Source organism: Nyctereutes procyonoides, unplaced genomic scaffold (assembly GCF_905146905.1).
Source record: "Nyctereutes procyonoides isolate TBG_1078 unplaced genomic scaffold, NYPRO_anot_genome, whole genome shotgun sequence".
Lineage (NCBI taxonomy): Eukaryota > Metazoa > Chordata > Mammalia > Carnivora > Canidae > Nyctereutes > Nyctereutes procyonoides.
The window spans coordinates 35,643,123-35,715,211 of NW_026575121.1; positions in this window are offsets into that span (position 1 = coordinate 35,643,123).

Sequence of the window (72,089 nt, forward strand, 5' to 3'; positions counted from 1 at the left end):
CTGGATCATTTCCCCCTAAAATAGGTTTATTGATGAGCTTCTCTGACATAGAACTTGTTTAAAATTGTTTTTAATTAGCATTTACCTTTATCACTAGAGTAACCCCGGTAATGACTAGGGTCATTTTGGTGTTCAATTCTATGAAACATGTGGGACTTATCATGGTTTCAATTCCCATTGAACTTACTGTCAAGAGACAGAGTAACTAGACTAGGGCTTTATACTTGATTAGATCTCACTAAATATATAGATGACCTTTAAGAACAATGAGTTTGAACTGTGCAGGTCTACTTATATATGGATTTTTTTTGAAACATTTTATTTACTCATGAGAGACACAGAGAGAGGCAGAGGCAGAGGCAGAGGGAGAAGCAGGCTCCTTTCAAAGAGCCCAGTGTGGGACTTGATCCCAGACCTTGAGATCATGCCCTGAGTCAAAGACAATGCTCAACCACTGAGCCACCCAGAGGTCCCTATATATGGATTTTTTTATACTACAGGGCTGTCAATGTATTTTTTCTTTCTTATAATTTTCTTAATATTTTTCTAATGTTATTGTAAGAATATAGTATATGATACATAATACATACAAAATAGGTGTTAGTTGGATGTTTATGTTACAGCAAGGCTTCTAGTTAACAGTAGACTATTAGTTGTTCAGTTTTGAGAAAGTCAGAAACTATATACAGATTTTCAACTGCATGATAAGTCAACATTCACAACCATAACATTATTCAAGTGTTAACAATGAAAGAAATGAATAGCCATTAAATATTCCAAGACTGAAACATGGACTCATTTATGTAGGAGTCTAGGCTGAACATTTTAGAAGGAAAATCAAAAGACACAATAAATAAAAACCATCAGGTTTTATATCTTGGTTTGAGAAATGGTGGCAAATTGTACTAAAAGTTCCAATAGCCATAATGTGAGGAAGTAAACCAACTGCCATTTGGCAAATGACAGTAAAAGTCAAGTTTTTTGAAAGCACTGCTTATTGTAGAGTAGTATGGAGAAAAAAGTGTTTCTAGAATTAACAGTGGTGACCAAGTAACATATGGAACATATGGAAGAAATAGGAGCAGAAATATCAAGGGAAGAAAATGCTGACATATACATCAACGTTGCTCATGTCAAACCATTACTCAGTTTTATGACAACTAGGAGTGCTTGGCTGCAATGAAGTACTCTGTAAATCGCATTCTTAAATCTATGAATGACCAGTAATAACCAGAATTTACCAGGATGATAATACTGAGAAATTCCTTTAGAAAAAACTAAGGAAAAGTTGAACTTTTATCAAATAGCATGGATGTAGGTGGGGAACAATAGTGGAAGAATGGATTATTCACATCTCAAATGCATTTCTTCAAAGCAATGGTTTTAAGCAGTAAAGGTAAAGTTTTCCTTATGGAGTTAAATTTCACATAAATATACATCTAAATTTCTAAATATACATCTAAACATAACATGCTTTATAACATAATTTCTCCCACCAAAAAAATTCACAGACCCATAAAACATCACACTGCATTTATTTTCCCATTGTCAGTCTTTATTGAAGATCTCTAACTTAAATCTGAGGTCATATTCATTCCCCCAGTGCTAAAAAAGTCAGGAAAATTTAGTTGATTGTTTTGGTTTTTAGTTGATTTCGTTTAGTTCAATTTCATTTTCCATCAACCCTAAGAGGTAATAATAATAATAATCACCAATCCACTGGTGATTGTCTACTAGGCATCTATTTCTGACTCCTCCCCTTTAATAACATAATTCTGGTAGTTTTGGGGAGTTCACCTATAATCATAGGGGAATCTTTTCCTTCACCAAGCTTCAAGGGTAGGGCTGAATAAGTGTGTCTATGGTATAGAAGTTGAAGAAAAAATGTCTGATTTTTGACTATACATTTTGAAGGGAAGTAGAATATGATATTTGTCTAGAGAAATCCAGCATATAAGAAAAAAAATTGGCCACTTGACTGAGGAAGGTAGCAGAGTGAATGCAGGAGAGAAAATGTAGGCATTATTTAAAAAGGCAAACTTAGCAGAAGATAGCTAATAATTTGAGAGAGGCCAAGGGGAATGTCTCGGATTTTTCCCATATGACAAGAGAATAAGATCCAATTAAATAACATCAAAAAGATTACCAAAGGAGATTTAAGAATACATAACTAGAATTTAGGAGATATTCTAAGGATAATCAATCATATTAGGAAGTGAGATTTGCTGAGGTGAAAATCAACAAAGCAGGAATGTGGGATATTGACCTAAGATGTAGTAATTGTCATGGGACACAACGAGACACAGAACTCAAATAATTAGTTTGGAAGAAGAAATCAGGTAAGGAGAGTCTGAGAGATTTCTTAGCTAAAGTACAGAGAGTCAAGGAAAGGGAAAAAGAGAAGAGGAGAGCAGAAAATTTATAGCTAGAAGTGGAAATGATTACCTAGAAATAATAGAATACAGAGTTCAAAAGGTTAAAGCTGAAGAAAGCTCACTGGATTTCTTAATTAGAAAATAGGAAGCAAATTTCTGCTATGCATTTAAATAAGTAGAAGCTTTCTGAAGACCATTTTATTTTCCAACTCACAAAAATTATTCTTATGTAAATATGTTAGACATTTAGAGATAACATTAAGGAATATGGGTGTGGGAAATAAACACAAGGTCAGTGGCCTATTCTTTGTGTATGTATCAGGCTGGCCTTTGATGGCTTTTGGTTTTATAGTCTCAGCACAGAAATATGGCAGCCACGGAAGGATTATCCAGCCAGTTTCCACAGGCCTATGATATAAACAAATCTGGAATTGCACTGATAGAAACATATTTTGAATGCTCTACTGAACTAGCAATAGCTGTCTTGAAGTAATGGCCTAAGGAGTTATAGGCCTCAGTTGTCAACATTTATAGTATTCTTCCCAGAAGCAATAACATTTTCAAGCATTATATTGGCAGTGACACCCATACAATTTAAAAAGAAAAAACTCACTGGATTCAAAACACACAGATTGAATGATAATTTCATCCTGTATAGCTCAACTTTCTGAATTTCTAATATAAACTGCTTTAAAAGAAAATTGGTTCGTTTTGGACATATGTTCGCATGTTACTTTAACGGAGTAAAGTGTCTTCGATACATATTAAATGCAACTGAGGACTGTGAGAAAAATGTGTGAGGAGTTTATGCTGAGACTCATCAGCTTTCTCTTTAATCCAGAAAACTAGATAAGAGTTGTTCATTTACTAATTGAAGAGGATTATAAATTTGTTACCAGGGGAATACTCGGAATGAAGAGGGGAAAGACAAAAGGCAAAGGTTTGAACAGATGTGAAGACGTTGGAAGTTCAGTCCTATATCGTGCAAAGTAATAAAAATATTGAAAGTGGACAGAAAAAATAGGTGAGTGTTAATGTTCTTGGAAAATAATGGTATAATGCTTCATGTTCTCTAAGGACCTAATTATGAGCTATTCTGAAAAGTGCACCTCAAGTATTGACAGTCTGTTTATATTGGTTCCTAATTAAAGACTCTCCCCTCACACCCCGAAAAAGGTTTTGCAGAGATATCCTTCAACACTAACAAGCATACTGTGAAGCCACATGTTGGGAGGCAAAAATAAATGAATTAAGAAAATAGAGTTTAAATATCTTCATAGACAGGAAGAGAGAAACTTCTCTATGACTTTCAAAGAAAACAATCTTTTTATTTATCTGTCCAGGTTTCCAGTCATATTTGTTTATATTTCCCATATTGCACATAAAGATCAATCATATATTTTTAAGCTCCCAGAACAGCATCTATGGTGGGAATGTTTTTCAAAAATTATAATCTTGGGATAACCTTAATGAAAACAGTTTTACTCTTCAATTTCTTTGATAAATGCTTTCAATTCAGTTTCTATGTAGAGATTCCTAAATATTTTTATGTCACAAGAAAGTAAATAGGAAATGGGCAAGTTTCTAATTGTATCAGGTTCATTCCAGTAATAAGATCATGTCTTTAGGATGTTTCGTAAAAGAAAGGGAGAATTACTAACAACCTAGGTGGAATATTAATAGTATGATACCTTGATTTCATGAGGGATTTAATGACAAGAAATAGGAATGTCAACAATGGAGATAAATTGCAGAAGTATATTTGAGCCTTAGACAACTTGTTACTTTATGTCAGTAGTTTTGCTGGGCCTTTTAGGCATATCATTTAACTCTAATGCAAGCAACAATGAATTTATTATTATTCTGATTTTATGTAGGCCAGGTTTTGAACAGTCTGTCAGACTGCAAAGCAGCACTCTTAAAATCTTCACTACTATAACATTTAGATTTAATCCTTAATGGAGAAAGCTCTCTCACAAAAGAGTGATTCAGCAGAATTGCCATTCCCCTAGGTTTCTTCAAAATGTACTAAGCATCATTTGTTTGGTTTAGAAGAGTTCTGATTGTTTTTATGGCTGCTATTAACTCAACTATATCAACCATTTCAGTCTAATCGGGATTTGGTTTTTAGCAAATTTCTTTTAAAAAGCTTAATGTATCCTTTATATTCTGCTATGTTCTTTTGTATTGCTCTTGTTTTCTGGTGTTTAAGTACTTAATTACTCATAATAATGAGCATCACTCCACCTATTTGACCATATTGTTCATAGGATATATCTTGTTCTTTAAACATTACAAAATATTTTAAACATTATAAAAATATAATTATTTAAAAGCTATAACACATTAATGATTTCCCAGGAGAGAAGCTAAAAAATTGGTAAGGTTATACTATATGTTGGCAAATAGAATTTAAATAAAATATAAAATAAACAGATAAAATATTGGTAAGAATTCCCAATTTATAGATCATTTGGAACTTAACAATAGAATACATTTATTGATTTTGGTTGGATCAGGCAGGAAGGCATATTACAGACATATATTCCCAGTGTCAAAGCCTACATGCAGAGATAGAATAATTTTTCAAATTATGTGTTCTAAAGAAAAGACAAAATCGAGAGCTATCCACCTATTAAATCATTTAAAATAGAGCAAAGCTCTCTGCTCCTCACTGCAAATGTTTTCCAAGGTAGTTTTACTGTGGTGACATTTGGCTGAAATGAGACCATTGGGATCCAAACATACTCCCAAAAGTGAGTAAATTTTTTCCTTTTAAAATGTTAACATGTTTTCTATCCCTTTCTTATCATTTCATACTGAAAATGAAAGCACATTTCTCTGGCAACAGGACCTAATTTTAAGTATTTAATTTTCTGAATGTACATTACTCATCTAATGTGAAGGTAGAATTAGAATCCTAGAAACAAAATGGTTTAAAAGGCCTTTGAGAGTTCACCAAATTTATCTGCCTGCCTCCAATAAATTGACCTCTTCACCAACCCAGTCATATATATATCTACATTCTTTTAAGGGAAACATCTCCAGAGAAGAACATTACATAAGCAAACCAAATCCCTGAAAAACCATCCCTGAGAAATTTCTGTAATTAATCTTTTTAAACTCTTTCCCTCCTTCCCCATCTCCTTTCCTCTCTCTCTCTCTCTCTCTCTCTCTCTCTCTCTCTCTCTTTCCCACAGATGCTAACCTTTTCTAAGATGGATTCTGATATTTTCCCTCCCTTTGTGTTTTTCTTCCTCTTTTCTCTTCTCAAAAGATGTAGTTAACAGTACAGTTTGAAAATTAGCTCTTTAACCTATAGTCATTTGGTAATTTATTCACACACACACACACACACACACACACACACACCTCAAATAATGAAGCTAAAAGCTTTATTCCAATCTCAGTTTTTATGACTAACATGAATAAGACCAATGCAAAATGCTCATCTATAAGAAGCCAGACCTCAAAAAACAAAATGGACTCCTCTCTATTCATTTCTTTTGTACATGTTAGTACCTGACTTTTTTTTGCAGGTTGGTTTTGAAGAGTAGCATCGGACAAAGTTGATCTTGAATATGTCTTTAACCTCAAAAAATATGTATAGTATGTTGTTTTCTCTTTCAATAAATCTGTGTTATTACTCTTGGTTAATTCAGAATCTGTTACTCTAAAATCAAGAAAATAACTGATTAAAAGCTGACATACCCTAAGTTGCATTATTTCTGTGCATTTGTTTCAATTTACTAGTTTTGCTAGATTTGCCAGAGTTAAAAGAGTGATATAAACAAAACAAATGCAAGGGTGTTTTGATTGAACATTTATCATTTGATAGCACAAAATTAAAATAAATTATGCCCTTAAAAGTGTTATGTTCTTTCAGAAGCGATACCAAAGTGGAATGATAATTCAAATATGTGAAGAATATTTATGCACTAGGCAGTAAAGTTATTTATTTTTCATACTTCATTCTTTACCTTGACCTGCGTTTAATATTTAAGAATTAGTTGGGTTTTACCAACATTATAATATTACCTTTCTTCTTTTTGAAGTTAGAGATTAAATTTATCAGTTAGAGATTCCCATCCTGTATTTCCTAGAATGATAACCTTTTTAGAAGAATATATAATGCATTTGAATTGACTTGAATATAATTAAATCTAACTGCAGCCTGCGTTTCCCTTTAAACAAAAGCTTACAAAAGGAAAACTATGTGACGGGAAGACATTTCAGTATGGTTGGTTCTGTACCATATTCTCTGAAATGTGATTTGAAGGTCCAGGGGGCAATTTATACTGTCTAAGCAAAAATTACTACTAATGGCTTAGGGGATGGAATATTTATTTATACCATTGCTCAGAGATTATTTATTTGTTATAAGTTCATCAGAACTCTCTGAAAGTATTCATCTTCCTTTGTATAGATTCATTTCCTAAAATAGTGAGAATGTACAAGGAAAAAAATTTCCAGTTTCTTGTAAAATAAAAATTCATTCACTACTCATAGGGTTATGTTTCAGTTTTATTGTTAAGATGGCTATCTTAATAATAATTTTCTCATGGGCAAAGAAAAATTTTCTCCAAAGAGAACATGACATAATTTGACCACTTAAACATTTTGAAACATATAAACTTTTAATGGTGGGATGCATTTTTCTTTTGATATAATCCACTTTTTATAAAACGTGAAACACAAAGATTATACTCGCCACTTATATGTCTAATAGGTCATCTTTTTCTCAGATTAATGAATTAAAATATATTGAAAAAACAAACTCAAAATGAGATTAAAAAAAAAACCTTTTTTAAAAAGTTGCACAGCACAGATGGCAGAGACAGATCTGCCCCAGCCCCCAGGCAGGTGGAACTAGGAATGACAGTACTTTTTATTTTGCATCACCCTTTCTGGTTTCCCTCACATGCATGTTGATGAGCTGCATGAAGGAAGGCACAAGGAAGACTGAGCAGCCAGTAGTCTGATTCCTCTCACTGAAGACATGTGCCTGCTTGCTTACCACTCTTGTTCTCATTCACTCTGCCCATTTTCCAAGTTCCCATAGTAAGCCAGCTTGACTCTATGCTTGTCAGAGGTAGTAGTTTTACTCAATAGGTCTTTTCCCAGCTTGCTACATGCATGCATTCTTTTCTTTTTTTAAAGATTTTATTTATTTATTCATGAGAGACACAGAGAGAGAAAAAGAGAGAGAGAGAGGCAGAGACACAGGCTCCATGCAGGGAGCCTGATGTGGGACTCGACCCCGGGTCTCTAGGATCAGCCCTGGGCCAAAGGCAGGTGCTAAACCGCTGAGCCACCTAGGAATCCCCCATGCTTTCTGATGTTAAGGTGCCTTGTTGTTCCTAGAGGAAGCCCTCTGGGACGTGCCGCCTAGCTTCCATGTTGATCCAGGATCCTCCAGGACCATGGGTTGGACAAAAGGAGCCCTGACACTGCCTTTTGAGGAGCAAGTTTGGGAAGCGGGGGTTTCTTCCCTCCCACTGTGACCCTCCGCCTGTGGGCCAGCATCCTGTCAGGTTCCTGGGGCCACCTGCCTTATCCTTCTGTACCAGTTAAACTCTAGGGGCTCTATCTGTGGTCATTTTATCTGAATCTCTACCTCACTCTTTTGTTTTACCAGCTGTTTTATATAATGTTGCTCATAGACTATGTGGGGAGAAGAAGTGGAAATAAATGTATATAAAGTAAAATAAACCTTTAATAAAGTATTGCCTTTCTATCTTTACGTGTGTGTGTGAAGAGGAAAACTCTGTTATGAAAAAAAAATAGCACTTTATGTAATTAATTCTTCTAATTGTTACTCAGTTGCTGTTGTTTCCCTCCATTTGCCATGTTTATTCACAAAGGCTTGCTGTATTTTTGCCTTCCTTTAATCTTTTGATGTCTAGTTTAATCCCTACCGTTCCCATGCTGCTTCGGCCTACAGTGATCTCTCATAGCACTTGCTGATTAATTTTGTGTTACCATCTTTCAATATATGTTGTAATTAGCTAAGCTAAGGTAAGGATCATTAGAAAATAAGTCAATCTGAAATATAATGACATTTTGCTTTTCAGTTTTTTTCTTTATTTTGCATAATTTTTCCTCTATTTCTCAGAGTTTCCACTATTATTATTGCTAAATAAATGTCAAGGCTCACGGTCACCAGCCTTTAATTAGGAAACTTCCCCCATAGCTAATATTAGTGAATATTAGGACACATGGAGCTTCTTGAACTTTGGCATCAAAAAAATTAATAATTTGCCATGAATGACATTTCTAGTCATCATTAGGCAGAGAATTTCTAGTTTTATTGCTCTCTGTGTAAATTGTGGCAATGAACTACTAAATCATGGTCACCTCAGGTTATATGTCTTCTTTTTATTTTTTTTTCTTTAGAACAACACATTAAGCAACTCAATTCAAATTATGTGTCATTCTAATTGGAACTGGAAAGCAATTAACTTTCGTGTGGCAAAATGTCAAGTACTTTTTTTTAACTCATCAAAAGGAATTTGTCAAGAGAAGTCTATAGCTTTATATAAATTACAATTGTTGCTATCTCTGTTTCAATTAGCTCGTGAACTACTTTAAGTATAGCTAAGGACAACAATGAGGAAATTGAAGGAGCAACCACTGTGTTTTGCCTCTTGGCATATCACTTCTTAAGAGTGAAATCAGTGCAAGTTCCAATTCAAGTAAATAAGATTTTCTCCCATTTATACAAAAAGAAAACTATAAAACGCCCAAGTTGTATCTTTTTCACTTTAGTCCCAATATCCCTAAACTTATATAAATGAAATCTATTTATGTTTGTAAATCATAAATAACTGTAGTTCATAAACTAACACTGTAAATCTAATACCAATCTGTTATCTAAATAACAGACAAGAAATTGCATAAACACTCTTTATATTATCTTCTTCCACTTTGTAATTGGATATATTCCCTAGCTCCAATGTGAATTAGAATTCAAAGGAATTTTTTAGAAAACTATACAACTTCCTTTTCTTTTCTTCTTTTCTTTTCCTTCCTTTCTCTTCCTCTGTTTGTGCTCCCATCATAGTGCAATGTTAAAAACTTCAGATTTATTGAACTTTAGCGACAAATTGGAGAAATGTGACCCAAAATATATTCCCTAATAGATTCAAATATCTTTAGTTCTTCTGCGAAAGAAAGCGAAAAGTGGATAAACTTGTTTCAATAATTTATGTTTCAGTATTTTATCATTTGGAAATGATGTAGATATTAAATGAATATCCATCATTAAACTTACCTCAGTGTATAAGGATTCAAGTTACCAAAAAGATTTTAGAAACTACCTTTAAATAGATATATTGTAAAGCATAATTATTGTTGAAAAGTTCATTCATAAACTTTTATATATGTTGTGCCCAAGATCGCGAATCAGAGAAACCACCGAGGAGCCGACACCGATGCAAACACAGGAGGGTTGATTTACAAGCTCGAGCTTGGATCCAAGTGTGCCCCACACAGCGGAGCAGGGACTTGGACCCCGAGGTGGGTTTCAGCTTAGTTTAAGGGCTGCTCTAGGGGACCTCCAGAAGGGGTGGAGGAATTTCTCAAGTTCTGTTTACATTCTGATATGGGGCTTTCAAGGGCATTGAGCTCTGTTCTCATTCTAATATGGGGCTTCCTGCCACGGGCTTGGGCTCTGTTCTCATTCCAATAGGGGCTTTCTAGGACGTTAAGCTGTAAACTGTTCTTGTTTTTTTTTTTTTTTTCTTTAACTGAAGTAAGGTAAATTTCAGCTCTTATTCACAGGGGCCTGGGATGGCTGTACTTGTGCTAACGCTGAACTTAACGTGGAATGGCCTTAATTTTCTCGGCCTCCACATTTACTTTTCTCTATTTTACTTACTCGTCCATAGCAATCATGTTTAGATTATTCATGAAAATCTCTTAAGAACTTACATAACTATCATCCTAAATTATCTTTCTTGCTGATAAATTCCATAATAGAAGTAATGTATTTGACTTCTAGTAAACCTAGGTAGAATGAAAGGCATATAGCTGCATTACATTTAGTGATGATAACTCCAGCTAGTTTCCTAGAGAAGCCCAGGGGAATCCCTGGCTGGAGCAGCGGTTTGGCGCCTGCCTTTGGCCCAGGGCGCCATCCTGGAGACCCGGGATCGAATCCCACGTCGGGCTCCCGGGGCATGGAGCCTGCTTCTCCCTCTGCCTGTGTCTCTGCCTCTCTCTCTGTGTGTGTGACTAACATAAATAAATAAAAAGATTAAAAAAAGAAAAAAAAGAGAAGCCCAGGAAGAACATTTACGCCTCAAAAGCACAGATAAACAACGTAAGTTCTTCAGAGAAAGACTCCTTTGCTAAGGCCAGAATTTTTACAGTACCTACAAGCCTTCTGAAATGAATAGGGGAGATTTGAGGACTAGGAAAAAGGATAGGTGTGTTTTGTTTTGTTAATTTCTTAATTCTTTTTTTTTTTTTTCTCCATTCTTGTAAAGTCTCAATTTGTAAAACAAGTTATACAGGTTGTCCTCAATTTGTAGGAATGTTTGTATTTCCTCAAAGAATTGGATTATAACCTGAAGGGTATCAAGGGTCATCAAACAAATATATTATCTTCACTTTGTTTCTTTATGTCAGAAGTTCTTCAACTAAAATAGAAATAAAAAGATTTCCATGTTCTAGGTTTAGAGTTATCTTTCTATGTTTTTCTATCTGAGTACAAAATCTCATTTTAGCTTAGGGGAAAAGGCCTAAAATAAGTTTCTATCAGACTCTGAATATCAGTTTCCAATTTGGCCAGCCTCTGGCCACAAAGTCACTTTAAAAAAAATCCTTTTAAACATCTTGTCAAGTTTTAGCCAAGACAAACAGTAAATATCCCTGGCAATATTGAATGACCACTTGAGGAAGCAAATGATACTACCCTCCTAAGCTCCAGAGCCACTCTCAAAAACAGCGAAAAAGAAAGAAAAGCAGACAATTCCCCTGAGAGTTGTCAACAATAAGTAGGGGCCTAGCCTCAAATGGAGTGCAACCTGAATTTCTGTTGGCCGCGACTAGCTGCAGGTGAAGTTCAACCTACATTTTATGTGGTTATAATGAAGGTTGAGCTCCCTGCATCTACAAGAACTGACAACCCATGTACCCACACAGGCAGAAAGCCAACTCAAGTTCTCAGGACACAAAATAAGACAAACAAGAAGGTGATCACTGCCTCTGGAAGGGAAAGGGTCAGCAACTACTGGGTACCTTAGAAATATACTCAGAAGAGTTGGGATTTGGAAAGAAAAGGACAACATGAAATACTACCTTCCTTTCTCTACCAGACACTATAGAGATCAAAAGAACTGATTTTAGTAAGAATGCCCTCCCTTCACTGGCTTCTGTAGGTTTTCCTATAAACCTATTTGCAGGCTCTGAAGTAAGTGGGGTTTCAAGAAGAGAGTTTAGCTCCAGTATCTACTAGAATTTGGCAAGGTTAATTTTAATTTTAGTTTCCTCTTGAATGTTTAGAGAATAGTATTAACAGTATTAACATTACTCAGGGCCCCTTCAGCCCTGGGAAGGGTCTATAAGGGGGCCTTCTTTGAGAGTCGATATGGGTGCATTCAATTTTATATTGAATGATTCAACAAAATCTTGAAGGACAGCCTTTATTATAGTATTCAGGAAATAACTGCAAATGTGGTTATAAAACATATAAAACATAATCTATGTTTTGATTATGGATCCCTAGGAAGGAGCAACAAGGGAGGCCCACATTTTTTTGGTTTCTGGCCTTGGAGTTGCTGTAGTTATAAGGGCACCTAGTGGACTTTTGTTTATGGCTTTATGTTCTCTTCAGAGTGAAGAGACAATTCAAGATTAGGAGATTGAATACCCAGGCAAATAAGGATAAAGGGGAGTACTAGAAGTCACATCAGTCTTACAGTCTTTTGTTTTAGGTAATTCTTGTGTATTTAATTTTTCATTATTATTATTATTTTGCAATGTATCTTTCAATGAAGCTATTTTAGGATCTTGAAACTTGTTGGAGCCTCTGACATGCCACTAAAATAGACATCCCATTCTGATTGTTTGATTTGGGAACGCTTGCTTTCAAGTGAATTTCTCAAATGAATGGTCTTACCTAATTGGAACATTCACCATGATGGCCATTGTAATTCTAAGTTATTCTAATAAGATTTTGCCATTTTTGTAGATATCTCCGCTTCTTAGGATCACAGTTCTTAGACATAAGATAAGCAGGTGAGCTGGAAGATTGAGCACTCAATTTCTTGAAACTTGAGGATCTCCTTTATTTAGCTAAACCTTTGGGTCTCTTGGAGTCAGAATAATATCTAAGAGTGATGTACCATTGTATTGGGAATATTGTGGTGTTTTACAGTGTATCTCATTGCAGCACAGAAGAAATTTTCTTGAGATTTGTAGGTGACCCAGTGTCAATCTAACTCATTCCATGACCAGTGTATCCTAGCATGGGAATCTTAGAGTTATGTGGAGCGCACTCTCACAGTTTTTAAATGCTCAACCTGTGCCCACCAGTTTTGCAGTTTGGGCTTCAGAGACTCCCATTAGCAATAGATCTAATTTATTCCTTTCACCTGAAGATTTCTTTCCAGTGGCAGATACTGTATTGGCTTTTAGGACTTCTGCCTACTTAGATTTTGATTTTGTTGGTCAAGACAGTCTGAAGTTTTTGTATTAATTTATTTAGCCAGGTCCCCCAGCAGTTTGTGTTATGGACTTACCTTGAGGCTTTATGAGTCTCATAACAACTGCTACTCAATATGGACATTGGAATTCCTTTTTGTTGAGTCCTGCAACACGTGTGGGCTCCCAATGTAACTGCTTTGCAGGTTCTGGAAATTTTAATAAACCCCAGAACCTTCCCAGGAGCCCAGAACATTTCTAGAATTATATATATTATTAATGCATATTATATTTATATGTTTTGTACAATATACTTTATATTTTATAATATAAAATTTTATATAATTTATATAGTTTATATACAATTTATATATTATATAATATTATATGCAATATGTGTCTATAATACAAATATAATTATATTACATTTAGTATTATATTTGTATTATATATACAAAATATATTTGTATTATATGTAAAGTTTGTTTGGATCAGAGTTGCATGAAAGGGAGCAGAGTTTAGATCTGAGAGTGACTTATTCATGTCCTCCATAACAAGAAGAAGATTGAACTCAGGGTGTTGTGTAGGCACCTTGCCTGTGAATCTCCTCCTGCAGGCCATTAGCAGTCAGCTTTGGATAGCATTCCTTATCTCCAAAAGCTGTTAAAAAGAATAAAGGAGAAATTGAGGTGATACAAAGAAACTTTATTTAATACTTTATGATGTTGACAGTGTCCTTTCACAGAACTTCAGAATGGGGCAGAAGGCAGAAAGCTCTTTTATAGGATAAAGAGAAAAGAACAGGAAGAGAAAAATAAGCAAAACAAAAAACCCTATTGTCTTGCGCCAAATAGTTTACTTCATTTGGGATTAGAAGGCCCAGAGTTGGTTTGGCATGTAGAAATTGGCTGATTGGCTGACTGTGTTTCTAGTCAAGTGGAATATTTACAGGGACACAAAGTTTATTTACATGTTTATTTGCTGATATGACACCACAGGCAGGAATGACTCTATCTTGGGCTTAGACAGTTACTTCAACATATTTGAGATCTGAAGAGAAGTTTCAATTTAAAATTGAATAGGTGCATGTGCAAAATAGAATATGTAACTTTGCTATATTGGTATACAAATAGGCATGTTTTTGGATGACTTATTATAGAATAACAGCATATAAGTATTATAGAAAAGCCAAAGTCAGAATATGCTTCAATTCTGTGTTTAAGTTTCTTTCATATTTTTAATAAAGCCATTCACATTCTTATTTTAATGTTATTTTGTTTGGAAAATGTGTTTTTCAGCCATTTGTTGGATTTAATTTATATTTAATTATAATTATACCTGTTTGGATCCAATAAATAGTTAAGCATTTTGAGATATAATTTAATCCACTTAGTTAAAAAATATGGAAGATCTTGTATCATTGATTCAGTGAGCATATATTGATCACCAGTGTGGGCAAATTATTTGGAAGGATTAGCAGTTAACCATAAGTTTAGGCTCTCACCCCTAGCAGTATGCATAGATATTTAACAATAAATTAAACAGTTTGTATATTAACTACAAGTATGATGTGATATTTAATAAATTCAGGTTTATAAAATAGTGCATAATAGGAATCTGAAGTTGTCTCGAAGGTCAGTAAAAAATTTCCTGAAATACAGTTTTAATTGAGAGATTAAAAATGTGTTAAGGGTTAACTTAAAAATGATAGTGATAAATTGGGGCAGGGAAGAGGCTGCCTATAAAATAATCCAGGAAAAAAAATGTGAGGACAAAGTCCCTAGGGGAGAAAAATACTACATTTATTACAGGAATTGAAAAAGAGTCAATATGGTTGCTGAATGTGTCTATAAATTACTGATAGTTTGATACTAGAACAGAAGAGAGACAGAAGCCAAATATTTAGGGAATTAAGCCAGCTTAATAAGTTGTCTCTTTATGTTAAGAACAATGAGCAGAAAACATCTAAAGGTTCAATTTATCAGAATTTTTCTTGATGCTGCTGACTTGTCTATACTTCAAACTAGATTAGACATAAAAGGGAATTTATTGATCTACATTACTGAAAAAATCTATGATTCATATTTGACTGTGAAAGACTGAATACACAATCAGACGATAGACCATATATTAAAAAAAAAAAACAGGGATCCCTGGGTGACGCAGCGGTTTGGCGCCTGCTTTTGGCCCAGGGCGCGATCCTGGAGACCCAGGATCGAATCCCACGTCGGGCTCCCGGTGCATGGGGCCTGCTTCTCCCTCTGCCTGTGTCTCTGCCTCTCTCTCTCTCTCTCTGTGGCTATCATAAATAAATAAAAATTAAAAAAATATTAAAAAAAAACAACAACAAAACTCTGACCCACAACCTGCAGGCGTCTGCTCAGTAAACCAACCCATCATCTGCAGCCCAGGAAGCCAGCCTGCCATAAATCAGACTTGTGGGAGGCCAGATTGCTCTCCTACGGTATTCAACCCAAAATGGATGTGGACTTGATGAATCACTAGAAGCTTCCCTAATTTTTTGTCCCCATTTCCAATTTAGGACCAACCATGGAAAGCCAAATATGCACCCCTGAACATTCTGGCATCTATAGCTTATCCTTTTCAATATCCTCCAATCAGAGCATACCTGAAATCTTCTCTTTCATCCAATATAAAGCTTTCTCATTTCATTGCCTGCCTTTATGTCTCTGCCAAAATTTAAGTCATGATGACTGACTTCCTTGCTATAGCAAGTCTGAGTAAATAGCCCTTACTTGCTCTTACTTGCTGACCTTTGTTTATTTCCACAATTGGATTCAGGGACCATAGCAGCTTTCATTAATCTCCCTTTTGTTCTTTCTCAATTTTTACATCTCTCTGGTCAACTTTCTTCTATTTTATTTTCTTTCACAAGACTAGGATGTCCACAGATAAGCTAATATCAAGGGAGTGATCACAGTCTCATCTTAAGGCACAGGTCCATTCCTGAACCAACAATAGTTTCCAAGCAGGCGATTTGTTACTGAGGTTTGTAGGATCACCTCTGTGTAGGATTACTCTAGGGAAAAAAATGATGTCTAGCTTTATTTTGATTTTAGGTAAACAACAAACACTTTTTTAAGAATGCAAACAGGACTTGTGAAATAATATATGAAAAATAATTTTTGTTTACCTCAAGTTCAGATTTCACTTGGCATCCTATATATGGAATGGTAACCCTACTCACATGGCATGAAAAGCAAAGCTGTCATTAACTCATGTAATAGATTATGAGGTTGTTTAGGGACAAATCCAGAAAGGAAAGATGTTAAGCTGAAAAACATTAATGTCATTAACATTTTTAAATAAGAGAAAGAGATATTCAGATTTGAAATCTGAAAGACTAAGCTTGGTTCTTATGTTCAGAGAAACTAGAGGAAATAAGAGAGGATATAGTATATTAATAAGAGAATGTCACAGCAGATTAGATAATATGTGGAATGATGGCACAGGGATAAAGACAAATATATTAGGCAAGTGGGGGAGTAGAACCAATAGCAGTTTGGGATTGTTATTTATTAATTAAAATGAGTAAATTTGGGCAGCCTGGGTGGCTCAGCAGTTTGACACCTGCCTTCGGCCCGGGACATGATCCTGGAGACCCAGGATCGAGTTCCACGTTGGGCTCCCTGAATGGAGCCTGCTTCTCCCTCTGCCTGTGTCTCTGCCTCTCTCTCTCTCTCTGTGTGTCTCTCATGAATAATTAAATAACATCTTTAAAAAAATTTTTAAATGAGTAAATTTAGTAAGATTATGATTAAACTATTAGAATTTAAGAGAACTTAGCAAGTATACAGGATACAAGGCCATTGTGCAAATTCAGTACTATTTTTTATAAAGCAACCATAAGCAACTCAAAAGTTAAGTTTAAAAATATGACATTTTGAGTCTCATCCTAATTACAACATGACTAAAAATAAATCATATAAAATTTGGGTAAGATTTCTTTACAGTAAGATATAAAGCTTTTGCAAGTAGATAGAAAATACCAAACTGAATGCAAATATACATCCTATTTGTTGATTAGCAGCATTAATATTATAAAGTTGATATCTGCCCTCTCCTGAGATTATGATTCAGTTCCAATCAAAATTTACACAGGTGTTTTGTGAAAATGTACAAGTTGATTCTGAAAAAATATGGAAATACAAGAGCCAAATATAACTAAGGCAATTTTGCAAAAGTACACAGTGGTTGAAGGTACTCTGCAGGATTTTAATATGTATATTAAAGTTAAAGTAGTTCAGAGAATTGGTATTGACACAAGAATAAATAAATAGGTCGATGAAACAGACCTAATAGAGTCCTGCAACAGAGCCAAATGTCGACATTACTTAAAATGAACTGGCTCTGCAGAATAGTTAGGATTATTCTTTTCAATAAAGTGTTCTGGTTCAATAAAAGTTCAATAAAGTTCAATAAAGGATTGACTATCCATATGAAAAACATGAAAAAAATGACATTTGATTCACTACAAAATCAAAAACAGTAAGTTGGTGTGTAGACATATATGTGAAACAAAAAAATAAAATGTGTGGATGAAGACATATAAAATCATATAGTAATTATATTCATGTTAAGAAGTACTTAAATAGGACACAGAAAATACTAAACATGAGACAATTATTTGGCATATTAAAATGAAAAAAAAACACTAAAATCAGGAGATACCATTAGCAGAATGAAAAGATAAGGTATAGAGTGAGAGAAGATATTTGAAGCACGTAACCAACAACACACTTATATTTGATATATTTTTAAAACAATTCCTATAAAAACATTCATATAGAAAAGGCAGAGAACAAGTAGAAAAAAGACACACATGAAGCAAGCACTCTGCAAAAGATAATATCCTAGTGGACAATAAAAATATAAAAAGGTAACCATTCTATTCTCATTTGTTGTCAGTGAAAAACAATTTAGTCACACTGAGATACCCACCAGAATAGATACAGTTTTATAAAGTTAACAATCTTAAATTTTGGCAAGGTTTTGCAGTAACTGGCATTCTCAAACTCAGCTGGTGGGAGTATACATTGGTACAAATGTAATTGGTACAAAAAAAAAAAGAAATGTTTATTGTTGCTTACTAGAATTGCAAATGTAAATTTATTCTGACTCACCAATTTTACTCTTATTTATAACCAACAGAAATCCATGTAAAGTTGCAAAAAAAAGGCATTTGTAACATATTTATGGAAGTGTTATTTATAATAATCCAAAAAGTGAAATAACTAAAATCTTCATCATATGAAAATTGACGTTAAATTTTGTATATTCATTTTATATATATGCATGTATATACATATATATATACACACACATTATATATATAGTACTATGTTTACTATGTTTGTATATTTCATTTTATAGAATGAAAAAGGAGAAAGCACTCCTAAACACATACACAGGTACATTTAGCAAATCAAGTGAAGTAAACCCTACCTATAAACATATTTGCATAATTCAATTACATAAAAATAAAAAAACAGACCAGATTAGACTATGAATGTAGAATTCAGGATAGTGCGAAATAAGGAATATTTCGGTATCTATCATCTTATTCCAGAATCTATTGCTACATGGTAAACATGGGGGCTCCAAGAGGCCTCTTATTTGTCTTGTAATTTTTTGTATCAGTAGCTCAGAAATGACTTGACTAGGTGGTTCAACTCTGATACGCATAGCTTCAGCAAGGTCCTCTAGGGTTGGATGATCTGCTTATAAAATGAATCCTTTATTCAGTTTTCCTTGGGCCCATCCCCACTCCCATTATGTCTCATTCTCCAGGGTTTTATTAGATGGCTTTGACTTATCATAAGATGCTCGTCTCAGAGTAGTTAGACTTTTGACATGGTTGCTGGCTTCCAAAAATAAGTTTTCCAAAAGATTAGAAGTATAAGCTGTAGCTCTCTTATGGCCCTGCTCAGAACCTGGCACCAGCTTTATTTCTGCCATATTATATTGACCAAAGTAATGATTGAGACCTTCCAAACTAAAAGAAAGGAGACATATAATGCAAGAAGAAGGAGAAGTAGTGTATTAAAAGATGTTTTGGGAAAGCAATTAATATTTTATTTCTTTGTTGGAGTAATTGTGCTGTGTGTGTATATACATATATATATGTTGTATTAAGTTTAGGAAGTTTACAGAAAAGATCAGGGCTAGCTGAAGTTATTTTAATGAAAAAATATTGACAGAAAACTTGATCAGGTTAAAATACTAATTATAAAAGTGATGTAATAAGAGAGATTACACTATTCAATGAATATACTTAAACATTTTATTTTATTTTTTATTTTTTTTATACTTAAACATTTTAAAGATATAGGAGAGAGAAAGAGAGAGAGCCATAGAGAGAAAGAGACAAGACAGAGAGAAAGAGATTATAAAAATAATACAAAATCTGGAAAACATGGAATCCAGGATCAAAGAGGAGTTGGGAATTTATCCTGGTTTCAGGTATAGTGGCAAGAAATGAATGCCACTGAATGAATTATATCTATTTCTTCTGTAAATTAGGAAAACGTTTGAGATAATCACTAATCCAAAATCTGGTGCAATATATAATTGTACAGATTTGAGGAGCTCATTGATCCCCAAAAGGGACAAATTCTAAGAATTAAACTTCGGCACATCACAGAAAAACTCTTGAAAAACAATAATAAATAGAAAATCTTGAAATCAGGCAGAAAAAAAAAAACATGACATTATCTCAGAGGAATAATCTTCCAATGACTATCACGAATAATTAAAAACTATGTAGCCGAGAAGACCGTAAAAATGACTTTAGCACTGAATGAAAAGCCGCAACACAAAACCTCATTGCAGAAGTCTTTATCCAGTAAAATACCCTTTAATAATGAAAATGAAATAAATATGTTTTCTGATAAAGTTAACATAAGATTGTTTTTGTCACCATACCCACATTTATGGTGAGGGAAATTTTTTACTATGAGTGGAAATAATACTAAGGTAAACTGAGATTTTTAGAAATGAATAAAGAGCATATCAAAGATCAATTGCCAGGTACATAGAAAAGACTAGGTTTTCTCTACAGTTTTCTTTAAACACTACATAGATACTAAATCAAAAATTAAAACACTATCTTGTTGCATTTATAATATTTTAGATTAATTAATAAGTTAATTTAAAGAGTGTGCAAGGGGGAAGTGGGACAGAGGAAAGGGAAAGAGAGAATCTTAAGCAAGTTTTACACTCAGCAAGGAGCCCAACAAGGGGCTTGTGGGGCTTGATCTCCAGACCCTGAAATCATGACCTGAGTTGAAATCAAGAGTCAGACACTCAATTCACTGAGCTACCAAGGTGCCCCTATAGTACTGTAGATTTAATATATATAATAACATAAAAAAGCCATGAAGGATGGAAATATATCTATATGATTGAAAAGTTTTTTTTTTTAAGATTTTATTAATTTATTCATGAGAGACACACAGAGAGAGAGAGAGAGAGAGAGGCAGAGACATAGGAGAAGCAGGCTCCAGTCAGGGAGCCCGATATGGGACTCAATCCTGGGACTCCAGGATCACGCCCTGGGCCAAAGGCAGGCGCTAAACTGCAGAACCACCCAGGGATCCCCTGAAAAGTTTTTATATTTTGTGTGAAGCAGCACAATGTTACCCCTCAGTAGACTGTAAAATTTAGAGATTCATATCATGTTGTCTAGAGCACTGCAAAAATATGTAAAAATGCATAGCAAAAATCAACTGATATATTAAGATTTAAATCTAAGAAGGGATCCCTGGGCGGCACAGCAGTTTGGCGCCTGCCTTTGGCCCAGGGCGCGATCCTGGAGACCCGGGATCGAATCCCACGCCAGGCTCCCGGTGCATGGAGCCTGCTTCTCCCTCTGCCTATGTCTCTGCCTCTCTCTCTTTCTCTCTCTGTGACTATCATAAATAAATAAATAAATAAATAAATAAATAAATAAATAAATAAAAGAAAAAAAAGATTTAAATCTAAGAAATTCAAAGAATTAAAAAATGGATATATAAGGAGAAATTGAAGAACAAAAGTTAGAGTGGATAAACAGAATATAATACAAAGATAGTCCTATATCTAACTATATCAATAACAGAATTAAATGTTAAGAGACTATATAATCCAATTAGGTTATCATTGAAGTCAGATAGACTCAATGGACTTTATTTTCCCTATAATTTTTTTCTTTCTTTCAATAAATCATAATGTAATCAATATCTGAATTTTATTCAGATGAATGAAAATTTAATACAATAATTTACTTATTCTTATTGCTTTATTTCTTAAACAATTGTTCGTAGAGATTTATGTGGTAGGTACATAAACAAAAGGCAAACAAACAAAACATTATTATTTTTTCCCCAAAAATTATTTAAAACTAATCAGCATTTGTGTCAAATGGCAGCATATATTTCCCCAAATTCAAAGTTGATTGCTGGGTGCTCAGCATTTATGCAAACAGTTTGTGTGACTTACATTTTTGTTAGTCAAAATATAGTAAATAAATAATGCATGTTCTTTACAAAATTCCATGTGGTTGATAACAGAGTTTTGTATAGAATCACAAGAATCTGAAACTAACTTTCATGTAGTTAGCATGAAATAGTTTCAGAGATAAGCCTGTTGCTAGACATACAGCAATTCCATCCAGTCATTTAATTTGGAGAAAACCTCTTATTTGAATTTCTTCTCAAATTTTGTTCTTTTGTGTCGCAATTATGTTTTCTATATTACTAGTGTAAACATTTACTTTAATTTGTACTGATTTTCCTATAATTTGCTCTTTCTCTCTTTGAATGCTTAGTCAACATCATCATTGTTGGAAATAAACTAGCCCTTAGAATTCTTATTCAAACTTTGAATAAATAGTTATCATCTTTATGTAAAATATATGGTCTTTCAGATTCATCTGTTTGATCCTTTTGGAGATCCTTTTTTGTGTAAAATACAAGTATATATAAAAAGTACTTTTAATTTGGTATTTTCAGTGATATCTTCTTAAAATGAAAGAGGAGGAAAACAAATGGAAAACAGTTAACAAGATTTTACTTTTTGCACTAGTTACATGTATTGCATGAATCATTGCCCTAACACCTTGGCATAATGTATAGGAACAAATGATATTTTTATGAGACTTTCTTCATCCTACTTACCAGAAAGTAAGACTTCTTTTACTTTATTGTGAATATAGCCATTTAAAACATCATATTAATGCCATAAGAAATGCTAGACACTACAATGGTATTATCTACCCTCATATTTTTAAATACACCAATAATAAACTATATGGTGACTCCCTCGATTTATACTGCTATTGCTTTGTTATCTAAGTAGAATGGGATCATCAATTATCAAAGTCTTTATTAAAAACCAATATATTCATTTATTTTCGTCTGATAGTATCTGAAATGTGGAGTGCCTGCTGATGGTGTTCCCTAGCAAGTATCAGGTTCTTCAGCTTTAGTTTTCTCCTCTTATCATAAAGTTATCTCTGATCCCTTGTGGGTTCAGATGTTCTCCAAAGATCCTTTCAAGAATGATCTCAATTCATTTCTGTTTCTCCCACTTTGTATACAAAAATCGGCAGACAGACTGTACTTCACTCTGGTCCCCAGCACACTTTTCAACAAAATATCACTGACACTTATGTGTAATAGCAACAAAAAATTATTAAAAGAGATTGTATAGTGAGACAGTGAACTCAAACTGGATTTCACCTAGTTTCTGGCAAGTTTCTGTGTGAACTTTTGTGTCCAGCTAAACTTTTTAAATATGAATTTCCAGGTGTATCCATTTTTACTTTTTCAAACTTCTGCAAGACTCTGTTCGTATTCAACCCCTTGAAAATGGTAGAGTTCATTCCCTCTTATAGTTCATTGTTTTGTTTCATTCTTTAAAATGAAACATCCTAAAACTTTAGGATGTTTGAGAATGAAACCTAATTTTCCTTTCAGTGAAAATCTCTTTCTATATAAGCAAAAGGTATTTTCTGACTCAATAGCATATACAGAAGGAATATAAGGAATACATGTTGAATTCCCCCAAAGTCTATTTAATATACTCTTAAATAACATGCTATGTATAAATTCATCCTTCCAGAACATTTTTGATAAGCAGAGGCTGGAGTACATTTTTTGTAGAATTTTATTTGGTAGAAGGTGAAAATAAAATAGTCCTCACTTGGTATTTTCTTATCCCCAGTAACCAACAAAAAGAGAAGTACTTAAATGGAAATAGTTACATCTTTGGTAATAATAAAAACGTTCAGGCATAGGGGAGTCTAAATATAGTGGATTTTTATATTTTTAATAGATTGGCATTGTGTGAGGAGATCCACTAACATAATTCCCAATGAAACAGGTCAACATTATTTTTAAAAAACAATTTGACAATGTATTTCTATTTATTTGTGTCTGCTTTAATTTCTCTCATCAGTATTTTATAGTTTTCTATATGCAAGTCTTTCATCTTCTTAAGTTTATTCTTAATATGCATATGTCCAAACTCATCAAGATGCATACATTAAATGTGTGCAATTTATGTGTATCAATTATACCTCAATAAAGCAAAAAAAAAATTCAGTCCTCTGAAAATGATACTAAGGGCTTACAGCAAATTAGAAACATTTGTTGAAGAAGATGTACTAGACCATGGTAATAACAGAATTGGCAGCATTTGAACCATGATCCACTCCTTGCCGTCCCACTTCCAGCCCAGTATGATGGAAAATCTATTCTAGACTAGCACAACCAAGATCACAGGGCTTCCTCTTCTACAGTCTTTCCGTTGAAGGATACAGTAGTTGTTTAGGAGATGCAAGGTATCCACATTTCTCATCTTGTCCCTGAGCTACTAGTAGCACAGGCTAATTTCTGAGTGAGTGAAGCCAAGGCATAAGTTGCTCTCTTTTTGTTCATATCCCTCACTTAGGAGATTGAGGCTCAACTTCAGGAATGGCACACAGAGTAATATCAGGATCCCTTATCTCACTAACACTGGCTTATTCATTAAGTAGAGACTCCGTACTAGTAGAGACAATTTTAAGACAGAGAAACTGAAAGAGTCCATAAAGCTATTTTTTCTTCCTTTTCCTGCTTCTATTCTTACTAGGATTTGCACTCCTACCTACTTTACTCATGCCTTGGAAGGCAGACAGCATAAGTCCTCCTTCTGAGGGACAAATGGCTAATGATTTCTCTAAAATAGATAACATCTAAGGAAGACCAGGTGAGAATGACCAAACAATGCATATTCCAGACCACCAGCACTAGACATCAAGTTGCCAAGGCCCCCTAAATTCAAAGAATAACACCTGTCTCTCGTCCTTGTTCTGACTGGTTCCTGGATGCCTGAGGGGACATGTATACCAGACCACCATCCTCAATAAAAAAAACCCAGATACTGAACAAAGATGAGACTCCCTCCTTTGCTTTCTGAGTCTCCCATATATTACATCTGTATCTGCTATCTTTAATAAACTCTCCTTTCATTTGCTGCTGACTCACATTTGATTTCCATCCTTTGCAAAATAACAATTTTAAAAACATGATTATAAAAGTAATAATAAAACATGTTTTGTATATATTTATAAAATTATAATATTCATAATATCACATATTTATTTATAGTAATTTATATTATTTATGTTTATTTTTTATTTTACATTTACAATATATTTATATTTATTTATAATATTTATAATAACAGTAGCCCAGAAAGGAAGAGAGGAGAAATAGAGCCATACAAGAGTCATGTTTCTGAATCTCACTGGAATTAGTCAATATAAACCTGAAATATGTTTTGATAAGTTAATATATACATGCAAATTCTAGAGCTACTAGTAAGGAAGTAGGCAAAATATATATAGCAAATCAGATTTTTTGAAGATTTTTTGAACCCTTCGGGTTCTATTTTATGAAGTACATTGCTGTTATTTTGCTTTTCAAATTACATTTCAAAATAGAGTTTTTATCAAATAATTCATCCTAAAGCACCAAAATTTTCTCATTTCTCCATATTAAGGATTTCTGTAAGAACTGCTTTTAGTTATTAGTAATCCAGTAAATAGCATTTCATAGGGAAAACAAAAATCTGCCTTGAAAACAAATCTCAATTTCCATTCTAGAGTACAAGTACTGCTTGTTTCCCAGATAGCATTTTTTTCAAGCTTCAAAGTTTATTATCATGAAAACCCATTAAAATGGCTAAAATTCAGACAAAACTCTGTTATGTGTTCTAAAATATGTTTAGTAGGTGCATTACTAGTGTAATTGTTCTAAGAAAATAAATTCTTACAAGCATTTTGGAAACCCATTTGGCAATAACTATTAAAGATCAACATATGTGTAACCTATAAGCTAAAAAATTTACTCCCAGATAGATCTCTAAAAGAAATACATAAGTATGTACACCAAAACACATGTACAAGAATGTTCAAAACCATATTCATAAAGCTTCAAAGCAGAAACATTCAAATTCCTATTGTCAAAAAGTTCAAAAATAGCAAAATGAAGATCACTAGATCAATAAAACAGTATTTAGTAAGAGTTTATGTGCATATAAGAGCAGGTTATGAACTTGGATCATTCAAACACCAAACTGATAATGAAACCTTAGGGACATGATGTTACAGAAAGTTTTATAAAGGAGAAATGAAACTGCTTGCTTAACTTTTACAATGGTTATTATGATGAAGTTTCCATATGGCAGAGGTTTGGTTAAAAGTGATGACTTCCTATCATCTTTTAAAGATAACAGTTTAATTTATGCCTGTTAGAGACATTTTCAAGAAATAACCTAAGTTATGCTATATTGATGAAATAAGCTAGAGTTAGTTTTGCTTGGGGAGCTTAAATAGTTTTGTCTGCTCAGGGAATTCTCAGGTCCAATCTACATTTTTTGTTTAATTTTGACACTATGGATGGTAGAATAGATTACAACAATACCTGAGACTTATTTGTATAATTAAATGTGATTCTGAAATATAAAGGAGCATTAATGAATCTCAGTAACATAATATTGCCTGAATAAAGCCAGACAGAGAAGAGAACATATTGAGATTACTATGTTTAGAAAATGTTCAAAATAAGATAGCAGTTAGTACTGCAGGGAGGTAAGGATAGATAAGGGACAAGTCAATATGTATAGGGTGAGTAGAAGTAGGTACACAGGTATTTTAATTTTTGCAAAAATTCTTTGAACTGTGTACTTAATATATGTGTACTTCACAATATTTATGCCATAAACATATATAAATAAACTTTAAATAAATTATATATATATATATATATATATATGTAGTTTAAGAATAAAGTCAGCAGAAAGTGGCCAGTTCAACTGACTTACTGTAATTATGTTGTAATGAGGAAAAATGTGCAAATTAAACACACAGCCAATAAAGAGACCCCATACATAATTTAATAAATTACACATTTAGGGAAGAATAGAGAGAAACATAGGAGGCTTGTTTTCCCTCATTGGTCACTTCAAACACAAACACTCATTAATAGTCTCCTATTTTCTTGCAAATATCCTAGATGCTAGAGATACAATAACTGTTAAAAGTGGCTTTGTTCTATCTCTCAATCTCTGGCTATACCATAGTCATATCTTACAGATAATGCTTCTGCCCTACTTTTTAGTCTTCATCTTCTTGGATATCTTGATGGTTGTATGTTGGGTAAGTAAATATTTTTATAAACATTTCATGTTCATATTTTTGGGTTTCTCCTCTGATTAAAGACTTGGTTTCTCCTCTTATGAAAAATGTTTTCTCCTCCCCTAAATGGCCACTACCTAACAATGTATCTTTGAGGAAAAAAGAAAAATGTCTGCCATTTATAAAACATCCCTCTAATAAGCTGAAGAATACATGGACCTAGATGCAGAATTTCTAATGAAACCACACCCCAGACAAACACACAGAGCTTTGACAGAGTCCATCTATACCCTCCATCAGTGCAGGTTCATTTCCTAGATCCATAGATCCTAGATCACCACCTATTTGTCCAGTATTCCATGCTATTGACTCCCTATGCAGTCCTCCTTTATAAGTAGCCCCAATCTTTCAAAGTAAAGGTAAGAGTAGGGAGGATATTCTGAGTTAAAGTCTACCTAGATTACTCTGAATTCTGAAGACAGTATTGACAGAGGTAATATCAACGTTTTCCCAACTCTAGATTTTTAATATTTGAAGTGTCACTCATGAAGAGTGACACATGAGAAACCTATATGGGAAAATTTGGCCACACAAATGCTTGATGGGTTTACTTACCATTACACCAACTAAAACCTTCCCGCACAGGAGAAGCAAAAGGACGAGGCAGGAAATCTCCTGTAGCCCATGAGTCCTCTCAACACATTTAAGAATATAGGTCACATTCCTCACCTATGGACGGGATATAGGGATAACCACACCAGAACTTTCCTTCATTTCCTTCTCCAAAGATGCAAGTAAGCCGGGCCTATGTAATCACTGCTCAAATAGCGGTTCTCTTCCATTTGCATGAAATTTTTCTCTGCAATTTCATTACCACCCAATGGGGTTTCTGTTACCAAGACACTGTAGAGTGGAATGTAGCAGTCTTGACCCAGTCTCTAATTCTATCAGACAGAAGTAACACGTGATCTTGGTAAACCGCTCTTGTTTCATTAAAATAATCCATACTACCCCACACCCTTGCCTCTTTATTCCTTTCACAGTCTCTCTTTATGTCTGTCTCTCTTTCTGATTTCCACCCTCTGCCTTGTGCCTTTCTGTCTTGTTGGTCTGCAACAATTTCTTCAAAAAATGTTCCTTAAGTCTTTCCACTTCCAGTAAGTAAATGTGATCCCTATCCATCTCCCTGTTGCCTGTATTCCTCACTTACAAATAGTTCTCTTTCAGCAATAGTAATTTTATATCATATTCTACTCCTAAATTATACTTTTTTATATGAAATTTATATCTTAAAATATAGAACATGTAAGAAACAAATGTGTATTTTTAACATGAAATATGTTTTTAAATGAGGAACTAAGTCATTCAGTGGCTTGAGAATATATTCAAATGGAATAAAACAAATTTTAAGTTGAATAAAACAAATTCAGTCAACTAGATACAGTGTTGTGGCTTACACTGGCTTTGGGTTTATGTCTGTCTATAATTGTGATTCATTGTGTGCAATTGGATGTCATCCAGTTTGGGATGCCCAACTGCCTTGGTATTCTCGGGCACTGCTATCCTCTTCCATGAAAGTAATTTTCCATATCCCTACTATAATTAAGCACAAGAATATTTCATGTGAATTTAGAGGAAATTTTCATTTCAGTCTATCTCAGATTGAGTTCGAGGCTACCATTCTAGAAAACACAGGATTACATGGGACTTTCTAACTATTGAAATGGTGAAATAGCCAGTGTTTTTTTCTGGAAAATACTGGCTAAATGTACTGCTGGGACTATTTCACAATAACCAGGAAAGTATGACCATGGCAAAATATTTCAACACATGCTTTATTTAACAAATGGATGAAGATTCAAAAAATATATAAACAATCTACAGTTTTTCTCCTCTGCTTATGAATTCCATAAAAATATTATTAAAATTTTCTAATATAATGGTTTCAAAAAAGAGATTTTAGTAAGTATACCTTATAATCACACCATGAATCTTCATCTAGCCTCTGAACTAGCCAAATAATTCAGACCAGCTTGTTGAAAGACTCCTAAATAATGAAAAACAGTGAAGATATATACCTCATATTAAAAAAAAATGTAACAATTGTATTTTTATCTTAGAGTGAACTTGAGTATTACATTCAGATTAAATGTGAAAGGAAAAACAGAGAATAATGGAATAGTCTAGTTGCCAGTTTTTTTTTCTTATTCTTATTCTTATTATTATTTTTTTTTTTTTTTGTGCTCTGGGTCGTCCTTACAATGTTGCCTAATATTTTCTTTCAAAGAAAGTTGAAATTTATTAACAACCAAATAAATATGTTTGGAAATATTCTTTTTTTTTTATGATAGTCACAGAGAGAGAGAGAGAGAGAGAGAGAGGCAGAGACACAGGCAGAGGGAGAAGCAGGCTCCATGCACCAGGAGCCCGATGTGGTATTCGATCCTGGGTCTCCAGGATCGCGCCCTGGGCCAAAGGCAGGCGCTAAACCTCTGCGCCACCCAGGGATCCCTGGAAATATTATTTCTAATACAGTACCTATATTTTTTCTGTCAGTCAAAATAAAAGATCCAATGGACAGTTTTCTCTGGTTTAATAGGGAATTTTTTTTTTAGCATTCAAATTATTTAGAAATTTCTGTCACTATATGTTTAAGGAATATTAATTAATCCAAACACAGATTTAAAAATTAACTATTATCTCATTATATAAATTCTAAAATTGCTATAGAACTGTTTAGTAATTTGTTTAAGGATGTAGTAGAAAAATAAATTACAGGGGCAAAATTTATATTACAAGAATTACTAATATCAACTTTTACCTTTCTTTCTTGTATTCTATAAAATTTAGGATTACTTTAAAAATGTTTTCAATCTCCATGATTTGGTAACAATATCTTTTAGTTAATGCTGGGTGGTTTTCATTCCTGAATCCTACTCTACCCTTTTCTTCTCCCCAGTTTTCTAGTTTAGAGGTCTGTGTACAGAAAGATTAATCACTAAATGAAAAATGAAACTGTATTCGCTCTTAAGCAAACAGCCGCTCACTCAACAGTGGATAATTTGGTACAGTAGGCCCCTTTACTCATAGTTTGGCTTCCCATGGTTTCAGTTACCCATGTTCAACCATGTCAACCATGGTCAGGAAGCAGATGATCCTCCTTCTGATGAATGGTTAGAAGGTCAATAGCCTGACTCTGTGTCACAATGTCTACATCATTCACCTCACCTCATCTCATCACATGGACAGTTTATCACCTTACATCATCACAAGAAGGGTGGGTATAGTTCATTAAGATATTTTGAGAGAGAGAGACAGCATTCATAACTTTTATCATAGTCCATTATTATAACAGTTCTATTTTATTAGTTACTGTCATTCATCTCATCCTGTGCCTAATTTATACATTAGACTTTATTGTATGTGTGTATGTACAGAAAAAAACATAGCATATATATATAGGGTTTGGTACCTTTTTTTAAAAAGATTTTATTTACTTATTCATGAGAGACAGAGAGAGAGAGAGGCAGAGGGAGAACCAGGCTCCATGCAGGGAGCCTGACATGGGACTTGATCCTGGGTCTCCAGGATCAGGCCCTGGGCTGAAGGTGGGGCTAAACGGCTGAGCCACCCGGGCTGTCTCAGGTTTGGTACCTTCTGTAGTCTCAGCTGCTCACTGGGAGTCTATCCTGAGGAATAAGGGAAGAGTACTATAGTTTGCTTTGAATATGTGTTTCAGAACTGAAAGCAAAAGTAAGAGTACCTATCTCTTTCCAAGGTGTGGCCATATAAAAAGGAATAAAGAGGGTAGAAATACTAACTCAAACCAGCTTCAAACTTACCTATTTTTAGATATCCTCTTTCCTTCTTTCATTCAAGTTTGTGGTGATCAGAGAATAAACGATGTATGATTTCAATACTTTAGAATGTACTGACACTTGTTTTCTGTGCAGTATGTCCTGTATTTTGCTTTTTGTTTAATGTGCCCTTAAAAAGAATAAATATCCTCAAGTATTTTCTCATTTTATTACAAAACATGTATACCACAATTGAAGTTACTGTTTCTTAAGTATCAATTACTGGAGGCCCCGTGGTGGCTCAGTCAAGTATCTGCCTTCAGCTCAGGTCATGATCCCAGTGTACCAGGATAGAGCTCTCTACTAGTAAGGTTCTCTACTCAGCAGGAAGTCTGCTTCTTTCTCTCCCTCTGCCTGCTGGCCATATGTTTATGCAAATGTGCACACACTCTCTCTCTGTCAAAAAATTAAATAAAATATTTTAAAAATTAAGTATCGGTTACTAATTATCATTAAGATATTTGATAATGTTCAAATCTTATATATATATATATATTTTTTGAGAGAGAGAGAGAGAAAGGGTGGATGGGGCAGAAGGAGAGGGAGAGAGAGAATCTTTTTTTTTTTAATTTTTTTATTTATTTATGATAGTCACAGAGAGAGAGAGAGAGAGAGGCAGAGACACAGGCAGAGGGAGAAGCAGGCTCCATGCACCGGGAGCCCGACGTGGGATTCGATCCCGGGTCTCCAGGATCCCGCCCTGGGCCAAAGGCAGGCGCCAAACCGCTGTGCCACCCAGGGATCCCAAGGGAGAGAGAGAATCTTAAGCAGGTTCCACACCCAGAGGGGAGCCTGTCACAGTTCTCAATCTCACAACCCTGAGGTCATGATCTGAGCCAAAATCATGAGTCAGGTGCTTAACCAACTGTGCCACCCAGGCACCTCCATTTCTTAAAATATTTCATTTATTTATTCATGAGAGACAAGAGAGAGAGAGAGAGAGAGAGAGAGAGGGAGAGAAAGAGAGAGGCAGAGACACAGGCAGAGGGAGAAGCAGGCTCCATGCAGGGATCCTGATGTGGAACTCGATCCTGGAACTCCAGGATCATGCCCGGGGCCAAAGGCAGGTGCTAAACAGCACCTCCATTTCTATTATTTTAATTGCTACTTGTTGTCCCAGGGATTACCATGCAAAGTCTTAATTTATTACTGTCTGTCTTAAATAAACATATCTACTTTGAGGGATTAAGTAATCAATCCCAATTATTCTGTGGTTTATATTTTTCCAATATTGATTTCAGAATCCGTGTATAAGTGGTATAAGTGCTAGCCCACATTAGGTGAATGTGTTCAATAACCTAAAACTCAGTTGAAAGGAATCTTTTCTGAAGAAGTTGATTATGCAATTATTATCAGCATCTTCTATGCTCTGGCCAAACCTAAGTGAGGCTATTGACTTTTCCCAAGTCTGTGCCTTCTGCAACACAATGAGAGCAATGATCTATGTCTGTAAAATCTTTATGTAGACAATATTTTCTCAGATTTTAATTTCTTAAACTCTGGTTGTTACTACACTATTCAAGTGGTAGTACATGACTTTGTATTCAATAGCTGGTTTAAGTTTCTAAAATAATCAGAGAAAAAAAACAGATTTTGTTAAATATTGCCCAGTATTAAGAGTTGCTGTTAAATCTTCCTGACTTGTAGGTATACTTCAGAGGAATCTTGTTTTGAGCTAAATCTTCTATGGCTCCAAAAGAAGTCTATTTTCCTTTTAGTCTCCTAGCGAAGGACACCTGTCTTTACTTTCTTCAGTCCATAAGTATCTCCTAAGGAAGAGAAGAATTTTCTATTTATACTCATTTTGTGTTCTCTGTAATATGTACTGTGACATTGAAATGTGATTCTTTGCTTAATACAGAATGCCTTTTGTGTCAGTAAAGCCAACCTAACAACCACTGCTTATGCAAATGTTTTGTAGTCCTTTTGTTCCCAAAAGTAGTTCTTGTTTAGTCACTTGATCTTTAAAGAAACTGCATTATGGTGGGGATTTCTTGGGGTAGGGATATCCCTTTCTAATAGGGATTTTTTTCTTTAAAAAATCAGATTTTTTTAGGCCTACCATTGCATTGAGAATGAATGTTCATCAGACCAACTCACCAGTGCCAGAGAAAAAGGAACTAATCAACTGACAAGAAGGTGCAAATGTGTCCCTGCTACTTACAGTCTCGTAACCTTTACTTAATCATATTGTTTTATGGAAAAATAATAGGAAGTGATGCAGGACCTATGTCTCAAAATCCTCTTTATCTCCAATTGCCAGCAGCATGAAATAGAATGAAAAATGGACTTAGGATACATAGGCTATTCTAATGGATCAGTTTCTGTAGAAGTCTACTTACTACAATTATTGTAGATGTATTCTCTCTCTCCAGTGTATCACTAAATATGGAGCCAAGCTGAGTTAATTGTCAGGTTTCTCTGTATGTTTTTAAATGGGAAAAAGTGATATTGGTGGAAGAAAAGAAAGAGGACAAAAGAAAAGAACATTAAGCCTTTGCAGATTTCCCTGTTTTCTTCCTTTTTCCCAAAAAATATATTAGTTTGAAAATGCTGACAGACCATAAGTTTTACACAAGTGCATTCTTTCTTTTGCAGAATCTCAGCTCTACAAAAATAGCTCAAAGTAGAAATAAAAATCCAATAATACAAAGACTTAAGTATTTGGGAAACACTTAATTTGGACAGTAGCAAGAGTAGGAAGAAAAGAAAAGAAAAAATGGTCAGAGTCTGGGCAAAGCCCTTCACATATTCATGCCATAGCACATATGAACACCTATAATAATGATAGAAATTGTTAATTGAGGGGAAAAAAATCAAGTCAAGTTCTGTATATGAAACCATGGTAGAAGTTGGATAAGAAGGTAGAAAATTTTTTTCAGAGACATATCTATACTTTCAAAGCAATCTCACTCAAACTTTATAATATACTTCAGGCTTTTCTTTATAAAAGCCACTAATTTTTAGAATACATTGTTTTTACTACATTATTAATTCATTTTTATCTTGAAAAATCATGAAAAATTATTGGAAATACAACCAGATATCAAGAATTAGCTGCTATTTATGACAGTAATACTTCTGTGGTAAAAACCCAGATTCCTTTCACTAATAGAACTGCAAAGTAATGTAACCTAATGCCTAATGGAAAGGGAACGTGGTACCCCTTATAACAAATTATTTTACTGTAACACACACACACACACACACACACTCACTCAGGGAAATGTGTAAAACTGTCTTTGAGTTCAAGGTCTAAATGAAGCTTCCGAACATTGCAGGTTCTGCAAAAGAATGAGGTTTAACGAACAGAGTGAGTTATGTCACCCTGTTTATCCTGTTCTGCCAATCACCCCAGCTCCTCATGTGCTATGAGGCTTTTAACTGTCAAAAACTTGCCACCTGCATAGTTTCTGCTTTCCAGTGAGGTCCTCATGAAGGCAAATTTTCTTTCTTGGACTTTTTCATTCCCCCTTTAATACTCCACTTTTCTCTCCTTAGAGCTAATCTCTTCTACATCACTAAATATAGCTTCTCATTCATTTAATTCAATCTTCAAGGCTTTCGATTCTGTTTTTTTTTTGTGGTGCCACAATTGAAGTCCTTAATTTTTACCTACTTCTCAGGCTAAGAGTGCATTAGAGGTTTCCTGTTTTTGCACCATTATGAAACACTTCTCTTCTTTATCCTAGTTTTGATATATTAGACACCAGGAAGTAGAAGAATGAGAAAACCACCATATTCATGTGAGAATCTGTATAGCTATAATCTCTATTTGTGACAAACCTATTGGAAGGGAGTGAATATCAAAATTACCATCAGGCAGTAGGCCCCCTTTGGGACGAGGCAAAAAAAATCATAAAAATGTTTCCACAGAACGGTGCCATCTTACATATTGGTGGGAAACACATAACCAGAGTAGAAATTTGACTCAAAAGCAAGAAAATATCAAGTCTTTTTAGGTAACTAGTTGACTCAACCACATTTCTGTTAAAAAAATAATGCTAGCTTAATAAATATACTATTTGTACCTACTAGGTCACAATCACTCTATAACAAACTGGAGGTATAAAGTTTAAAATACATAATTCCTCTGTTAAAGAAGTGAAGTCTCTGACAGCTATAGTTAAGAAACAATTTAAGTGTGAGAGAGAGAAAGGGGGAGAGAGAGAAAGCTGTGGCCAATTATACTATTCTTACATAACTTTCATTTCATGTTTATTCCATTTAAAAATTTATTGTTTGATTTATCTTTGAGATAGCCAAGAAATTTGAAGGCTTCACTTTTATTGGTTCAGTAAATAAATAATGTCATTTTTTTACCTTATAACCAAATTATAAATTAAACAGACTGACATATCACATGAACCAGAGCATTTAAATTAGAATTATTGGTACATCACAGCTCTGTTGGTACATCTTCATAGGAAATCAAACTGGAGTCAGAAAGATGCTAGTTGACTATAAATTTAAAATGAGACAAGAATTTTATGATTCAAAAGCAGGAGAGATGGTTACAGAGACAATATTCATCATGGTTAAAGATCTTGGACTTGGAGCAGGTTACAGTCAGTTCAAATTTTGTTTCTGACACTCTACCTGTGTCACTTTGAGAAGATCATTTAACTGCTCAGTGATTCATTTTATTTACCTGTACAGTGATGATTATAATAGTACCTTCCTACAAGGTTGTTACAGAGGTTAAAGCTGCTTAGACTAATTCTTCTTTCTTACTAAGTGCCAGGAAGCTAGTGCTATCAAGTCATAATATCCTGACACTCTTTTGTAAAAGAAATGTTGTCACTCCAGAGACCATCATTATTGAGTACATGGGTCAGGAAATTTCTTCCTTAATAGTGTTGGAGACCTAGTGCTGACTCCGGGCTTCAGAGGTTCATTTTACTAGCTTCACTTGCTGCCACCTCATTCACTTCAGTCTTCAGAGAAGCAAAAACACAATAATTAGGTTTTGGTTAAGTAAATTGCCTTCCCATTTCAGTTCTAGTTTTCAGAGATTTTACCCAGGAGACTGTAAGAATGTTTTGGGTATTCTCAACGTTGTCAATTTCAAATTTACATATAACAGTTGCGTTCACTCTCAAAGTATGCAATTAATGCCCATTAAATTTGGATTTAAACCTGAATTGGAAAACCTGACTCTCATTGATTGAAAAGTTGTGAATTATTTTTCTCATTTCCTAGGATGAACTTTATTACCTTAAAAATAATTAAATCCATGAGTGATTTTAATCTTGAAATTTTAATTTTGCTTGCATCACCGATGTTAAAGTATTATATTGATATATTGGAGGGGTTTATAAATTAAGTCCAAGATATATGCACAGGATAGAAATTGGCATGTATTACTCTTTTAATGGCCCAATCAATATAACAAATGCTGTCCATTAATAACTAGATACACCCTGCATTGCACAATTTATGTTGATGGCATCATCATGGCTGTTAATTATCAATGATTTTATTTATTCAAAATATGTCCAGGTAATTATGAGAGAAACTTTATTATTGATTTGAACAATTCAGTCTTTTTCAAGACTGTCAGTATTTTGTATTCAGTTTATAGTTTCTGCAAATGCATTTTCTGCACATAGTTACCATGAATGACTTATTCTCTGGGGCTTACTTAGTAATATTATGTGAACAGTAAAATAAGATGTTGTTCTTGATTTCTTCTTCCCATGATATGGTAAGTACAAAATGAACTAATCTAAGCCTGTGAATAAATTCTCAAAAGATAAATAGAAATGAAATACAATTGACTTTGGAACAATGTGGTTGAAAATTCACATATGGGCAGCCTTGGTGGCTCAGCAGTTTAGCACCGTCTTCAGTTCAGGGCCTGATCCTGGAGACTCAGGATCGAGTCCCACGTTGGGCTCCCTGCATAGAGCCTGCTTCTCCCTCTGCCTGTGTCTCTGCCTTTCTCTCTCTCTCTCTCTGTGTGTGTGTGTGTGTGACTCTCATGAATAAATAAATAAAATCTTTAAAAGAAAAAAAAAACAAGGAAAGAAAATTCACATATAACTTTTGACTCCCCAAAACTTTAACTACTCATTTCCTACTCTTTACCAGAAGCCTTATGATAGCATTAGAGTTAAAACATATTTTGTATATTATGTGTATTACATACTGTATTACCATAAAAGTAAGCCAGAGGGAAAAAAATCTTAAGAAAATTGTAAGGAGGTGAAAACACATTTACAGTATATGCTGTATTGAAAAAAATTCATATGAAGTGGACCCACCAGGTCCAAACAAGTCCTGTTCAAGGGTCAGTTTTACTCCACATTATGATTACATGTCTTCTTGTGCAATGTCTCTTTTAGATCCTGTAAGGCACTGAGTTCCTATCACATTGGGCATGTGCCATTTAATCTAATTCTCATATGACTCTTAGGGACACTGAGACAGGCTATTGATATGATAGAATTGGTACAGCTGTAGACTACTTTTGATTCTTATAATTTATCATTATAAAATAACAGGTTCAAATAAATTTCAGAATCACAACCTCTTAGTTCATTTACTTAAGTTCATTCATCATTCATAAATATCGGTTGCCTTATAAATTTGCCTTTTTGATTGTGTGTATATTACTTTATCAATAAAAAAAAGTCATACCTGCATTCCTGAGAAAAAATTAAACCAGTGTTTTTGTTGGATGGTGATAGTAATATTTCTGTATAAATAATTTTTATTCTCTCTAAATAGAGTTGCAGTAAAAAGCTTTACCATTGGTAATATAAAATTTGTAATTTTAATATAAAATTTACACTTTAGAATTTAGACTATGTGTGAAAAAATAATATGGACAATAGTTAACAAATTACAATAATTTCATTTCTCAGTTTTAGTTACTGTTATCCTTACTTTTTAGAAATAGTTTGGAAATTAAAGAATGTAAGAAAGGAATGGAGTAAATTTTGTTATAGCAGATGAAACGAAAATATATGGTGTAGATACTGAAAATTCCCAGGAGAGCCTCAGAAATAAATTAATAACTGTAATCTCCCAGATGAAAAAGTAATGAGACATCAGAGCAGATTTATCAGCCTCTTCAAAAAGTCACTATGTTTTACTACCATCCTCATCCTGATGCTGTATAAATACCAGATTTTGCCTCTTTTTGTTTTTCCATTCTAGTAATTTCAAGATGTGGGTATTTTAGAATGCCACACATGGAAAGCTTGAAAGTTTCATAAATAAAATATAATTTCTTCTGATGGAATTTTTTTAATTTTATTTTTTAAAGATTTATTTATGTTTTGAGAGAGAGCAGGAGGAGAGGCAGAAGGGCAGAGAGACAGAGGAATAGAATCCCAAACGGATACCCTGCTTAGCGAGGAGCCCAATTCAGGGATTGATCTCACAATCCTGAGATCAGGACCTGAATCAAAATCAAATTGGACATTTAACCAACTGAGCCACCCAGGTCCCCCTGAGAAATTTATTTTAAAAGTAATGTGTGCAAGGGTGCCTGGGTGGTTCAGTCAGTTAAGTGTCTGTCTTTGGCTCAGGTCATGATCCTGGGGCCGGGAATTGAGTCCCAAGGCAGGCTCTCTGCTCAGCGAAGAGTCTACTTCCCCTTTTGCCTTTCCCCCTGCTTGTGCCCTCTCTCTCTCTCTCTCTCTCTCAAATAAAATCTTAAACAACAATAACAACAAATAGTAATGTGTGTACAAGGAGGTTTATTTTTTGGATATTTTACCTATAGTTTCTAAATCATATATTAAAAACAAAATTTCCAGGATGCCTGGGTGGCTCAGCAGTTAAGCGTCTGCCTTCAGCTCAGGGCATGTGATCCTGGGGTCCCGGGATTGAGTCCCACATTGGGCTCCCTGCATGGAGCCTGCTTCTCCTTCTGCCTGTGTCTCTGTCTTTCTCTCCCTGTGTCTCTCATGGATAAATAAATAAAATCTTTAACAAAAACAAAAACAAAAACAATTTCCTGGACAGATATCAAAGAAAGAAAGAAAAATACCATAGAATCTAAAATAGACCTTTAGTAGAAGAAAAAGGAGAGAGAAGATTATAAACTTATATGAAGGCTGAATAATGTTTGGTTGTTTATAATTGAAGTATAATTGACATGCAATATCCTATTAGTTTCAAATGTATATCATAATGATTCAATATTTTATATGTTCTAAAATGATCCCCACGATAAAAACAATTGCCATCTGTCACCATAGAGTTATTATTGACTGCATTCCCTAAGCTGTATATTATACTCTCATGACTAACTTATTTTATAGCTGGAAATTTGTACCTCTTCATATCCTTCACCTATTTTGCCCATCCCCCAATTTATCCTGATTCTGGTAACCAGCAGTTTGTTTCTTGTTCCTATAGGTCTGTTTCTGTTTTGTTTTATTTGTTCATTTGTTTTGTTTTTTTTTAGATTCTACATATATGTGAAATCATTAGGTGTTTATCTTTGTCTTATTTCACTTACATAAAACCCTCTGGTTCTATCCTTGTTATTTCAGATGGCAATATTTCATTCTTTTCTATGGATCTATATGTTATATTATATAACATACAGATAACTTATTTTTATCCATTTTTCTATAGATGGACACTGAAGCTTTCATATCTTGGATATTGTAAAAAAAAAAAAGTCTTTTTTTCCATTGGATATTCTTTCCTGCTTTGTTGAAGATGAGTTGACCATAGAGTTGAAGGACCATTTCTCTTCTGTTCTGTTGATTTATGTGTCTGTTTTTGTGCCAGTACCATACTGTCTTAATGACTACAGCTTTGTAATATAGCTTGAAGTCTGGCATTGTGATGCCACCAGCTTTGGTTTTCTTTTTCAACATTTCTCTGGCTATTTGTTGTCTTTTCTAGTTCCATAAAAATTTATTTTTGTATATAGTATAAGGTAGGATTCAGTTTCATTCTTTTGTACATAACTGTGCAGTTTTCCCAGCACCATTTATTGAACCAATTACTTTTCCCCATTATATATCCTTGCCTTCTTTGGCATAGAGTAACTGACCATATATGTGCAGGACTTTTTCTGGCCTTTCTATTCCATTCTGTTGACCTACGTGTTTGTTTTGTGCCAGTACTATCCTGTTTTGATTGCTATATATTGTAGTCCACTTTGTAATCAAGGAATATGACACCTCCTGCTTTGTTCTTTCTCAAGATTGCTCAGGTTAATTGTGGTCTTTTGTGGTTCTATACAATTTTAGGATTCTTTTTCCTGATGCCATTGGAATTTTCATAGGGATTGTATTGAATCTGTAGATTATTTGGAGAAGTATGGAAATTTTAACAATATTAATTCTTCTACTCCATAAGCAGAAAATGTATTTATCTATCAGTATTTTAGATCAGAATTGAGAAAAAAATACATGGAAGCTTTCATTTAAATAGTAAATTATATTGTTATAGATATATCATAACCATGAGAGTAGTTGCATAATTACAGACTTTTCTGTAAGGTACATAAATGGATGTATGCAAGATTTTCTATTTGGGAAAGTAAGGGGGAAAAAATTGCATTTAAGATTGTCAAGTCTTCTTTCAATGCCTTTTTTATCCTCTTTTAAATTTAGTTTTTGGAGTTTTCTTGACAAAGACAAAAGCTAGAACAATTTTTTGTTGCAGGTAGACAGAAGGATTTCCTGGGTCTAATAAGCTATGTGACATTGGGAAAGTTACCTCAACTCTCTGAACCATGGCTTACTCATCTGTGGAAATGAAAAATAGAGCATAGTAATGTGGGCTAGCTGTGATAAATGGAAACAAAGTCATATACAGCATGATGTCAGTAAGAAGTACTCAGTAGATTTAGGCATATATAAATTCTGAGCAATATGTATTTATGGATTAGCCAAACTTTCATTCTCAGACACTTATAACCCTTCAAAAATGGTTTCAATATACATGATATATAAAAGCATTTTTATTTATGGAAAAAATATACCTGTGTATTGAAAGCTAAATATGCATATAAAATGTAATTATCATCACCAGGAGTCTATTTGACATCTCAATTTAATTTTAATTTAGGGAATTTACCTAGAGATGACTTGAAACATAATGTGTTGATCTGATTAAATTCTGCTTGCATAAGATTAAATTTGACTAGCACTGGCATTAGCTGTTTCTACCTTTCTTTTCACTGTCCCTTTGAAAGAACTGTTTCCAGAGTGACACCAATGTCCTCTATTTTGTTTCTGGTTCAGATAACTGAAAGAAATATTTAACTGGTTTTGCAATATTCTGTTTGTATTTTTTTAAATAAGAGTATTTGCTTTTGTGAAAAAGTAGAATAAAACTTTTATATTATTTTTTGAGTTTCAAGTTTTTTATTTAAATTCTAGTTAGTTAACATACAGTGTAATATCAGGTATAGAATTTAGTGATTCATCATTTATGTACAACATCCAGTGGTCATCACAAATGGCCTCCTTAATACCCATCACTCATTTAGTTCATCCCCCCACCCACCGCCCTTCCACAACCCTCAGTCTGTCCGCTATAGTTAGAGTCTGGTTTATGGTCCCCGTTCTAGATATAATAACTACTGGATAAAACCTAATTATGAAGCAGGTAAAATGTCCATTTTTATTGCTATTAAGTAGTTAGAAGAGTATTGGACACAATATTTGCATTGTACATTCTCTTTGAAAATGAACATACTTGAAACATTATGAAACAGTTATGTTGGGATGCCTGGGTAGCTCAGCAGTTCACAGAGTCTGCCTTCAGCTCAGGGCGTGATCCCAGAATCTGGGATGGAGTCTCACATCGGGCTTCTTAGGAGCCTGCTTCTCCCTCTATGTCTCTGTGTCTCTCATAAATAAATAAATAAAATATTTAAAAAAAAAACAGTTATGTCATTTATTTAAAATTTCCTCAAATAAAGTTTCATTCAAGTTGTTATTTAGGTATCTGAATGCATTTTCATTATTTCAGATTTTCCATAAGAATTGTCTTTATAAGGGATGTCTGGGTGGCTCAGTGGTTGAGTGTCTGCTTTCAGCTCAGGATCTGATCCCAGGGTCCAGAATTGAGTCCCAGATTGGGCTCCTGCTTCTCCCTCTGCCTAAGTCTCTGCTTCTCTCTCTGTGTCTCTCATGAATGAATAAATAAAATCTTTTAAAAATATTATCTTTATAATAAGGAGCCATTAAAATTATCTAATTTTTCTTTATTTACATGAATTAATTTTCATGAGTAATCTGTTAAATAGAAAACTTATACTTTAGTAGAAAAATACCATGTATTCTCTTGTGTCATATATGTTCATGACCAAAAGTAATTTTGGATGATTTTTTGTCTCTTATTAATTATATCACATTAATGAAACTCCATGAATAATTATTATAAATCTGAAAATACTCAGATTTATACTCAAGTTTTACTTTATATCTGAAGCTACTACCTTTAAGCAGTAAATTTAACATATATTATTATAGTATCTAACATACATAAGATTTACTAGATTATATAAGATTATGATATAATTCATATATTTCAAGAATAATAAAATAATTATTAATAACCATATATTAATTTATATATAAATAATATGTTTTATATATGAATTATTATGAATTACATTATAATATATTAACTAATGGATAAAAATTATACATATATAATTTTATAGGTGGTTTAGATAATATATATTAGATGTATACATGTATGTGTGTGTATTTTGTGTATGTCCATTAAGACATTCAACCATTCTTATTTCCTACCCATAATATTGCTTTTATCTGAATATGGCAAATAATATATCATATTTAAATTATTTTCTTTTTTTTAAATTTATTTTCTTTATAGTTTAAGATTCTATATCATTTTCCTGGATTTCAGTATTTCTCAATTTAATGTAAGTAACATGTTTTATAATACAACTCAGTGGGGAACTGTGTCTTACAAAATAAATTTTAATGCACAATTCTCTTAAACATGGCATCCCTCTCATGGTGGGATGTATTGATACATTAAGTATTTTACATTATGTCTGCATTTCCTTATAGGAAATATAACCATGTACTTTTAGGTATATTTGGCCAAATAATAATCTGCAAAGATCTATAAAAACCAACTGTAAAAATTTGAATTTTGTTATGTAAATAAAGAAAATGAATAGCTGAATGTCATTAACATAGGTCTTTCTATAATAAATAATCATCATGTATATTTTAGCATACTTATGTTTGGTAATAAAAATTATTTAAATATACTGTCAAAAATTTTATGTTAATTGATATTCTGTATCATCTTTGAGATCATTCAACTGACCTTTTGAAAATGAAAAAGTAGGTTAGTTGAGGAGCCCAGACCCACCAATATGAGAATCTTCGAGCTATTCTCTAGTTTGAGGATAGAGTAGTATCAGATGGCTAAGACATTATTGTGATTGATGGAAAGAACAGTAATCAGAGACACATTTAATAATTTATTTTTCTTATCTCTGACGTAGAAAATGGCCTAATCTATCTAATGACAAGTTCAATTAGAGTCAACATCTGTTTGACCTTTAGATATATTCCTGGAGTGAACAAACAGTCAGGCTTGCAGGGTACGTGGCTAGGATTATATCTTGGTGAGAAATGACCTTGGAAAAGGACATGCTTTCTCTTATTTTCAAAATACACAGAAAGAGTGGTGGAAAGGATGAAAGAGTCATTATATTGATTAGATAGGATAACTATAAATAAGAGATGCATATAATTTAAAACTCAGTGTATACATTAAAAAGTCCAGAGATAAATATGAAATTTCTGTTGTAAGAGAGATGACAAAGTTTTGACATTTATACTCCACAAAGAACACTTAAATACTGACAAGAAGAAAATAACTAAATCCAATAGAGAATTGGACAAGGAACATGGAGAAGCATTTTACTGTAGAGCAAACACAAATAGCCAACACAAACATGAAATCATAGTCAAATTTGCTGATAATAGGGATAGAAATTAGAGGAGCAATAATATATTATTTAATAGAAGTAACATTATAATATACTTTTGCCTAATACCTATTTTTGACAAGACTGAAAGGAGAAGTGTGCTCTTCTACATTGATGAGTGAATTGTGAAGTTAGTAGCAGTTTTAGAAAGCAATGTGGAAAATATATTACAATTAATAATAAAACAACTCATCATTTTCATTCCAGACAATGTAATGTATTGCAAGTTTTTTTTAAACTAGAATTCAGAGGCATCTGGGTGGTTCAGTGGTTTAAGTGTCTGCCTTTGACTCAGGGCATGATCCCACAGTCTCAGTATCCAGTCTCACATCGGGGTCCCCACAGGGAGCCTGCCTCTCCCTCTGCCTACGTCTCTGCCTCTCTCTCGGTGTCTCTCATGAGAAAATAAATAAAATCTTTTAAAAAAATAAACTGGAATTCATCCATAAGAGAATTTATTGAAACTCTTTTTCATTAAGTCAAAAAATAGAGTCAATATGGGAAAAGTTGATAAAATATGCTACTTATATTCCGTGGACTATTAGAGTCATTAAGTAGGCTGGCTTATTAATAGTCATTATTATTAAAAGGACACTTGAGGGCACCTGGGTTGCTTAGTCAGGTAAGCATCTGACTTTGGCTCCTGATCCCAGAATCCTGGGATGGAGTTCTGCAGAGGGATCCCTGCTTGGTGGGGAATCTGCTCCTCCCTCTCCTTCTACCCCTCTCCCCTGCTTGTGCTCTCTCTCTCTCTCTCCCTCTCACACTCTCTTTCAAATAAATAAATAAAATCTAAAAAAAGAAAAAATAGACCACTTGGGAGTATTTACATAAGGTATTTCTGAGTAAGAAAATCAACCTTTGGAAAAGTGTTTATTACATGCTATTTTTGGAAAACCTAAGGTAATATCTAAGAAATGTGTCTTTATGTTTACCTTTAAACATTAACAAGGTATACGAATATAACAAATTATATCAAGAACATAGCTAAGCTTGCAATATTATTCTACTCTTGATGATATCATGAGATGGGAGACAGAGGAGAAAGTTGATATGGATCTATTCTTTTTTTTTATTTTTTTGGTATGGATCTATTCTAAACTGTATTGTGCTCTCTTTTTTTAAAACTTTATATGAGGGCAGTCCGGGTGGCTCGGCTCAGCAGTTTAGCGCTGCCTTCAGTTCAGGGCCTGATCCTGGAGACCCCGGATCGAGTTCCACGTCAGGCTCCCTGCATGGAACCTGCTTCTCCCTCTGCCTGTGTCTCTGCCTCTCTCTCTCTCTCTCTCTCTCTCTCTCTCTCTGTCTCTCTCTCTCAGGAATAAATAAATAAATAAAATCTTTAAAAAATAATAAAACCTTATATACTGTACAATTTTTTAAAAAAGTTTCTTCCTGTGTGGTATTACTAGTGTTCAGAATAGCATTGACTCCTTTGGAAACTTGATCCTGAATATATTCCTGGATTGGTTAATAGAGGAAACTGTTGTGGTCTCAAACTCTGTTTAACTCAGAACTCTAATGAGAAATGAAATTAACATTGAAGCTTTTTATTTAGATTTTCAGAGAACATATTTAAGTTTTTTAGCTTAGATCAAGTATGTATTCTAGCTTATTCCCTGGAGAAATATTATGTCAATACAAAAACTAATTGTATCATTTTTAACTAAGTGACCAGTGACAAAATAGTTGCTAATTGTTGGATTGAACTGATTAAATTGACTCTATAATTGACATTGACAACTGGTTCTAACGATGGAAATAATATAACTGATTTGGACTGAAAGTATAAGGGGAAAAATATGGCATTAAATGACACCAAAGCTAGAGAGTGGAATTTCTGAAATATAATATTGGAACTCTTTTAGGATAAGATATATTAAAAACAAGCATGGATTCTGAAAAATTAATGGATAAGACGTTATACCAATCTTTCTATAATTAGGCATTCCTAAACAATTAATCACATTTTGTCTCTTAGTTAGCTATGGAAAGGAAATTATAGTTTTGACCTTCATATATATATTTGAAACAATAAATAATTCTGTGATTATAAATTCATAACTCATCTATTTTTATATTAGTATATACTAAAATATAGAATATATTACATAATATAATGTGAGGATTTATTTTTATTTAGAAATTATAGAAAGATAAGAACTATAAACATCTGTGGTAAAGTAGAAAGCTGAATAGATGCCACTACATATGTTATAGAAAGTATATTATTTTTATTTTTATTTTTTTAAGATTTTATTTATTTATTCATGAGAGACACAGAGAGAGGGGGGGTGGATAGAGACATGCAGAGGGAGAAACAGGCTCCATGCAGGGAGCCTGATGTGGGACTCATCCAGGGACTCCAAGATCAAGCCCTGTCCTAAAGGCAGGCGCCAAACTGCTGAGCCACCCAGGGATTCCAAAAGTATATTATTTTATCTGGAGTTGGTATTTATTTTCTCATTTCATGAAATAGTAAGACTACAAAACATCATGAATATGTGATTTCAGAAGAGAAAAATATTCATTTTGTTATTAAAATAATATTTTAAAGTGTTACCATCTAATAAAATGGATTTTCATCTGCACAATATCAGACTGTGAGAAAGAATGGAGTACTTTTTCTTTTGTAATTTATTTTTACCACAGTTTTAAACTGTAAATACAATTCTCAAATCTGCATCAACTATGGTCAGACTTTAATGTAGATTAAACCAATACAAATATGCAGGTAGAGAAGTGAACATGCAAATGACAAGGCTTTAGGCTTTGTATCAATCAAGACTATATGATCTTAAATCACTAAATCCCAATGTGGCAAATGAACACCATTCCTTGAACCATGTAATTCATAACATGAATCATTTAAGTGAATTTTAATTAAATTAAATTTAATTTAATTTAAAATTATTTTACCCAAAATCATAATCATTTCATAATTCATATCAGAAACAACATTTCCAACTGTGCTAGATAATGCAACTTTCCTTTTAAAACTCTTATTTCTTATACAGTATGAAATATTTGGTTATTGTCAATATAAACCTTATTAATCTTTAAACTAATTTGAGTACATGTATCAATTGTACTTGCTGATGAGGTAGCCATAAAAATTTAATAGTAAGATTATAGAATATAAAGAGTTATTAGAACATGACCAGAAATTATGTTCTAGCATATTTGTAGCTTCCCATGGTGCTAGCCACAGTAAGGAAATTCAATGAATATAGATTAGTTATTTGAATAATAGGATATGTTTGAATATGAAAATTGATGTGAGGTAAGATGAGGTCTTAGTTCTCTAGATTTGTTTTTAAAAACTGTGTCATTTTTGAGACTCTCTGTCTTTAATTTCACTTATTTCTTTAAAAAACATCTGATTATCCAAAATAGTGAAAAAGTATTTGGAAAAAGTTACTATAAAAATATATCACTTTAGTATTGCTTTCAGTACATACTGAGTTTCGCTTGCACTTATTATATTTTGTTTTTCTCTCCTGAAGGGTTAAATCAAACAATATTTCCAATTCAGTAGCTCTGTGTAATATTCTTAGAAAGAAAATCAGAAAAAAGAAAATACCTATAGGACAGAAAGAAAAAAGTATCCATTTCATTTTTTTTTACAGATTTTATTTATTTATTCATGAGAGACACAGGGAGAGAGAGAGAGAGAGAGAGAGAGAGAGAGAGAGAGGGAGAGACACAGGCAGAGGGAGAAGCAGGCTTCATGCAGGGAGCCCGACATGGGACTTGATCCCTGGTCTCCAGGATCAGGCCCTGGGCTGAAGGTGGTGCTAAACTGCTGAGCCATCCGGGCTGCCCTCATTTATTTTTTTTTATTTTTTTTTATTGAAGTATCACATTTCATATGACTGGGAAAAGAAAGTAATTACCTTTCGTTATAAAGATGTTGTGTTTAAAATACACTTAAATTTAGAATAATTGAAAATTCTCACTTGAATCTTATCTATTGCTATTGCCCAGACATTTAAATCTTACTCAATCTCTTTCTCTTAATATATTCAAGAGATATTATTGATTCTAGTGTGAAGATCCTTTGCATGAAATAAAAGCTGTATTGTGCACATGTTGTTTCCTGAAACTGACATAGTGTCTATACATAGAAATATACTTATTAGTTTGCTGGGTAGAAATAATTATTGGGGTTAACCTCTTTTATTGGTATATCAGAAAAAAAAGCAGTGAACTGCCAACAGATAAAACAAGATGCATGTCAGAAAATTAGAAAAGCAGCATGTGTGAAAGAGATCATAGCTGCTATAAGAGAAATTGATGTGCTAACTCAGAGAAAAATGACAGGGAAGGGGACACTGGTGTAGAGTACTTGGATTCTCAACACATGCAGGATAACAAAGATACAAAGATATTCTATTAAAATCATAGCTATAATCTTAATAGTTGTTATGAAGAAATTTACATATGCCAATTATAAAAACATGTTTTATTTTACTATATTTTAAAACCATATATTACAAAGCCAGCAATGTAATGTAAGTCATAAGACTTGATTTTAGATATTAATTCTCCATTTGGACCCAAGTCTTGATTTTTCAGTTCCCAGAAAGACACATAATTAAGTTGGTATTTGTCTTGACAAACAAATAACCCAGACGTTCGTTTTCCTCCTAAGAAATATACAATCAGAAAATGTGATATTTGAAATCTAATGTAGGTATACTCTTGCAAATAATACAATGGCAGTTTAATGGGGTAAATAGGACATTATACTGGCAGTCCAGAAACATGTTCTTGTATCAGAATGAATATTAACTATGTGACCTTTTAGAATGTTTGTGATGAAGCACATATTTTCATGGAACAAAATTACAATCATTTATGTTTTGGAATACATATCCATATGAGCTCTCTCCTCTTTCACCAATAGCATTTAATATATTTTTCAAAATATACTGTTTTTAATTAAGACATAAAAGAGTAGGCCAATTTTTTCCTACTATAAAATTACTATTTTAATGATGACTTAGAAACATAAATGCATTCAATGACTTAGAAGCAATTAACCATTCAAAGATTAGTTAGAACAATGTGAAATGATTTTTGACAGCTATTGCTTGAGTTTGATAGATCAGGCAAGAAGAAAAAGTCCTTACAATTTGTTTTACTTTTGTCTCCGTTAAGATCATGCCTTTAGAGTCAACAGGCTTTATAACTGTTACACTTAGTGACAGAAATTTGAAGAAGTCAGGCATGAAGAAAGCAAGAAATTAAGAAAATACTCTTCAATTCTCTATAAATTATCTTGAAACACTGTACCGTGGAGCTATTAAAAGTTTGTGATCTATTTACTTTGTGTGGTTTGAATGTTTAACATTTTAATGTTATCTTCAAAAGAAACCTATATGGTACATAAGATATCACTATTTAACTCTCTGTGGGAAAAAAAAAATCTGTCAAATGCTTCCATACAGGTCACCTATATGACAATATCTCATTTTCCCTCCTTCCTCTCCTTCCCTTCCTTTCTTACTTTCCTTTTTCCCTCCTTCCCTTCCTTCCTATCTTCATCTTCTCTGACAGATAAAGACAAAAAGACAATGACAAAAATGAGGTGGACAAATATTATTATACCTGCTCTTAGCATTTTTATTTAATAATGGTGTGATGGAGATAAGTGGAATATTTCAAGCATCTTTTGAACATTATGAAAAGTAGAATTTAAACAGGTGAATATACAGTCATATAATTTAAACTTTCACACTGTGGAGGCAAAGATTTTTTTAAATTGGCAGATATTTTCTTACTGTTTAAAGAAATGGAAAGCAATATATGAATTCAGATAAAACCCAAAATATGTATATATTGTGAGGAATTTACTACATTTTTCAAAATTTCTGCTACACTATTATATTGCCTAAATACACAAATATACACAGTCATCAACTATAAATTAAAGAGTTACTGTAAGAACCCCACTATTACAATGATTATAAATGTATGCTTTCACACATGCACACACATGTACAAGATACCTACATATATAAATTTAGTTGTCATGTATTTTTGGGCTCCTCTTGGCTGTAACAGGTTTTTAGACTCTCATTTTTAATGACTTTGACAGTTTTGATGAATGTTGTGTAACGTCCATAAATAATGATATTTTTCTCATGATTTTGCTGTGGTTATCTTTTGGCAGTCAGAAAGACTACAGAGAAGTGTCATTCTTATCATAGAATATTAACAGTACATAGTATCAATATTACATAGCTAAATTTTAAACTTGATAACTTGACTGAAATAGTCTTTGTTAGGAATCTCCAATGTAAAGCTACTCTTTCATTCTGCTTTCTGTACTGTAGTCTTTGGAAGTAAGTCATTATGACCACAGTCTATACTTAAGAAAAGGGAGTTATGTTCATTATCCTTGAAAGAGGAGAATCTATAATTTATTTGGAATTCTTCACAGGATATTTGTCTCTTTCATTTATTTACTTATTTGGTTATGTTTTTATATATGTATGGATTTATGGGTATTTTATACTTTGGGTTATAATTCAATGCTAAATTTTTTATTTTCATGCTCAAATTATTCCAGATTCGGACATTGAAGACTTTTTCAGTTGACCTCCCATGTCCTTTTTTTTTTTTTCCCATGTCCTTTTGATATACTCTCAATGTTATGTGTGTAAGTATATGTGTATATGTGTGTTTTGAGAACCTTATTAACCTTTGTTACTATAAGATGCTTCAAGCTCATGAAGTATATTTGTTTCCTTTGTTCAAGATTCAATCATTTCTCCAAAGAGAATGGTATTTAAAACCAAGATCTGGGAGCTACGTTTGCTCATTGCTAATAGTTGTCATAGTTTGTACACCCTTTCAACTAATACAAAGGAAATATATCTGTGTATATTGGCTTGTTTGTGTATACACATCTGTAAATATACCTATATGTGATCTGTATTTACATTAAATTGAACATGATTCACGCTGACGTTTCTAACTCTAATCCATTAACACATGGATCATTTTCCTTCTCTTTGCTGAACTATAACCTCCAACAACAAAAGTGAGAAATTGCCTCTCACCGTCTATAGTCCATTTAGTTAATTTTGTACCATATCATAACTGCTAACCATACCCTGGTGGGAACATTATTAACTAAAATACAATAATTTGTGGACCTTCTTGCCTTTAATCTTGTAGGGTCCACTCATTTTCAAAGTTACTTAGGTCAGTATATGCCCCCCATTCAGTGAGGTTATTTCATTCATTTATAATACAGTTAGATTCTTTTGCTACAGTCTGTATTCTATTCCAGGATGCCCTGGTCTCCTAAAATGAGTTTTTTAATTTGTGTACGAGGTTCACTCTGTGTTATGAAGTCCAATGGGTTTTGACAACTGCATAGTATAACATACCCACCATTATAGTATCACAGGAAATAATTTCACATCATAAAAATCCACTTTTTACCTACTCAACCCCTTTTCCCCCAGCACATATTATCACCTGGACACCAGGAACCAGTTTGCCATATTTATGTTCTTGCCTTTTCCAGAATGTTATATCATTGGAATCATGCAGTATATATCCTTTTCATATAATTACTCTCACCTAGCAACATGTGTGCATTTATACATGTCTTTGCATGGCTTTATAGCTTTCTCCTTTTAATTGCTGAGTAAACTCTGCTCTATAGATGTACTCTGTTTATCCTATTAAAGAACACGTTGGTTGCTTACAGTTTTGATTATGAATAAAGCTGCCATAAATATTAATGTTCAGGGTTTTGTGTAGAAATATGTCTTCCAGTCATTTGGGTAAATATATAGGAGCCTGATTGCTCAACTGTATGGCAAGATTATGCTCTGCTTTGTCAGAAACTGCCATATTGTCTTCCAAAATGGCTGCACCACTTTGCATTCTCACCAGCAATGAATAAATGAGACTTCCTGTTGCTCTACATCCTTAGTAACAAATGGAATTGTCAATATTCATTTTTTAAATTTTAGCCATTCTAACAAATGTGTAGTATCTCATGAAAGGAAATATTCAAAAAGCCAACTCGTATTCATTCCACTTTCTTTTCCCAATACTCAAAGGATAAAGCTCTTAACTGATCATAATTTTCCCCAATTTGTTATATATTTGCTTTATATTGCTTAAATAAAGTTACATCTTCTTTTCCACTTCTATTTTATATATTCTTCTTTTTGATGATGAGACATGACAGTTTTCATAAGTTTTCCCCAAAAAACTATATAGAACTTTATTAGGTTGAATCTTTACAAAATCTACTTAAATTAGAATCAATATTATACTGATCGCTATTTCTTAGTACAAACTTGTGCTTGAAAACTCATTTCTCTGTGGAGGAGTGAATGAATGTTTTCTAATCAGAAAAGAACAGTTATTTAAAGAATCATCAAATGGTCCAGATTTTTCTGAAGAAAATTAACTCAACATTTAATTCAAATCATTTTAGTTATACTAAGGAGTGAGTATATTCTGCTGAACCTTACTACAGTAAATCATATTATCTTGGTGTTTAGTCCACTTACTTCTGTAAGTTTGATATTTGTATTAAATTGCGAAGTACGAGAGTTGTTATGTTTTTATTTTTCTTCATGGAAAGAAGGAGTAAGGTGTTCTCATGCTACAAGTAGAGTATGATAGATATGTAATCTAAAAAACAATAGTATAAAGAAATCTTGGATATAACTTTTTATACTGTTTAAAATTATATCATGGGGTTAAAAAGTACAAAATTTTGTTTGTTGCTAAAAACAAATTCATGAGGTGAAAAGAAGCTATGATTTCAGGTAAAAAGAATCAAAATTAATATTAAATTGTAGTATAAATACCTTAAAATTACAACTTAAAAGCAATATTTTATAATATTTTATAATAAATATAAATAATTTAGTGCAAACTACATCAAAAAGCTTTAAGAAGATTTAAAAAAATTAACCAAGTCACCTAAGTAAACAAAACACTGGGATGGGATGCTCTTTTTTATTTCTTGATCTGGGATGGAAATTTATGGGTGTTTGATTAATAAATATACTTTTTTCCACAAATATGATTTTGTATGTGTTTCGAGTTTTTATTTAAATTTGTTAGTTAACATACAGTGTAACATTGGCATAAATATACTTTTAATCACAATTTATATTTAAAATGCTTCCCTTCTGTAAGAATGAATAAATATGACTTTTCTTACAGTTTGTAAGACAAAGCATATAAAAAAAAGTTATTTCAGACATAATAAAAATATATTTCCTGATACAAAAACTGACACAAAAGACTTTGATATAGAATTCGATGTGGTAGTAGCATGGGGTAAATGAAAGAGAGAATAGTCTGAAGTGCGTTATGACAAGAAACGAATTAGAGCCACAGGTACCTTGTGAAGCCTTTTAAAACAATCGGAGCAATTTAGAGCCACTGGAGGCTTTTAAACTGAATGGAGAGAGACATTCAGATCAAATTTGTGTTTTTATTCACTGTGACTACAAAATAGTCTGAGGAACAAAAGCATTAAGACTGGAAGCAGGAAGACATATTAGGATGCTTTTAAAAACTTCAGTACATGACTAAGATAGTAAGCCAAGAGGGAAGAGGTATTTATAAACATAGCCTAGAGGGAGTAGTAAATACCTGAGTACAGAAAGACAGTGAAGAACTATACTGGCATTAAGATTTCCAAATTGCTTTGCTAGGACTTCAGCACTCTTGTCGATGGCCATGAGAAAGGACCAAAGAGAAGATAAGGTTTCCCCTCCTAGAAAGGAAGTTTTTCCAGTTCATCTGTAGCCATGTGCCCAATCAAAAATTCTAGTATCATTTTAAAAAGGGAGAATGAATATTGTTTTTTTAAAATAAATTAATTTTTATTGGTGTTCAATTTACCAACATACAGAATAACACAGTGCTCATCCCGTCAAGTGTCCCCCTCAGTGCCGGTCACCCATTCACCCCCACCCCCCGCCCTCCTCCCCTTCGACCACCCCTAGTTCGTTTCCCAGAGTTGGGAGTCTTTATGTTCTGTCTCCCTTTCTGATATTTCCCACACATTTCTTCTCCCTTCCCTTATATTCCCTTTCACTATTATTCATATTCCCCAAATGAATGAGAACATACACTGTTTGTCCTTCTCCGATTGACTTACTTCACTCAGCATAATACCCTCCAGTTCCATCCACGTTGAAGCAAATGGTGGGTATTTGTCGTTTCTAATGGCTGAGTAATATTCCATTGTATACATAAACCACATCTTCTTTATCTGAGAATGAATATTGTTAGTGATTAACAGTCTTTTCTACAGATATGCATTTTGGAATAACTTTAGGAGAATATCAAAAGATTAATTGCAGTAGTTAAATGTGGAGAGGGATGAGTTAGAACAGTGTAGATGAGGGTAACAATGGCTGGAAAGTTTTCACAATATATCTTGTTAAACATTTTTATTTGTGACCCATATGTATTATCCATTTACAGATAAAGTTGTTAATTAAAAATCTTTTCACCAAAGACTAATTAATAAATAAAAGAAGAAAGAAATTATGTTCCAGGTAATCTCAACTTTGGCAAAGCCAAGGATGGTCTTGTGTCCATGTTTGGGTCAAAGCATCACCTGAGGAGCCCATGTCATGGAATTCAGTGGGCTAATAGTTCCATCAGTTTCAATGACTTAATGACAAGAAGGTATAACACAGGGTTCTTGTGCAAATTTTAGTTTTTATACTTTTCAACTCCAGAATTTCTATTTGGTTACTTTTTATAATTTGTATCCCTTTAACAGGGTGTTATTTGTTTTCTATTGTTGTATAAAAAATACCGCTGATTTACCAGTTGAAAACAACCCAGATTTATTATTTTACATGTTCCCTGTGTTAGAATTTTGGCATGCTTTATCTGAGTCCTCTGCTCAGGGTCCCATAATGCTGAAAGCAAAATATTGCTGGGCTATGTAATTATCTGCAGACTCTCAATCGGAAAGAACTATTGATAAGCTGGGTGGGTTGTTGGAAGAATTCAATTCCTTGCAGTTGTAGGATTGTAGCACTCATTTTGTTGCTAGCTGTTGGCCAGGAATCACTCTCCGTACCTAGTAGTTCTCAGGTCCTAGTCACATGCCATCTCCATCTCAGAAATGCAAAACATACATTGCATCAAATCTTAGTCATGATTTGAATGTCTCTGAAATGCCTTTTGCAACCACCTGGAGAGAATTCTGTGCTCTTAAGGAGCTCTTATAAATAAGGTAGGTGTACTCTGATAATCTTTCTTTATTAAAGTCAACTGTACACTAAAATGTAACCTAATTAAAGAAGTGATATCATATTCACAAGTTCTACTCATATTCAAAGGGGTGGGGATGATCTCCTTCATAGTTGAGGAATAATTTTGCCAGATAATGAGTTACTGGTTGACAGTTTTCTTTCTGCGCATTGCCTGTCAATTGGCCTACATGGTTTTGATGAGAAGTCAGCTGTCAGTCTTATTTGGGTCCTTTGTGTGTAATGAGTAACTTGTTTCTTGCTGCTTTCCAGATTCTCTCTTATTCGACAATCTGATTATGATATGTCTCTATGCAGATATATGAGCTTTTCCTACTTAGAGTTCTTTCAGCTTCTTGGATGTGAATATTAGTGTTTTTCATCATATTTGAGGAGTATAGCATGCTTGATATGCTTGATAGTAGATACTAAGTGTCTTAGGTTCTGTTCATTTTTCTTAGATTTTTTTTTTTTTCCTTAGACTGGGTAATCCTAATAGACCTATTTTCAAGTTTGAAGGTTCTTCTACCCTAATCTGCTCAATTCTGCTATTGAGCTCCTCCAGCTATTTTATTTTATTTTATTTTATTTTGCAAATTTTAGTTCTTATACTCTTCAACAGAATTTCTATTTGGTTACTTTTTATAATTTTTATCTCTTTATGTTGTCTCTATTTTGTGAGGCATAATTAATTATTCACCATTCATAATAAACTATCAAGACATGCATTCTACTACTCCTTTAGACAAAGTTTTTGTCAGCTATTTGAATATATTTAAAATGGCGGATTTAAAGTATTTGAAAAGTAAATCCAACATCTGTGATTCCTCAGAGACAGGTTAGTTCTGTTTGACTTTTTCTGGTGTTTGGGCCATATTTTCTGATTTCTTTCATGTCCTGTAATTCTTTTGGAAAATGATCATTTTGAAAATTATAATGTGGCAAAATCAGGTTATCGCTCCCCAGTTGTAGTTATTTTATCTGTTTAATGATTTTTCTGAACTAATTTTGTAAAGTCTATGTTCTTTATTGCATGTGGCTAAAGAAATCTTGCTATATTTGCTTCATGGCCTTCTAACGATTAGACAGACAAATGCTTAAATACTTGGAACAAAAGAAATATCTCCAGCCCCTGCAGAGTGGCTCTGTGTGTGTTGAGCGTGGCTTCAACATATGGCCAGGCCATTTGCAACTCTGACTTATCCTTCAATTCCTGCTTTCATATAGCCTCAAGGTCAACTAGAGGTGAGGGGTTGGGGCTTCTTCAAGACTGTTTTGAGTACACACACAATCCTAGACATGTATTTGGCCTTATACATTCCTAGGAATATGTCAGAGTTTTTCAAAGCCCTGTTCCCTGAGACATTTTGTTCTTCAGCCTTCCCCACAAGCTTCTTTTTATTCTGTTGTTAGCTTGAAATTTGACCTATTGCCTCAAATGAAACTCACTAAAGCATCTGCCTGTACATGATTTCTTCAAACATACCCTGAGTAGCAGCTTTAGCACTGGTCTTGTTCAACTTAGTCATGATAAAGGGAATCCTTTCGAGCCAGTCTTCCAGGGGACCCCTGGACAAAACAAATAAATACAGTTCTTTGAAAATGAGATCTGTTATGTTACTTTTACTGGAAATGCAGGCAAAAGTTTCAAGGTCACCACTGAGCTAAAGAGTAGGCAACGGTCTACGGTAAGTTAAAATGCCACAATACTCTTTTTTTTTTTTCCCGCCAAGATGTTTTTTCTTGAATAATTGTTCATATGGTTGCTGTACACTATTGATTAGATTTCAAAGTTCCAAAAGCTTGCTGCCCATAATTTTTCACAGGTTTTTATTTATGTATTTATTTATTTATTTATTTAATTTCTTACCCCCAAATTTTCAATGATGCCTTTTTATTTATTTATTTTTTAATTTTTATTTATTTATGATAGTCACACACACACACACACACACACACACACAGAGAGAGAGAGAGAGGCAGAGACACAGGCAGAGGGAGAAGCAGGCTCCATGCACCAGGAGCCCAACGTGGGATTCGATCCTGGGTCTCCAGGATCGAGCCCTGGGCTAAAGGCAGGCGCTAAACCGCTGCGCCACCCAGGGATCCCAATGATGCCTTTTTAATATAATTATCATCTCACCTTTCTAGATAATAAATCTAGACCAGGTTATATTGATACAAGCTGCCAAATTAAGATAAAAATGGACATCCCTCTCTCTTGTTTGCAACCCACACCCTCATTGAATGGAACTTTGATGTTTGCTTTATTGTGCTTATGTATTTTTCTTTAATTTTAGACTCTATAAATAATAGTCTTTAAATTTTAGAATGAGACAGTTTTCAGTATAAATGTAATTCTTCATTTTTAGTTTTCATATCTATCATTACTGGAAACCTTTGCTGAAATAAATAAGACCATAAGAATAAAAAGTATTTTCTTATAATAATGCACTTGTTTCTTTGAATACTTTTCAAACTCTAGATATAGTGAATGATGATTTTTAAAAATTATCTATCATTTTACAATTGGGTTATATCCTCCTCCAGCATTTTTAAACACAACAAAAAGCTGGAAATCACAGGAAATGGAAATAAATGATGTTTATCCTATCAATTAATACTGTAACTTTTTCAACATGACAGATATTCTTGTTTTGCTGTCCACCAGGTACAATGCACATCAGTGAGATTCAGAGTAGTTGAGACTTTTGTAAAATAGGAGATGCTTATTTGTAGGAGAGGCAAGAAAATATAAAAAAAGAGCCACTATAAAGTCACGAACACTATTCTTACTGTTGTAATGTTGTAGAACATTTATTCTATTGGCACATTAATTTTAAGATATAATATTTAATGTAGAACACTTATTCTATTGGCATATTAATTTTAAGATATAATATTTAATATATACAATATGCAGAAATTGAGGGTTTGGAAATTGATTTACTTTAAATTTTGCTGTCCATGGGTCACTTGGAAAACCTTCATACATACTCACATGAGTGACTGCTGCTTATTTTTTCATCTGGTAACTGCCCTATGACTAGCAAGAAAAAGACTGGATACATTTTGGAAGTAAAGGCAACAGGTTAAGCCTGTTACTTTAGAGAGAGTAAGTAAAAGCTACACACTATAGGAATGGTGTCATAGTGCTAAAGTTTTATTTCCAAATGGGAAAATCTTACCCGGTGAGCAGTTGCCAAGTGGAATCACTTTCAGTGATACTGTTTCTCAACTGTGCAGCCTAACTCTTGGTTGCCATCAGAAATTTTAATAATATATATTTTTTCAAATCCAAAATTTAACTCAAAAGTGTAATGCCAGACTTCAAAATGTAATTTGGTGATATCATTATTTTATCAGTGAAAGAATACTGCTTTATTGATTTCTATTTTAATTTTGAACTTCTGAAAATATTCACATGCTACTGTTAGGGCATTGATGGGAAAGGAAAAGAACTTATCACATTCTCTGTAGTTATCATTTGATTGCAAAATGTTACGATATGATCTTTATAGAAATATAAAATTGGAACTCCAGTATACTGAAGAGAATATTCACAACTGAGAAGATTTTTATTCTAATAGCATCTTTAGTATCTTCTTTTGAATAAAAGAGAGTTTATGATTATTCGTGGGAAAAGATTTCAAGGTGAAAATTACAATTCAGTTTGGCAGAGATTATCATGCTATTGTGGGTTGAATTGTGTCCCCCCAAAAGATATGTTGAATTCCTAAACCCTGGTACCTGTGAATATGAATTTATTTGGAAATAGGGACGTACATGCTAGTGTGAGCCCTAGTTCCAATGGCTAATGCCCTTATAAGGAAAGGGAAATTTGGAGGCAGAGAGATGCATGGACAAGAAGGCCATGTGAGGAGAGAAGCAGAGATGTGATCTATGCTGGCACAAACCAAGGAGTGCCAAGAATTACCAACACCCACCAAAAACTAGAAGAAGCAAAGACAGATTTTCTCTAGAGCTCTGGGATGAGCATAGTCTTACTGATATTTTGATTTCAGACTTCTAGCCTTCAGAACTGTAAAAGAATAATTTCTGTTTTGTAAGTCACCCAGTCTATGGTAATTTTGTGGGCAGATCTAAAAAATTATACATTGACTATTCACTAAATCCATATCCTTTTATTACTGGGCATTCTGTTGAACTAAATTTCCCAGACTGTTTTGGTTTTAGCCACATGACTGAATTACAACCAATGAAATATGACAGAAATAATAAATGTCACTAGCTGATCAAATGAATATTTTTATATAGTCAATTTTCCAAGTTCTCTGCTATTCTAGTTTGATAAGCTTCCAGGAAAATCTTGTAAGACATTTATTGGAGATGAGAGATCCTTTATCAGTTTAGGTCTTTCAGACAATAGTCTCTTGAACTCACTGAGCAAACCAACTACATTCAATTTAGCACCACTTTTGTTATGATACTAAAGAAGCTTTTTTTTTTCTGCTAAAATCACTGGAGATTTGATTACAGTCTGACTGTTTACAGAAAAGGAAGATATTAGTTCAAGATATTTTCACCATTAGATACCATTGAAATCTATCTGTTTTGTAGATTATTCCCTTTCACTGTTGTATAGTATTCCATTTAATACATAAGAAATGACTGTGACCTCTACATCACACTACATGCAAACTATACATAAAACATACCTTAATAAGCAATAGATCCTCAATTTGAAAGGTAAAATAAATATTTCCCTTTTTTTAGTAAATAGAGGCTATTGAAATAAAAATCATTTGAGAGAAAGAAGCAAATATTAAAGTAATAAACAACTACTTTTGGTTAATATGTAGCAGGCAGTTGATAGGATTCCCTGAAGAAAAAAATTAAAGTGAATGTAAGAGATACAAATTATTATAATTCAGTGGGACTTCCTGAAAATTTTGAAAATACTATTGAAGTAGTGCACTATACTCCTGAAAATATTGGTTTATAAAAGCTATTATTTCATTAGTTTAAAGAAAAAACCCTTTGGGAATTTAAAAAGAAGATGCTTATAAAATAAAGAAAATTATATTATTATGTATTCATAGCAACTTTTCATGTTACTATGAGGGTGCAAGGCAAAAACTATATATCCAGCAAAACTTTCAAGTAAAAGAGTACAAACTTCGACTATGAGCTCCTCCTAAGGAATTTACTAGGGAATAAGATTTAAATAACCAAAAGATACTAGAGAGACTTTGACACAGGATCTGTGACCTCTGACTAAATGGTCATTAAAAGAGAGGAAAAAATAGTAATTATGGAATGATCTAATTTTGTCATCCCCTGTATGTTTCATAATCAGCAGTGCTGGTGTGAAAGAGAGACACAGATGTAGGAGGAATGAATTTTAGTAAAACTCATTACAGACTGTTGTCTTTAATTTGAATTGGAATTACCCATATGAACTCATGAGACTTGTTTTGAAAAGGCCTGGAGACAACTAGCCATTCAGTAGCAATGGGCATCTAAACACCCAGATTGTAGTTTTGAAATGCTTTTTCTCACTGAAAAATACCAGAAGTTGTAGAGATAGCTGATTCCAGGTATATTTTCCAGGGAAGCAAATATACAAGATGATGCTAGAAGATGGTGCTAGATCACTTCGCAGGAGGTGTTTCCAGGGACATACTGAAGGGACACAGGAGCCAACAATAAGAGGCTTTCATTAATCTCTTTAGTCATATTATACATAACATTCTGACCTTTTTTTTTTTTTTAATTTTATTTATTTATTTATTTATTATAGTCACAGAGAGAGAGAGGCAGAGGCACAGGAAGAGGGAGAAGCAGGCTCCATGCACCGGGAGCCTGACGTGGGATTCGATCCCGGGTCTCCAGGATCGCGCCCTGGGCCAAAGGCAGGCGCCAAACCGCTGCGCCACCCAGTGACCTTTAATTATGATAATAGTTGCAATAGATTAATGAGAGAATAAATGAGAGGAAAAATCTTTTATAACAAAATATCAATTAGTAAATAAAAAGTAATTATAGAACTAGAATATCAACACAGTAAGTAGATTAAGCAGATACAAACTAAATCTATTAATACAGATATTAAGCATCAATGGCTCTTAAGATCGCTAATTAGAAACAACCTGATATTATTACTTGCATCCTGCCATATGCCACCTGTAGTCAAAGTTTGAGTTTTGCAAAGGAAATAAAACCTAATACTGACCAAGTCTCTGGATTCAGGTGCCAATTTACAGAAAATACAGAGGACAAAGGAGCATGTTGAACTGCATCAATATATGTAATCAGCAAAATCCAGGGTTTGGAAAGCACTGCGGTCCAAATGGACCAAATCATTCAGTGTATTTTTTGTAATAAAAAGAAATCACAAAGCTGAATAAATTATCCATTTGTACCAAGGGTGTTTGTCTTCTGTATAAAACATCTAAAACATGTATTAAATCACTAATACAATTTATCTTTTTAAGGATAGAAGCACAAACAACTGTCATTCTCCAAGAATCATTGAAATACATTTTGTAGTATTCCCTATAAGTTGAAAAGTAAAAGTGCTATTATATATTAACTATATATATATTTATATATATATATATAATACATTAATTAACAATCAACAATAGCTAAACTAGACAAAAACAATAAACCATCTTCCCTCTAAAAGTTCTTAGGGTTGTAGCTAGTTATTGAATCTGTATGCATTTGATCCAAAAAAATGCTTAGAGATTCAAACTGATCAATTAAATTAGTGAAAATCACTTAGTGTTAAAATTCAGTCTGTCAGCATGTGGTAGATCCGCTGAATTAAACCAAATTTTCCACCCAAACAGGTTAATTAGTGCTCATTAGCAAACTCATTCATTTTGCTGTTCTTTGCCAGGCTGTATGACTCTTATGAATATTAGACAGATGTTATCTTCTAGCACTGCTGGAAACTCCCTACTGAAGAGTCTCATCTGATTCCCTTTTCAAAGGCCTTTTGTTCCTAACAAATGTATCTCCTGCCACCTTTGGGATGATTCCCTGGCTACAATTTTTAAACTATTTAAAACAACAAAGATGTGAAAATAATTATAGCAAGTGATTGTAGATTAATTTGCATTTTATAAACCATCATCACCTTTGATATTCTCAAATACCCTTTTAAATTATTTATTGTTATTATTTTATTGTTAAGATTGGGAGGCACTATTATTCATCTAAGGTCATACAATTAGAAGATGATAAGGGCTATAGCTTCATCTCAGGACTTCTGAATGTAACTGTTTATCATTTACACATGCACACACACACACATATACACATTCAAAGCACAGTTTTCTGAATAAAACTGCATTACTTCTGCAAAGCCCCTCAATGTGAGAGAGTCAATTTCAGTATATAGCTGTGATTCAAGTTATCCAGTAATAAGCACCAAGTACTGTTCAAAGTTCTGTAAAAACAGTCAAATTATAACATTTCTATTCTTATGTCATGTAATATCCTACCATGAAAAAGTAAGATTTTACTTATTATTTGCATTGCTAAACATAGATTTTCTTTTGTTTCTTTAGGCCATATTATTAAACATGTACAATGGAATAGAGAGGTGTAAGTATAAGCACTAGAAAAAAAGCCAGGCTTCCACTTTTCTTTAGTGGAAGTATGATTTGGAGTAAGTTACTTAAATTTTTGAGCTTTATTTTCTGTATCACTAAAGTGGATTATTATTTTTTCTTTTTTAATTTTTATTTATTTATGATAGTCACAGAGAGAGAGAGAGAGAGAGAGAGAGAGAGAGAGGCAGAGACATAGGCAGAGGGAGAAGCAGGCTCCATGCACCGGGAGCCCAACATGGGATTCGATCCCGGATCTCCAGGATCGCGCCCTGGGCCAAAGGCAGGCGCCAAACCGCTGCGTCACCCAGGGATCCCTAAAGTGGATTATTTTAACATCAAAACGAATGATGCATAAAAAAATATAAAGCACTTGGTATGGTGCTTCCCATAGGTAAGTGCTCAATAAATGTTTGGTGCTAAGTTATTATTTCAATTGAGAGACCAAATTTAAGTGTTCAGCATTTTCTTGATGTCATTTAAGTATAATATTCTGAGGATAACCCAGTGACCCACAGAAAATTCAATGCTACAACTAGAAGCATCTAGAAAAACAGTAAAAGATCCACAGTAAGAGCATTAATTAAAAGGTAATTTTTCCCATGTGATTTTGAAAGTAAAGGCCAGAGCAGTTTCAATATTGCTGTTTCCATATTCTTTGTTGATATCCTAACATCTATTTGTTATCTCTTGATGTGAATTAGTATACTCAACTGGCTGGTAAAAACTTCTATATACATTTAACACACATTTCTCCCTAGGTGGTTGATTAAGGTCAAATATATCAATGGAATTCACAATGTTAATTGATAAATGGATATTGAATACAAAATAAGGCAATCATCTTACTATGTTATTTAATACAGTTTTTTTTAGGATATTCAGAATAATAGTAGAATCATAAAAAGTATCTTTGAAAAAATCTTAATAGGGTTTTATAAGAAATTACATATAACAAAACTTATAAATGTCTATGAAACATGATAAAAAGTGAACAAATTGAAATAAAAACTTTTCTTGATTAGAAAAAAGTCTTAAGTATAAGACCTATTATTTCCATATTGATAAATATCTCAAAATCCACCATGGTGGTCAGTTTTACAGTATGTAATGTTTATAATGCATTGTCAATTTTAGGAATTCAGCTGAAGGAGCCAATTGAGTCTAGAAGTGAATGTGCATATATGGAGTGTATTAATCAAAACAGTTTATATTAGATAAATATATAAAAATATCAGCTATTGTTATAAGATAAAAATATGCTATTCTGAAGGGTTATATCACATGTCCTACTTTGGAAAAACTAATGTATTTATCTGTTTTGTACATAAGATGATTAGATATCTACCTACTTATACATAGGTATCTACTTATATTTATGTGTAGACATATAAATATATGTCTCTGATATAAAAAAAATATACCAAAATGTCAACTTATTTATGAGTGTGAGTCCATAGGTTATTTTAAAAATATTTTATTGAAATCTTCAAGTCATTTAACATATTATTTCTCTAATTTCTCTGTTCTCTTTGCTTAGAAGCTCAATTATGCCATTGATTCCTCTTTTCCATTATTCACAATACCTATACTCACCTACTTGTTTGCTTACCTTCTTCATGTGAGGTGCCACAACCAACAAAGTGTGTCGATCCATTTTGGTACCAGATGCTCTTGCATTTCAATAGAATAGAGATATACATGAGGGCAGGGATTTTAACTATTTTGTTCACTATTGTATCATTACTGACAAGAAGAGTACCTGACACCATGTAAATATTAAGCAAATGTTTCAACTTAATTAAGCAATTATCAGAATTTACAAATACATGCTTTGTTCTGCCTTAAAAGCAGAACCTTATTTTTAAACTCTAGAAAGAATTAAAAATGAGCTATATTAAATATTTTGAGTGAATAAATATCTATCTGTTTAAGATATAATTAGACTACTAAGCCTAAAGCCTAAATAAAGAGCTACTAAGCCTACTTCGAATAAAAGGCATACAGGATGCCTTCCATTTGCTCTTCTAGATTCATTCTCCACCTTTTCCCTTCTTTGCCTCAGTAGGTGATCTCCATGATTAGTTATATCAATGTGCTCCTGTGCCCTCTGCCTTCCAGTTGGATCCACGTATTTATTTTCTAATTCCCCTTGTGAATTTGACTTGAAAGTGTTGTGTTCCTTGGACAGAAGGTCACTGCTCCTCTCAAGGAAACCTACTCTGTTTTACAGTCTTGTTCTAAATTCTAGTAATTCCACCTTCCCTTTGTTCCTTCAGATTTGCAGGCAGTGATAACCCCAATTATGTTAGCATCAGGTTTGTGCATTAATCCTTGCATTTACCCTCACCCCACCCACACCTTTGCAAATTAAACCTTTGTAATGATTCTTATTTTGTAGTGCTATATTTATCCAATTGTGATTGCATTTGATATAAAATTGATATTACAAATAACCTAGGAAACATGAGTTTGTGTTGGGTTGTTCAAATATTGAAGGCAAACACATATTCAAGCCACATTATTGGAGCAAACAAAATTAATCTGTAGTAGAAGAGGTCTCAGAATTGCTCAAATTATTACCAGTGGTTACTTGGGATGAATTATAGGTAGAAGGCTTAACATTTAGAAAACAAGTCATTGTGGTATTTAGTTGCTATGGCAACTAGAGTGAATATAAAGATAGTAGATTCACCTGATTGCTTTGCACAGCTCTAGGGAGCAAATACAGAGAACAAAAACTTAGGAGTTATCAATATATAATTAATATGCATAGAAACCAGAGATACTTCCAAAATCTTTGAGAGGTGCCTCAGCTCCTGTAAAAATAATGAGTTTCAGGACCCTGAAGTTCCAAATTTTCTTAAATTTCCTTTGCCCCCACTCCTACCCAGGGATCTGATCTCCACATGCCAACATTCTAATGATTATATTCAGGGTATTATCTTTACAAGCTGTGGTCAATTATTCTTAGGTGTACGCACATTACCTTTTATTCCTTTCATTACCTTCAAGTCCCTAATGAAAATCAAACCTAATAAAACCATGCTAAAGAAGTACAAGTCCTGATCCCAGAGAAAATCACCTTGACATTGAAAAAAATGATGAGATTTCTATGATCTGTATTAGCATAAGACTGGGAGCAATTGTGGATGTGATTCTAGTGTAATAGACCAAAGGAAACATAACAAAGACTTGATTTGGTCAAATATATTGAGAAGCATTTAAGCTTTAAAATCTTGATCTGATTAACAGGAAGTAATAGTCTACTAGATGGGCTATTCAAAGGCAGACTCAATGATGACATTAATTAATAACATTGGAAAACATTGTAATTTTCTTGTGATAGTAAGTAAATACAGCCTGAAGAGCTAGGAATATGGGAATGTTGAAGTGGGTCAGTTAAGTGCACATTGCTCAGCTGCTCCTAAGAATACCTTCCAGCACCAAATATTAAGACCAGTATTTTTAAGGAATGACTCTCTAATTTTTGAAAAGCTCTCTATATAGCCGTGTTGACTAAGGGTGATAGACAATACACTAGACACAGGCATCCTGATGTCGTGATAATAATAGGACCTAGGGATGTAGAGGCCAGTTGGCAATAGTAAACCATCAGGGACAGGATGAGTGCAATTACCACAATTAAACTACACTGACATAAAGTTAATTAGGTGTTTTAAGCTCAAGGATTTGTGACAATAGCTAAATGCTCTCAGGGCACCTAGAAATTAAATAGATGTTCAGCTTATAAAAGTACTGTGTGGCATATGTAGCAAGAATAGTTCTAGGTCTGCTGAGGTCTACTGAGCAGGAGACTGACTTGTCCAGAGTAATGGTTATTCTAATAACCTTTTAGGAGTTGTTAGACATAGACTCTGAATTGTGAGCTGATCTTTGGTCACTTAAGAAGCTACTATAGTTTTTCATTCAGTGTAAAGATTTGTGGCAGTCATCTGGTAAATGGATTGTTGGTCTGAATCCAAGTAGTTTCAGTGGGACTATGGCTTCCTCTTCAAATTATACCTCAATTCTGAAATGAATAGTTGAAACTTCTATGTTTGCTACATTGCAGAATTTTCATTTTGGTTTCTTAAATCATGGAGTGAAAGACATTATGGTAAAAACACTCAAATTGAAGGCACCATATTTGAGTGTCTCTTTATTTTAGCCAGATAGTAACCCAAAAACAATCCTGTATTTGTAAGGAGAATTGCAGAGGTCAGCAAGCCAACTGAAGTCTTTTGAGATGCATGGTTACTGATTTCTGCATTTGCTTTTAACTTACCTGTTTGGCTGATGCAAACTCCACTGGTTGAAGTAAATGTCAGTCAATTATCACTGATAATATTCAGTAATAATATTCATAGGTGTGGTACCAGATACTTAATGTTCCATCATAGTTGTCTTAGAACACTACTTATGAAAGCTCAAGGGCTTACCAAATTGATGGAGTTTAGAAGGTTCCAGCGCTATGAGGTATCTTTTCTAAGATTAGAGTCAAGCTGCTCTAACTCTGTGTAATCCCCTCCTGGAGAAAGAGGAACACTATTTGGATTTGAGAGGAAACATTTACTGCATTTAAGATGCTTCTTGTACTCTACTCGTTTATTGAAAAATCTGTAAGGCTGCCAGATGCAATTGATCATGAATCAAATAATGCCTTTTCAGCAGTTACCTATAAACTTCCCTGCCATTTGTAGACCCAGCTAATTATAAGCATTGGGAAAACAAAAATGTATAGAATCTTTAGCAAACTTGTAAGCGAAATACATAATAGTATCGTAGAGTTTTGGAGTAAGGTCACACTTTTTTTTTACCAACAGATTCTATGACTTGCTAATTGACTAGTAGAGCCTATAAGCCAGATTAGCATGTATACCAAGTGAATATGAAATCATCATCCATAATAAGTTTAAAGTAGTTCATCTTTTGAACTACACAATTTGATAGGTACATAAATATCCCATTATAAAATACAAATAGTGTACAAAAGAATAGGCCTGACAAATTCTGGAAGACATGATTAAACTTTTTTAGCAGTGATCTAGTTGACCAGAATTCCATGGTATTTGATGCTACAACTTGATTACTTTTCCATTAGCCTATACTTAGGGCTACACATGATCTCAAAAACATGAGCTTCCCTCTCCAGAGATTATCTAGTTGCTGAAATGCCTTGTTGCTCAACCTGCATTGACCATCATTTTGCTTGATATGGCACTATCTTAGTGGGATTCCTGCTAACTACCAGGTGGCAAATCAACTATATTTGACTCCAAACATCATACAAATGGATGGTTTCTCTTTTCACATGTATTCAACTACATTCTGAGTATTTGCCTTTGCAAATAGGATTTGCCTTTATTGCCTCCAGAGGTCCTTCTAACACCAGTGCACAAGAAACTTTACCATTTGTTATCCAGCAACATATTCCACACGCAATTATGTCTGACCTTTCAAAGAAGTGTAGCAATGGGCTCATGGCATGAGGTTCATTGGTCTTATTTTGTGTTCCTTCACCATAAAGAGCTGGCTTAATAGAACGACTGGTATGTTGAAGAACTAGTTATGGTGCTAACTGGAGGCATGTGGTTAAGAAAATTGGAGTGTGGTATTACAATATTGAGCATATGCCTTAAATCAATAGTCAATTTACATCATGCTGCTTTCCTTATAGCAAGGATGCACAGATTGGGATCCACCAATTATTACACTAAATGACTCAAAGAAGAAACAGGTTTCTTTTCTTCATGACCTTTGGATTTTAAAGAGCAAGTCTAAAATGCTTCTAAGGGATTCAGTGATATTTGTCACCATTTTGGGCTACTTACAGTAAAGGACCTAAAGACAGAGATTAAGATCACACTCTTCAATATCATGACAGATTTTTCCTATCTGGGAAGATTTGGGTCTATGCTATAAAATAAGAAAAAATGAAATAATGTTATAGAGATATTAACTCACAAGCTTAAAAATCTAATTTTAAACTCATGGTTCAGATGATCAGCAGTTTGATCTCAACTGGGTAATTCTGATCTCAACTGAGCTCATTCATGCATCTTTAGAAATTAACTCTGATGACTTTGCAGCAAGTAAGCTTTGCTTCTGTAGGGTTTACTGGCTTTTAGCCAAATATCGTGTTCTCCACATAGTCTCTCATCCTCTAATAGGTTAGTGGAGGCTTGTTCAAATGACAACTCAACAAAATTCCCAGAACAAGGAGAGAAATATACAAGATATTTTGAGACCTGGATTCAAACCTCACATAATATTAATTCCCATGTATTTATTGCCAAAACAAATCCAAAGGCTAGTCCATATTAAAAGGATAAAGAAAAGATTAATTTTATTGATGGAATGAGCTGCAACATTACAATGCAAAGATGTGTGCATATGGGGGTAAGTAGAGGATTGTGAACATTTTTGCACTTTAATGTGGAACAAAATGTTTGTAACCAAATGAGATTAATTGGGGTGTCTCTAATTTTTCTTTTACATATAGATATTAGTCAAAGAAAAACTAAAAATCTAATAAAGAACGCATCTATCCATAAGGAATTGGATAAATGTAAATTTGATGTTACGAAGTGTTAGAAGATACTAAGGGGACATTTGAATGTGTAGTGGAAAAGGCAGACATGATTAGCTATTAGGTCAGCATCAGAGGTAGGAACATTATGGGATCTGTATTCCATATTACTTACTTATTATCATCATCGCTGTTTTAGTCCATATCTTATGTAAAACCATTGTGTGTGACTAATATTTAATTTTCAGATAGGTATTTGGCTGAGCTTACATCAGCACTTAATATAGCTGCTTTTGGAACTTGGTGCTTTCTTGAGTTAGGGATAAGACTTTCATTATAGAAAAAATCTAAGAGTAGATCCTGAAAATTTGCATAGTAGACTATACTGGATGTCTTCCTATTGTCCTATAGATCCAATCCTGACATTTTACATAGTAGATTATACTGAATATCTCCCTATTCTCTTGTAGATCTATCCTGCCTGCTTTTTGTTTTATTTTTTTATTTATTTTTTTATTTATTTTATTTTATTTTATTTTTTATTTTTTTTGCTTTTTGTTTTAGTGTTCTAAGAAGAATAGACTAAGACAATGGATATTCAGTGCTTTCTGGTTTCTCAACTATTTTGGCTACAAGGAGCCCTGGCAGTAGATCAGAGGATGGAGAAGAATGAACCCATTTTTTAAGGCATCCCTCTATACAAATCTCTGGTAAGCCCATGCTGTCATTAAATGTCCACCACTCTTTAGCACTGTGTATGATATACAAGTTCTATTGGCTTTAAGCATTACAAACAAACTAGAGATGATATATTTACACATGAGCAGTTTAGAGAATTTTCACACAAGATAATAATGATGTTTTCAATAAGTACTTTGGTATAATTTCCAAAATACCTGTATTATTATAGATATTTCATTTAACATTGGAATACATATTTTTAATATAAATAAAATCAAATATTTGAAGAAAAAAGAGAGAGCACACACAATGTCACTCTGATCATGTCTGCTGCCATGTCTGCTATTCCCTTAGATTTCATTGGTATACTGCACAGATTTTTTTTTTTATGTAGGAAATTGGTAGAGCTATAACTTTCTCCCTCCCAACTTTATATTTTTTGAGAGGTGGTTTCAGGACCACCATCTCTCTTAGCTCTGGCCATGAGCTCTGAGTTGCTTCAATTTTAAATCTTTTTCCTGTCGACCCAGAAGAGAAGCAATTTTCCCAGTCTTATTCCACCTCCACAAACAGAAGCGTTCTACACACTTTGCAGAAGGCTCCTCCTGAGAGTCTCATAGCACCCAGTGGAAGGTGTGATGGGTAGCAAAGAGATATGTATTAGTGGGTATGTTTTCAGGAGGCAAATGATAAGGAGATCCTAGAGGGCTTGTGAGCAGTTAGAGCTTTAGAAGTTTGGTAAGGGGAAGCAAAAGTATATTTTTTTCCTTTCTATTGCTTCCTTATAATTTTATTTACTCATATTATTCTACTTTTTAAAGGTAAAGTTTAATTATATATTAAATATATGATATGTTAAATATGTAACTATATATAATAAGTAATAATAAAGGTGAAGTTTAAATAACTGATTTTAAACTGCTTTCCCTAAGTGATGAGTTTTTACAATTATACATTTTCCTCTGTAGAGTGCTTTTAGATGTTGCATAACTTCTGGTATGGTATATTTTCATTATGATTTATTCAAAAATAGTCTATGTTACCCCTGGCTGGCTCAGTGGATGAGCACCTGCTTTTGGCCCAGGATCGAGTCCCACATCAGGCTCCTTGCAGGGGCCCTGCTTCTCTCTCTGCCTGTGTCTCTGCCTATCTCTGTGTCTCTCATGAATAAATAAATAAAATCTAAAAAAAAATAGTCTCACTTTTTTGGGGGAAAGTGTCAGGGAAGTAAAATAAATTCCAATCTACCTACCTGCAACCAGGTGAGTCAATGCTGAGGTGGTTCCAGTTGACCCCTAAAAGTGAAGCACTGCATGCACCAATTTACTGCCTCCAAGTGTAAGATCAGCTTGCCACTGGATCTGACACTAGGGAGAGAGTTAAGGAAGAGATAACTTACTCTGCCATGTTGCCATAGTGTGGGTAGGGAGGCTCAGCTTCCAGCTGGGCACTACAGAAATGGCAGGAGAAATGAGGTGTTGTCTAGCTCCAACCCACTCTGCCTTGTTCAGTTTCACTGATATAAAATATAAAATAATAATTACTTGGAAAAAATCTGAGAGATGATTGTCAGGACCTACAGTTAGTCTAACAGTTCATTGACTTGACACCAAAACAGTGGCAGATGAAAATTGACAAATTGTTCTTCATCAAAATTTAAAACTGTTACCTGTAAAAGACCCCGTGAGGAGAATGAAAAGATAAACATACTAAGAGAAAACTAAGAGAAAACATTTGCAATCTGGATATCCAACAAAGGATTTCTATCTAAAATATATAACAGTATCTCAAAACTCAACAGTTAAAAAATCCAATTAGAAAATGGTCAAAAGACATGAATAGAATTTCACCAAAAAGGACATATAGATGTCAAATAAGCATGTGAAAAGGTATTCATTATGTAAATGAAAATTGAAACCACAATGAGATATCACTTCATCCCTATCAGAATGGTCAAAGTAAGAAATAGGGATGGTACCAAATGCTGGTAAGGTGGTAGAGAAACTGGGTCACTCCTACATTGCTGTGAGAATGTATTATGAAGCCATATTAGTGGATGACTTCACCAAATAATAAAAGATAACATTAGAAGCATTCATATGATTATGTCTTAAGATCTTCATGTTAAATGGTTGAGTGGTGATGAAAAGATGACCAAACTGAATGAAACAGAGCAGTGAATGAAGTAGCAGAAATACCAAGAGAGTATAATGTCAAAAACAGAAAGTGTTTTAAGAAGGAGCAGCCAGGGGGCACTTGGTGGCTCAGTTGGTTAAGCATCCTTGATTTTGGCTCAGGTCAGGATCCCTGTGAGATAAAGTCCTACACTGGGCTGTACCACTTAGAAGAGAATCCGCTTGAGATTCTCTCTCCCTCTCCATACTTGTGTGCCCTCTGTCTCTCTAAAATATTTTTTAAGATTGTATTTGTTTATTCATGAGACACACACACACACACACACACACACAGAGGCAGAGATGCAGGCAGAGGTCGGGGGAAGCAGGC